Source organism: Physeter macrocephalus, chromosome 18 (assembly GCF_002837175.3).
Source record: "Physeter macrocephalus isolate SW-GA chromosome 18, ASM283717v5, whole genome shotgun sequence".
NCBI classification, from domain to species: domain Eukaryota; kingdom Metazoa; phylum Chordata; class Mammalia; order Artiodactyla; family Physeteridae; genus Physeter; species Physeter macrocephalus.
In genome coordinates, this window is record NC_041231.1 from 3,055,912 (window position 1) to 3,116,859 (window position 60,948).

General features: G+C 59.8%; 2 protein-coding genes across 2 annotated transcripts; both read left to right on the forward strand.

The window, feature by feature from the left end:
- The first annotated feature begins 50,030 nt into the window (after positions 1-50,030).
- On the forward strand, positions 50,031-57,053 carry TH (tyrosine hydroxylase). Its single transcript, XM_024117573.2, has 13 exons — positions 50,031-50,132; positions 51,518-51,715; positions 52,526-52,700; positions 52,968-53,056; positions 53,280-53,347; positions 53,644-53,694; positions 54,079-54,224; positions 54,319-54,454; positions 54,580-54,649; positions 55,140-55,196; positions 55,389-55,484; positions 55,783-55,916; positions 56,774-57,053. The coding sequence occupies exons 1-13, from the start codon at positions 50,043-50,045 to the stop codon at positions 56,931-56,933; spliced, it is 1,470 nt and encodes a 489-aa protein (XP_023973341.1). The 5' UTR covers positions 50,031-50,042; the 3' UTR covers positions 56,934-57,053.
- Positions 57,054-59,184: 2,131 nt separating this feature from the next.
- On the forward strand, positions 59,185-60,379 carry INS (insulin). The gene is made up of 3 exons (XM_024117577.2): positions 59,185-59,215; positions 59,502-59,705; positions 60,227-60,379. The coding sequence occupies exons 2-3, from the start codon at positions 59,519-59,521 to the stop codon at positions 60,370-60,372; spliced, it is 333 nt and encodes a 110-aa protein (XP_023973345.1). The 5' UTR covers positions 59,185-59,215; positions 59,502-59,518; the 3' UTR covers positions 60,373-60,379.
- Positions 60,380-60,948: the final 569 nt, after the last annotated feature.

Here is a 60,948-nt window from a genome sequence, read left to right on the forward strand (position 1 = left end):
TCATGCTGGGCTGGAGGACTTGGGCGTTGGCAGTGAAGTGTGGGTGTGGGGGCTCCAGGAGTGCCCCAGGGGATCCCCTGAGCCCCAGAAACACTCCTTCCCGCACCCGTGGGCTAACAGCGCCCTACCTCTCTGAGGCTCCCAGCATCGCCACCCCTGCAGGTTTGCTGGCCCAGGAGCCCCCGTGACCAGGTGACAGCTCTTCCTTTAGGTTTAATAGTGTCGCCTGGTGGAGGCATCCTTCCCACCCCCCACCCCAGGAACCAGGACCTTTGGACCAACAGCCTAAACTGCTGGATATGGAATCACAAATTTGCTGCTCTCTCCACTCAGAATGGATGACCAGGTACAGCGCTCGAAGCTTTGCCCACGGGGAAGGTTTCCCCCGAAAGCTGCCCTTTAGTCCACAACCATCACCGCCCCTGGGAGGGCAGCAGAGCACAAACAGCCCACGTGGGCGTCGCCTAATACACCATTTTGCTAAGCTGTCAAGGACTCATGCTCTGGCTTTCCCTCCCCCGTCACCTGATCTCAGGGGACCTCCCCAGAAGACTGGGGTTGTGACCTGAATGCAACATTGGTGGATGGCATGGGCGTTGGGCTCCTTGTTTATGTGGCTTTCCTATGCCCTCTGCTTGGACCCAATCCCAGACATAGCTCTTCATTTCCTGATGTAACACTGCTGGGCTGGCCTGATCTTACAACTTGGTGGGTCCAACAGAAGCCAGCTCATCATGGGCGTTTATACCCATGAGGTTACTTGATATCTGTGGTCAGGCACTGTGTCTCTGCCAGGGGCTCCCTTCTAAATGGTATGGTTCTCTGCATGATGTGCTCCAGAACCCTAGGGGTCTGTGCTGTGTCTCTCCTATGGCTCTGTACGTATGGTATCTTTCTCTATTGCAGGCGCCCCCGGCACCATGGAACTTGCCAGATTTTATGGTAAAGATTATGCAAAGTATTAGATCCCTAAATCTTTGTAGAGTGTATCTCCCGTCTTGTAGGGTTCACATGTCTTACTTGGAGCATCCGGAGTACTTGCCCCTTCTTGCTCATCATATCCAATTAACACAATGTCCTCCATATAGAAAACGAGAGTGATCACCTATGGAATGTCCAGAAGTCCTTTTCCCTTTGGACGCTATTGTGACAGAGAGCGGGGAAATTAACATATTCCTGGGGTAAGACCACGAATATATGCTGTTGCCCATCCCATGTGAATGCAAACTACGTCTGAGACTCCTGATGGGAATTGAAAAGAACTGGACAACACCTACACGGCACACACCCGAGGCTCTGTTAATCTGATCTGGTCAGGGCCCACCACGTCTGCGCTTGGAGCTGCTCCCTACTCGGTTAAGTTTGTGGTGTCCACAGGCATCCGCCACAATTCAGCCAGTCACTGGAGAAGCTGGAGTGGTGATATGAGCAGAGATACGATGGGGAGTGCTACCCTGGCGTTAAGTCTTTGAAGGTGTCATCAGTCTCTGCCATTTCCCCTGGGAATTTATACCTTTTATAGCTTTATTGCAACATGATTGAAATATAATAGACGGTACATAGTTAAAGAGTGCAGTCGGATAAGTCTTGACCTACGTGTATAATAGTGAAACCATCTCCACAATCAAAAGCGTGCATGTATTCATCACCCCTAAAGTTTCTTTATGCCTTTTGTATCCCTTTTCTCGTGCCCCTCTCTGCAGACCTTAGATAATACTGATCTGCTTTCGTTTTTTTTTTCTAATTTTTTAAAATTGAAGTATAGTCGATGTACAATATTATATAAGTTACAGGTGTACCATATACTGATCCACAATTTTTAAAGGTTATATATACTCCATTTGTAGTTATAAAACATTACCTTTATTCCCCGCGTTGTACAATATATCCTTGTAGCTTATTTTATACATAATAGTTTGTACCTCTGAATCTCCCGCCCCTGTATTTCCCCTCCCCGCTTTCCTCTCCCCACTGGTAACCACCAGTTTGTTCTGTATATCTGTGAGTCTGCTTCTTTTTTGTTATATTCACTAGTTTGCTGTATTTTATAGCTTCCACATATAAGTGATGTCATACAGTATTTGTCTTTTTCTGTCTGACTTATTTCACTTAGCATAATGCCCTCCAAGTCCATCCATGTTGCTGCAAATGGCAAAATTTCATTTTTTAGATGGCTGAGTAGTATTCTGTTGTGTATGTATATATATATCAACAGATGAATGGCTAAAGAAGATGTGATATATATATCACATCTTCTTTAGCCATTCATCTGTTGATAGGCACTTAGGTTGTTTCCATATCTTGGCTATTGTAAATACTGACTGCTGCTATGAACATTGGGGTGCATGTATCTTTTCGAATTCGTGTTTTCTTTCTTTCTTTTTTTTTTTTTTTGGATATATGCCCAGGAGTGGGATTGCAGGATCATATGGTAGTTCTATTTTTAGTTTTTTGAGGAACCTCCATACTGTTCTCCATAGTGGCTGCACCAATTTACATTCACACCAACAGTGTACAAGGGTTCCTTTTTCTCCACACCCTCGTGACCGCTGATCTGCTTTCTGTCACTGTAGGTGAGTTTTCATTTTCTAGAGTTTTATGTCCGTGGAATCCTGCAGTGTGTATTCTTTTGTCAGGCTTCTTTCACTCTGCATACTTACTTTGAAATTCGTCAGTATTGTTCCATGTATCCATAGGTCATGCATTTTTACTGATGATTAATATGAATGGATATTTTGTTTAGACATTTGCTTGTTAAAGATCATTTGGGTTGTTTCAGTTTGGGCTACAAACAATGCTGTAAATGTTCACGTTCACGTACAAGTCTTTGTGTGGATGCTTTCATTTCTCTTGAATAAATACCTATGAGTGGAATGCCTGTGTCATATGGTAGGTGTCTGTTTAACCTTTTAAGAAACAGCCCAACTGTTTTCCAAAGTGTTTGTACCATTTTCCATTCCCACACGTACTATGTGAGAATCTAGTTTCTAATATTCTCACCAAAACTTGGTATAATCAGTTTTTAAACATTTTAGCCATTCTAATAGCTGTGTGGTTGTAGCTAATAATTTTAATTTGCGTTTTTCTAATGACTAATTATGTTGAGCATGTTTTCCTGGGCTTACTTACCGTCTTTTTAGTCAACTGTTTTTTTTCAATTCTTTGTCCAGTTTTACAGGGTTGTTTGTTCTCTGATTACTGATTTTTGAGAGTTCTTTGTATATTCTGAATACAAGTCTTTTGTCAGAATATGATTTACAAGTTTTTTCTGTCAGTCTGTGGTTTGTATTTTAATTCTCTTAATACCTCCTTTCAAAGAGCAGAAGTTTAAATTTTTTATGAAATCCAATTTATCCATTTTTTCTTCTTTTATGAAGTTGCTTTTGGTGACCAACACCAAAACATATTCTTTTGGTGCCTAACCCAAGGTCACAAAGATTTTCTCCTTTGTTTTCTTCTAGATGTTTCATAGTTTTAGATTTTATATTAGGTCTCTAATTCATCATGAGTTAATTTTTGTAGATGGTGTGAGGTATGGGTCAAAGTTCTTTCTTTTTTAAATTTCTGCACGTGGATATCCAATTGTCCCAGTGCCATTTGTTGAAAAGACTATGCTTTCTCTTTTAATCGCCTCTGCACCTTTGTCAAAAATAGTTGTCCTCATATGCGTGGGTCTGTTTATTGATGCTCTGATCTGTTCCATTGATTTATTCCTCTGTCCTTCTGCCAATACCAGCCTGTGTTGATTATTGTAGCTTTTATAATCAGTCTTGAAATCAGGCATTGTTAGACTTCCAAGTTTGTTGTTCTTTTTCAAAGATGTTTTGGCTATTATAGGTCTTTTAAATTTCCATATGAATTAAAAAATCAGCTTATCATTTTCCACCAAAAGGTTGCTGGGTGGTAGTTGAGATTGTGTTGAAGCTGAGAGTTTTTATCAGGAATGGATATTGTATTAATATGTCATTAAATACTTTTTCAACCTATATAGAGATGATAATATATTTTTCCTTTTTAGCGGGTTAATATGGAAAATGACATTAATTGATTTTCAAATGTTAAATCAACCTTGCATTCCTGAGCCTCGTTTGACCATGACATATTACCTTTTAATATATTATACCAGGGTAATGCTAGTCTCATAGCCTGAGCTGGGAAATAGCTCTTCCTCTTAGATTTTCGGGAAGAGTTTGTGTGGAATTGGTATCATTTCTTCTTTAAATGTTTGGTAGAATTCACCAGTGAAACCGTCTATGCCTGGAGTTTTCTTGTAGAATAGAATTTTTACTACAAATTGGATTTTTAAAAATATATGGGGATATATTTTCAGGTTATCTACTTTTTTCTAGTACAAGCTTTGGTAGTTTGTGTCTTTCAAGGAACTTGTCTGTTTCTTCTAAGCTGTTAAATTTATTGTCATGAAGTTGTTCATAATAGTCCGTTATTATCCTCGGATATCCGTAGAATCTGTAATGTCTTTTCCTTCCTGAAATTGCCAATTTTTCTGTTCTCTTCTTTTTTCCTCTGATTAATATGGTTATAAGTTTATCAATTTTCTTCATTTTTCTCAAACAACCAGCTTTTGGTTTTATTGATTTTTTTCTTTCATTGATTTACTCTGATTTTTATCATTTCCTTCTTTCTGCTTACTTTGGATTTAATTTAATTTCCTATTTAATTTTCTTTCTGGTCAGAAAACATACTTTGTGTGACTTGAATCCTTTTGAATGCATTGAGACTCAATTTATGGCCATAATGTGGTCTATCTTGGTAAATGCTTTCTGTACACTTGAAAAGAATGCTTGAGGGATAAATTAGGAGTTTGGGATTAACAGGTACACACTCCTATACATAAAACAGATAACCAACAAGGACCGACTGTATAGCACAGGGAACTAGAGTCACTATCTTGAAATAACATATAATGTAAAAGAATCTGAAAAAGCATATATACGTTATATATATAATATATATTATATATTATATATATTATATTATATTATATATAATACGTATATTATATAATATATATAATACTTATATCATATATAATATATATATAACTGAATCACTTTGCTGTATACCTGAAAGTAACACAACACTGTAAATCAACTATACTTTAATAAAAAATGTTTAAAAAAAGAAGGCTTATTCTGCTGCTGTCAGGTGGAGTGTTCTATTAGTTAAGCCAGTCAAATATTTTGTTTAAATCCCTTATATCTTATCAGTTTTCTGTGTATTTCTATTATTGAAAGTGGGGTATTGAATCTCCTACCATAACGTGAATTTGTCTATTTCTCCTTGTAATTTGATCAGTTTTGCTTCATTTGTTTGAAGCTCTATTATTAGGTGCATAAACATTTAGGATTGTTATATCCTCTTGAAGAACTGACCCTTTTATTGTTATGAAATGACCTTCTTTATCCCTGATAATAGTCTTTACTCTTATTACCTCTCTAACTTTAGTATTGCCATCCCAGCTTTCTTTCATTAGTGGTAGCTTGGCTTGTGCTTTTTCATCCTTTAACTTTTAACCTATTTGTGTCTTTATGCATAAAAAAGTGCATTTTGGGGGTAGACAGCATATAGTTGGGTCTTGGTTTTGTATTCATTCCAACAATCACTACCTGTTAATGTGGGTATTTAGACCATTTATATTTAATGTGATTGTTGATATGCTTGGATTTAAATTCATCATCTTACAATTTGTTTTCTTTCTTTCTTCTTTTTTTTTGGCCACACCACTCAGCATGTGGGATCTTAGTTCCCCGACCAGAGATTGAACCCTTGCCCCCTGCAGTGGAATCACGGATTCTTTTTTTTTTTTCTTTTTTCTTTTTTTTTTGCGGTACGCGGGCCTCTCACTGCTGTGGCCTCTCCCATTGCGGAGCACAGGCTCCGGACGCGCAGGCTCAGCGGCCATGGCTCACGGGCCCAGCCGCTCTGTGGCATGTGGGATCCTCCTGGACCAGGGCACGAACCCGCATCCCCTGCATTGGCAGGCAGACTCTCAACCACTGCGCCGCCAGGAAAGCCCGGAAGCACAGATTCTTAACAACTGGACCACCAGGGAAGTCCCTTACAATTTGTTTTTTATTTGTTTTATCTTTGATTTGAGTGTTTTTCATGATATTATTTATTTTCTTTGTTGGCTTATTATCTGTAGTCATTTGTTTTGCTATTTTTGTGGTTGTTTCAGGATGTCTTGTATACATATTTATGTTATTATAGTCTGTCTTCAAGTGATATTAGACCATATCCTATGTAGTATAAGAATCTTACGATAGTATATTTCCATTTCCCCCCTCCTCACCTTTACACTACCATTGTCATACATTTCACTTTTACATGCTATAAATCCCACACTATACAATTATTAATTTTATTTTAGTCAAATTTTAAATAAAATTTTTATTCTAGAGTAGTTTTAGATTTTCAGAAAATTTTCGGAGTCAGTACAGAGTTCCCATGTATTCCACACTCAGTTTCCCCATTCTTAACATTTTGCATTATTATGGTACATCTATCACAGCTACAGCTATATTTTAAAGATATTTAAATAATAAAAAAAGGTACGTATTTACTGATGTAGTTACCATTTCTGTGCTCATTGTTACTTTGAGTAGATCCATACGTTTACTTGGTATCACTTTTCTTCTGTCTGAAGAATTTCCTTTAACATTTTTATAATGAATGGCTGCTGGAAATTAATTTTTCATATCTTTTGAATGTCTGAAAATGTCTTTTTAAAAATAAATTTATTTATTTATTTATTTATTTATTTATATTTTTGGCTGTGTTGGGTCTTCGTTGCCGTTCATGGGCTTTTTCTAGTTGTGGTAAGTGGGGGCTACTCTTTGTTGTGGTGCGTGGGCTTCTCATTGCGGTGGCTTCTCTTGTTACAGAGCATGGGCTCTAGGCACATGGGCTTCAGTAGTTGTGGCACGTGGCCTCAGTAGTTGTGGCACACGGGCTTAGTTTTTCTGTGGCATGTGGGATCTTCCCAGACCAGGGCTTGAACCTGTGTCCCTGCATTGGCAGGTGGATTCTTAACCACTGCACCGCCAGGGAAGTCCCTGAAAATGTCTTTATTTCACTTTTCAATAGATGCAGAAAAAGCTTTTGCCAAAATTCAACTTAAAAGCTTTTGCACAGCAAAGGAAACCATAAACAGATGGAAAGACAACCCTCAGAATGGGAGAAGATATTTACAAATGAAGCAACAAATGATTAATCTCCAAAATATTCAAACAGCTCATGGAGCTCAATATCAAAAAAACAAACAACCCAATCAAAAAATGAGTGGAAGACCTAAATAGACGTCTCTCCAAGGAGGACATACAGATGGCCCAGGGGCACATGAAAGGAGGCTCAACATCACTAATCATTAGAGAAATGCAAATCAAAACTACAATGAGGTATCACCTCACACCAGTCAGAATGGCCATCATCAAAAAATCTACAAACAATAAATGCTGGTGAGGGAGTGGAGAAAAAGGAACAATCTTGCACCGTTCGTGGGAATGTAAATTGATACAGCCACTGTGGAAGACAGTATGGAGGAGCCTTAAAAAACTAAAGATAGAACTACCATATGACCCAGCAATCCCATTACTGGGCATATATCCTGAGAAAACCATAATTCAAAAGGACACATGTACCCTAATGTTCATTGCAGCATTATTTACAATAGCCAGGACATGGAAACAACCTAAATGTCAAATGATAGATGAATGGATAAAGAAGATGTGGTACATATATATACACTGGAATATTACTCAACCTTAAAAAGGAATGAAATTGGGTCATTTGTAGAGTTGTGGATGGACCTAGAGTCTGTCATAGAGTGAAGTAACCCAGAAAGAGAAAAAGAAATTTCGTATATTAATGCATATATGTGGAATCTAGAAAAATGGTACAGATGAACCTATTTGCAGGGCAGGAATAGAGATGCAGATGTAGAGAACAGACATGTGGACACAGGAGGGGAAGGAGAGGGTGGGACGAATTGGGAGATTAGGAATGACATATATGCACTACCATGCATGAAATAGATAGCTAGTGGGAACATGCTATAAAGCAGGGGTCCCCAACCCCCGGGCTGCACAGCAGGAGGTGAGCGGTGGGCTAGCGAGCAAAGCTTCGTCTGCCACTCCCCATTGCTCCCCATTGCTCATACTATCACCTGAACCGTCGCCCCCACCCCCGTGCTGCCATCTGTGGAAAGATTGTCTTCCATGAAACCGGTCCCTGGTGCCATAAAGGTTGGGGACTGCTGCTATAAAGCACAAGAAGCTCAGCTCGGTGCTCAACCTAGATGGGTGGGATGGGGGTGGGGGTGGGAGGGAGGTCCAAGAGGGCGGGGATATACGTTTACATACAGCTGACTCACTTCGTTGTACAGCAGAAACTAACAAAATGTTGTCAAACAATTGTACTCCAATTTTTTTTTTAAACCCATTTTTGTAGTGAAGGTCTGCTGAAAATTAATTTTTCATAGATTTGGTACGTCTGAATATGTCTTTATTTCACTTTTATTTTGGAAAGATATTTTCATTGAATATGGAATTCTAGGTGGACAGTGTCTTTTTCTTTCAATCCTGTTCCATCGTAATCATCGTCTTATCTCTTACATTATTTCTGATAAGAAATCCAAGTGCGCTTATCTTCTTTCCTCTACACAGAATGTGTCATTTTTTCCCTCTGGCATATTTTAAGGTTTTTCTTTAACAATGATTTTGAGAAATTTGATTGTGATCTGCTTTGGTGTCGTTTTCTTAGTCATTCTTGTGCTGGGGTTCATTCAGATTCTTGAATACGGAATACACCTATTTGCTTCTGAAAAAAAAAAAGATTCTTGAATCTTTGGGTTGATGAATCTCCTCAAATTTGGAAAATTTGGGCTGTTATTATTGTTTTAACAAACTTTTAACTTGTGGAACAGTTTAGATGTACAGGATTATTGTGACCTGAGAGTTCAGACAGAGGTCAGGGAGTTCTGGTACCTCCCACATCCAGTTTCCCTGATGATAAGCATCTTACATTTGGTATGGTACATTTGGCATAATTAATGAACCAATCTTGATACATTTTTATTAACTAAAGTCTATACTTTTCTCAGATTTTTTCACTTTTCCTTTTTCTCTTCCAGGACCCCTTCCAGGTCACCATATCACATGGAGTCATGAAGTCTCCTCAGAATTCTTTTGGTTGTGAGTTTCTCAGACCCTGCTTTCCTTTGATGACCTTGACAGTTTTGAGGAGTCCTGGTCAGGTATTTTTTAGAACGTTCCTCAATTTGGATTTTGTTTGATGGTTTTCTCATGGTTATGAGATTTGGGGTTATGCGTTTTGAGGGGAAGGACCAGAGAGGTACGGTGCCCTTCTCATCACACCCTGTCAAGGGTACATGCTCTCCACGTGACATCACAGTTGACATTAACCTTGATCACCTGGCTTGGGATAGTGTTTGTCAGATTTACTGTCTTTTTCTCCCTTTCAATATTATACTCCTCGAAGGAAGTCACTGTGGTGTGCAACCCACCCTAAGGAGTGGGGGGTTATGCACCACTTTCTTAAAGATGGAGTAGCTACATAAATTATGTGAAATTCTTCTGCGAGAAACTTTGTCTGTTAGCCCCGTTTGTTTGTTTATTCAATCATTTTTTTGTATCAGTTTGGACCGACAGATAATTATTATATCATTTGGGCTGTAATCCAATATTACTTTACATAATGTTTTGCTCAAATTATTCCAGCTTTGGCCATTGGGAGCTCTTTCAGTTGGCTCCTGTGTCCCTTTGACATATCCCCATCAAGGCTGGATTTCTTCTTTTGAGCGCTTTCTTACTTTCTAGCACTACAAGGTGCTCCAGGATCCTCCTATATATTTCCTGGCTCATTTCAAGAATCAGTCATCTTTCTAAGATTCCTTTTACTGGCGAACGATATTAGAAACCAAGATCCGGGTGCTGGGTGTGCTTATTGCTGTTAGAGCATCATTACTTCTAGGCCCTCAGCAGACAGAGCAAGGAGATATATGTGTGTGTACTAACTGGGGCATCCATACATAACTATAGATGTTTCTATACGTAACCATCCATATGTTAAGGTAAATCTGAATTCATGATGATTTGTCCAACTCTGTGACCACATGGATTATTCTAGCCTCCTCTCCTTGCTTATCCGTTTCTTCTCCAACAGTGAGAAACCTGGCTCCCACCATCCACTGTCCATTCACTTAATTGTTCGGTTGCACTGCACACGTGTAGAGGTGTCAGAATGGGTAACCCGTCACCCTGTGAAAAACAACTTTATCGGCTAGACTGCATGTTCACGTACAGTGCCTATGCCTTTAGTCTTACAAATTCCACTCATTCCCCAAATTACTTAGGTTGGCACCTTATTCCGAAGTACCCTTCAGTGAGCTCGTGTCCTGCATTTGTAATACATTTAGATCATTTTGTCACAATCGACATTCCATCCTGGGATCTCTTGACCGAAAAAATTATCTAAATTTGCATATGTATGCATATGCACGTTTACTCTTTGTGTTGTAAAATTTTAGGAGTTTTGATATATGCTTAATGTCTTATATTCACCATTGCAATATCATTAATGACAGTTTCCCTGCCCTAAAAATCCTCTGTGCTCTGCCTGTTCGCCCCTCCTTCCCCGTTAACCCCTGGCAACCACTGACCTTTTCACTGTCTCGATAATTTTGCCTTCTCCAGGATGTCACGGTATTGGAATCATATGGTCCGCAGCCGTTTCAAATTGGCTTCTTTCCCTCAGCAATATGCATATCTCTTCGAGGCTTGATAGATCATTTCCTTTTATCACTGAATAAGGTTCCGCGGTATGGGCGAACCACAGTTTGTTTATCCATCACCCAGTGAAGGACTTCTTGGCTGCTTCCAGTTTTTTGGTCACTATGAATAAAGCTACTATAAACATTTGTGTGGGTACATGGGAGTATGATTACTGGATCATATGTGAGAGTATGTTTAGCTTTATAAGAAACCACCAAACTGTCTTCCAAAGTAGTTGTGCCCTTTTGCATTCCCACCAGCAGTCAGTGAGAGTTCCTGTTGCCCTGCGACCTTGCCATTCGTGTTGGTGTTATCAGTTGTTGTTGGTTTTGTTTTGGTAGCCCTTCTGATAGGTACATAGTGACATCTCATTGTTGTTCTAGTTTTTACTTCCTTAATAACAAGTGACGTTAAGTGTCTTTTCATATACTTATTTGCCATCTCTCTCACTTCGATGAAGAATGGAAAGTGGTGTTTATATTTTAAATTGGGTTGTTTGTTTTACTGTAGTTGACGCTTGAGAGCTCCTTTGTGAATTTTAGGTACAAGTCTTTCACCAGATACGTGTTTTGAAAATATTTTCTCCCAGTCTGTGGCTTGGCTTTTCATTCTCTTGACAGTGTCTTTCACAGAGCAAAAGTTGTAAATTTTAACAAAGTCCAACTTACCAATTTTTTGTTTCGTAGATTGTGCTATTGATGTTGTGTTTAAAAACTCAGCACCAAACCCAAGGTCGTGTAGATTCTTTCATATGTTTTCTTCAAGAAATCTTATAGTTTTGCATCTTACATTTAGGTCTATGATCTGTTTGGAATTAATGTTTTTAGGGTATAAAGTCTGTGTCTAGGTTCTTTTTTTTTTTTTTTTTTTTTTTGCATATGGACATTCAAATATTCCAGCACCGTTTGTTGAAGTGACTTATTCTTTCTCTGTGAGTTGCCTTTGTTCCTTTGGAAAGGCACAGTTACTATGTATGTGTTGGTCTATTTCTGGTCTTGTTATTCCATCCCATTGATTTATGTGTTTATTCTTTCACCCATACTGTGCTGTCTTGATCACCGTAGTCTCTCTTTCTTTCTTCCTTCCTTCCTCCCTTTCTTTCTTCATTGGGTCTTTCATTGCTGCATGCAGGCTTTCTCTAGTTGCGGCGAGCAGGGGCTACTCTTTGTTGCAGTGCGCGGGCTTCTCATTGCAGTAGCTTCTCGTTGTGGAGCACAGGCTTTAGGCGCACAGGCTTCGGTAGTTGTGGCACATGGGCTCAGTGGCACACAGGCTCTAGAGCGCGGGCTCCGTAGTTGTGGCCCACAGGCTTAGTTGCTCCGCGGCATGCGGGACCTTCCCAGGCCAGGGCTCGAACCCGTGTCCCCTGCATTGGCAGGCGGATTCTTAACCACTGCGCCGCCAGGGAAGCCCGATCACTGTAGTCTTATAGGAGTTTTGAAGCCAGGTGGTGCGAGTTCCTCAACCTTGTCCTTCAGTGTTGTGCTGGCTAGTCTCGGTCCTTTGCCTTTCCATGTGAACGTTAGAATCAATTTGTTGATACTTACAAAATATCTTGCTAGGATTTTGGCTAGGAGTGTATTTAATCTATATGTTAGCCGAGGAAGAATGAATATGGAGTCTTCAAACCCATGTACAGACAACGTCTCCATTTATTTAGCTCTTACATTTTTGTTCATCAGTGTTTTGTAGTGTCCTGTATGGTGTTGGGGAAATGCCCCTTCCAGGTGGGATGGGCCGCCCCAGACCTTCCCCTGGAGAGCCCGCCTGTCGTGCAGGAGGCTCTGCGTGTATTACTCAGTTATTACTCTTCACTTCCTCCCCCCCACACCCACCATCAAAGCCAAGGGCGGATCTTTCTGGACTCCTCCCCAGGAGAACCTGGTGGAGTCCCACGGAAGTTCAGGGGCCTCAGACTGTGTCCCCCGGGAGACTCTCACTCACACCATCGTCCATCCTCAGCCTCCGGCAACTGGTCAGCATGACCATGTGAGTGTTCCTGCCTGTTTCTGGCTCGTGGCCTCCGTCCCTGGGAAGCAGATCTCAGCTGTGTCTCGCTGGATCTGCCCGTCTCTCCTGACTTCAGGGGAGACATTTTGCCGTGTGACCTCAGGTCTTTGATGGATCTGAGAACAGTTAATGGTTTTTCACTTGGTTTGGCTTTTTCTTAAGGAAGGATAAGAACTCTTTATGTGCTGGAGCTGAAAACAGAAATCCATTGTTTTTCCAAATATCTTTCCCTGTCCATCCCTCCTCTGGGGACTCCAGTGACACATAATGGTATGTCCCACTGGTACGCTTTTCCATTTTTTCTCTCTTTCATTTGGAACGTTTTCTCCTGGTCCATCTTCAGTGATCACGGCCGGTGTGTTTTCACCTCCGTCCTGGTCGCGTGGACGTCTAGAGGTTCCACTCGTCCCGTTTGCGTGGCTTCCCTGTCTCGGCCCTTTGTGTGATGCAGTCATGATAAGCGATCACCGTTTCACCGTCCCCGCCTGCTGATTCCAGCAGCTGGAGAGCTCCGGCTGACGGGTCCATCGCCTTTCTACGGGTCCTCCTTTCCTGCTGCCTCGCACGCCTCCCAGGTTCTCATCCCTGAGGTTGGGGTGAGTTTCGCCTTGTTGGATGCTGGGTGTCTTGGCACGTCTGCGACTGCTGTGCTTTATTCTGGGATGCAGTTCTGTGACTTTGGAAGGGTTTGTTCCTTTCGGGTCTTGCTTTTACCGCGTGTTAGGTATGTCTGGATCATTGCTCCCTCTGGGGCTCATTATCCCCCACTTCGGAGGCAAGACCGCTTGCTCTACCTGCTGCCCCACAAATCACGAGGCTCTCGGGCCCAGCTGGTGGGTGCTGGCACTGTGCCTACTCTGAGTGGGCAGTGGGGCCTGTTGCCCTGATCCCCTTGGGTGGTTCTTTCCCCAGCCTCTGCTGGTCAGTTCTCTGCTGCATATTTGAGGGGCTCTCCGCAGCTCTCTGGGGCTCTTTGTCCACGCAGCTCTCCCTTCTCTGTCCTGCAAACCCTAGCTGTCTTGGTCTCCCCAGACCCCCAGCTCCATCTTCAAGACTCAGGGCCCTGCCTGGTCCTTCCTGGATGCCGTGGCCTGGACGCTCTCTCAAGGTAGCGAGCAGGGGGTTTGCAGGGTCACTTTGTTCCCCGTCACTTGCGGATCACTGTCCTTCGTTGCCTGGTGTCCAGTGTCTTGAAAACCATTGTTTCACAAATGTTGCTAATATTTTGGCTTATTTTTTCACGTGAGGGGGAAATCGAGTTCCGTTTCTCCATCTTGGCCAGAGGTGGATGTAGGTCCTCTTGGCTTTGGGGCAGGGGGTCGGGGGGACAGTCTGGGGACGCCACCAGCTCTTGCCGGCTACGAACGGTCAAGAGGCCATGTGCAGGCCTGCCGCTGCCCAGTGGGTCCGTGTGGATTATTCAGCGGGAAGGGCCTGTGGACACAGGGCCCCCGTGCAAGACACCTGGGTGGGGCAGTTGTTACCTACCCCGTGTGCCGCTTCTATATTGGGGCCGGGGTGTTAGCATCAGTGGGAACGCAGACGCCGCGTGCAGTAGCCCTGCAGAGACCGGCTCCCTCGGGTCCTTGTGGAGACAGTCTGACCCAGCGGTTGTAGGTCCCTGGGGAGGGGGACCGAGGGGCACACGCCTGGATGCCCTTGGTCGTGTTGTGCGTCCTCTTACAGGGACCCAGCTTCTCCTCAGGCTGATGTCTGGGTCGGAGAACTGGCTCAGTCTGTGAAGTGGTCGGGGTCACGACGGCCCTGGGGAGGATGACCTCCACCCCGGGTCACGCGGCCTTCCTCTCCCGTTGACGGGTGTAAGTGGTGGCCTGGTGGCTACCCACCCACCTTACCTCCTTATAGATCCCAGGTGCCGTTTCACCTTTGCCCCCTGTATGAGTCTGCTCAGGGCACCATAACAAAGGCCCACGGCCCGGGCACCTTAAACAACAGACACTCACTGTCTCCAGTCCTGGAGGCTGGAATCCGAGACCCAGGTGTGGGCAGGGCTGGGTCCTCCCGAGGCCTCTCTCCTCGGCGTGTAGACGGCCGTCTCCTCCCTGTGTCCTCACGGGGTCGTCCCTCTGTGTGTGTCTGTGTCCTGATCTTCTCTTCTCATAAGGACGCCAGTCCTGTGGGATTAGGGCCCACCCTCGTGACCTCGTTTTACCTTCCTCACCCCTTTAAAGGCCCAGCTCCAAATACAGTCACCTTCTGGGTGCCGGAGATCAGGACTTCAGTATGTGAGTTTTGGGGACACCGTCCAGCCTGTAACATTGCCCGTCACGTGGTGGTGCCCACCTTGCTGCTGGCAGGTCTGTGTTGCTCCTGCCTGCTCTATTCCGGGATTCTCTCTGACCCGTCGCTGCCCAGGAGCCCGGTTCTGTGACAGGCCCCCCGCCCACCAGTCCCCGTCCCCGGGGTTGACCGCTGCTGGGACCCCTGGCTGTGCTGGCGCCCCTGCCAGCCCCTCCTACCTCCTTGGCAAGCAGAGCGTGCTGGGGTCCCCCCTAGCATGGCTGCTGGTTTCCTGGCCTTACACACAGACCCGTTTGGGATGGTCACTCTTCCAAGCCTTTGTCCTTCCTCCAGGGTCTGCTGGGCCCCTCTGGCCTCTGTGCCTCCTTTACTGTGAGCCACTGCTCTTCCTGTGCTTCCGGGGGCCACTGCCACGGGGTCAGAGCCCATGTCCCAGGAAGAGGGCCCCGTATAAACCAGTTCTCCCACCTCCAGGGAACTCTGCTGCTGCTTCGACCTCCTCCAGGCCCCCGGGGTCCCCGCTGGCCAGCCCTGCAGCTCCTTGGGCGTGTAACCCCTCACCAGCCTTCGCAAGGCCAGCCTTTCCCACTGGTCATGCCGAGGCTCGGCGCTGTTAGCTGTGGGTCTGGGGGCCAGGCAGGGAGGTAGACTGGGTGCCCGGGAGGGCAGGCATTGCCCTGTAAGGCACCTGCCTCACTTAGGTCCCTGCATGGTCTTTGAGCAAGATGTGGCCTCCGCCTTCCAGAGGGGGCTTCTCTGCAGGCCCAGGAGGCTGGCGGCGTCGGGTTCAAATGTCTCAGGTGGGAGGGTCTCACGGCGTCTTGCTTCCTCGTCCGGACTCTTGCCCAGGAGCTCTGGAGTCCCCACAACCCAGTCCTGGCCCGGCCTCGGCCCTGCCACCTCTGCCTCTCGGTGCTGCCAGGAGGTCCTGGGACTCTCATACTCGACGGTAAACTGCAGATCCGTAGATCTGAGCCAGCCGCCTGCTCCCCTGCCCTTGGGTCAGCTTTCCCTGTGGTTCTCAGGTGCTGCAGACACGGCACCGGCCGGGGGCTCCAGCCCAGCTCCGGGCAGCATTGGGTGCAGCAAAAGCGCCCTGCCCACCCTTCCAGGCCCCCTCCTTGCACGGCCCGTTCGGGACCTCACGGCTGAGCCCTGGGCTCACAGTGGGCTTCCCAGCGCCTCTCTGGCCCAATCCCAGAGGCAGAGCCAGCGATTCTCCTTGGGATTTGTGGGAGGGGGCGCCCCTGGGAGAAGGGGAGGGGCTGAGAAAACAGATAAGCAAAGAGGGGTCTCCCGTGGGAGACGCAAGTGCACAAGAGTGGAATTGAGGCTGCTGTCCTTCCTATCCCTGGGGGTCCCTGCCTGGCCGGGCTGCCCTTGGGAGGTGGGCACGGCCTCTTGGTGCCTGGAAACAATTCACTGGAGGGGAGGCTGGGAGCAGCTAGCAGCCAATGGCGGTGGCTGGGAGATGGGCGCGGGGCGTCCCAGGGTCAAGGCGCACGGGGAGGGCCTGCGGGAGGGCCGGCAGCCTGGGGCCCTGGGGCCCCTCCTGAGCGCACGAGGCGGCCTGGCCCCGGGCAGGCGGGCGGGCGGGCGGGCAGGGGCGTGTGCGTCTGCACGTCCGAGGAGGTCTCCCTGTCCCGGCAGGCCGGACTCCCGGCACAGGGGCTGCCTGGGGCTTTGAAGTGCGCGGCACGTGTCTGAACCTGCCGGCCTGGGTGGACGCGGGTGTGGACGTGTGCCTGGGCGCCTGTGTGGTTGTCACTGCCGGCGGGCGGCAGGAGCAGAGGGTGGGTCCCGGCGGGTGTGGCGCGGGCGTGGGTGCGTGTGCCCCCGCTGGGGCCGGGCACGTGTCTCTGCGTGCCGTGTGTGCCTGCGTGTGCCGGCAGGTGCCGGTGCCCCCGGGAGCTGGAAGCGGGCGGCCCGGTCAGGGGACCGGCGGTGCCTGGTCTCCGTCTCCCAGGGGGTCACTCTAGGCGCCAGGGTGTTTGTGTCCTGCCTCCGCTCGTTGGGGGCTTGAAGGGAAGTGGGGAGGGAGGAAGGAAGGGCGAAGGGGCACCTCAAAGCCCGCCCGCCACGCCGGGAGGCCCTGCCTGCCCGAGCCCTCCGCACTGAGAGCTCCCCCGGGACCGTCCACCCCGGACCTGGCCCGACGGGGTCCCGACAAAGCTGAGTCAGGTGCTGCGCGGGTTCAGACACGTGGCCTGAGCCGCAGCCGGCGGTCACCTTACCCTCGGGACAGGCCCCGCCCCTCCCAGGCCCGGTGTCGTCCTCCGTGAAGCGGGGACCACGGGGGCTGCCAGGGGTCCTCGGGGTCTTCCCACACCGTCCGTGGGAATCCGTCTTCTACTTTTGCATGGCATTTCTCTCTCTGAACACCCACATATTTCCTGACTTGTACGTCCTCTGCTTCCTCCCCACCAGGATGGAGGCCTCACTGTTGCCGGGACTTGGTCTGTTTCGTTCCTGACGTCCCCCCATGCCTGAGCAGTGCCCGGCATGTGTGTAAACTACGAGTGAGGACCAGGGGCACAGGGCCCGGCTGGGCAGCTGGGGAAGGCTTCCCAAGGGAGTGGCGCTCAAGCAGGGTAACTCGGCCGGGGCGCAGCACATGCCAGGGCCCTGTGGCTCATCGGGTACATCCTTCAGAGGACAGGGCGGGGCTGGGGTTGGTGTGGGTCACCCAGTCAGCCTGGGGAGGCCCCGGGGCCTCTCATCACAGGGAGGTGCATGTTCCCTGGCATGTTAGCAGAGGCTACCTCCAACCTGCAGGGGCTGAGAGCTGGTAGGAGGAAGGGGAGGGGAGACCACAGCACGTGGTGAAGAGGTTGGCGGGAGTTTTAGGGGCAGCCTTCAGGGCGGGGGGTCTTTGTGATGGGAGAGGACTGGGCGTGTCCGAAAGAAATGAGCCACGTGTTCAGGAAGAGACACGGAGGAAACGTAAATGCTCACCACTGGTGACAGCAGCCCATCTGAAGAGGCACAGACTGTTTCCAACCCTGTGGTGTCCTGGAAAACGTAGAACTATGCAGACAGGGAAAGATCAGGGGTTGGGGAGGGATGAAAGGGGGAGCACAGAGAGTTTTAAGGGCAGTGAAACACTCCACGTAAGATGATAATGTGGATACGAGTCCTTATACGTTTGTCCAAACCCACAGAACGTGCAGCCTGGGAATGAGCCCTGACATCAGCTGTGGGCTTCCTTTAATAATTTATTAGTGTGAATAAACAAAATGTGGTCCACCCATACAGTGGAATATTACTCAGCCTTAAAAAGGAAGGAAGTTCTGACACATGGCGCACCGTGGATGAACCTTGGAGACACGACACTCAGTGAAATAAGCCAGACGCAACAGGACAGCTCCTGTAAGATGCCACCCACGTGAGGTCCCTGGAGGAGTCACATCCATAGAGACAGACAGGAGACGGTGGGGCCCCGGGGCGGGGGCGGGGGGGAGTTCAGTGGGGACCGACTGTCAGCTTGGGACCACGAAGAATTTCTGGAGGCGGATAGGGGTGGAGGTGGTGGTCGCACAGCAACGTGAGCGCACTTAAAGCCCCCTGACGCGGAAAAATGGTTAAGATGGTAAATTCTATGTTTGGTATATTTTACCGCAATAAAAATGTTTTTATGTATGGCTATTGGTTCATCAGTTGTAACAAAGGTATCCACCGATGCAAAATGCTAATAACAGGGGAAACTGTTTGGGGACGAGGGCTGGATATGGGAACTCTTGTGCTTTTTTGCTCGGTTTTCTGTAAACCTAAAACTGCTGTAGAAAAAAAGAAAAAAAAAAAAGGCTATTAGGTGAAAAACAAAACAAAACAATCCCGTAGACTTGGGTCCAGCTGTGGGGGGCATCTGAAGAGTCAGGAGGCAGGTGAGGCCCTGTCCAGGGTGGGGTCCCCGGCGGAGGGGAGCCAGGAGGCAGGGGGATGCTGCCGGTGGTGAGGCAGCCCCGCCAGGAACACCTTCGCTCCCACTAGCGGTGAGGTCAGCTGGAGGCGCGGTCGGAGTGGGGCAGGGGCACCACCCCGGCACCAAGCCCAGGCCTGGGAGGGGAGAGTGGGGCCGGACTGGCTCCTGGGGATGGGGCAGCTCTGCCCTCCGACGGCAGTGCCATCTCCCCTAGAAGTGGGAGCTCTGTGCCGCCCGCTCACTCCTGGCTCCCGGGGACTGGCTGGCGCGTAGTAGGTCTTCGGTGGAAGAGGATGAGTGAACAGGAGCCAAGGAACTCGGGGGAGGGCGTCGGGGGGGGGCCTCTCCTGAGGCTGCGGCTGACTCTGCGTGGGCACCGTCGTCACCCAAAGGCTGACTTATTCTCCCGCCTGCCCGGGGAGGCCCAGGCCCGGGGAGGCCAGGTCGCCTGCGCACGGTCACGGTCGGTAACAGGCAGAGCTGGGGTCGGAGCCAGGCTGTCCCGGCTCCCGTTCCGCGCCTCCCACCGCGAGCCCCTCTGGGTTTCCCACGCTCCGGAGCCCGCCGTCTGTGCCTCTGTCTCAGTGGGTGGTTCTTTCAAAAACTGAGGTGAAATTCACATGGCATAAAATTAACTATTTTCTTTTCTTCTCCTTTTCCTTTTTTTTGGGCACGCCGCGCGGCCCGTGAATTCCCTGACCAGGAATTGAACCCGCGCCCCCTGCATTGGAAGCGTGGAGTCTTAACTCCTGGACTGCCAGGGAAGTCCCCAGATTAACTATTTTAAAGGGCACAGTTCAGCAGCATTTATTACATTCACAGCACTGTGCAACCATCACCTGTGTCTTGCTCAGGGATGTTTCTATCACCGCAAGAGGAAATTGTACCCATAAGCACTCACTCCCCGTTCCAGCTCCCAAACATCCAGTCCGCCTTCTGTCGGCGAGTTTTCTTTTCTGGACGTTTCATATAAACCGAATTGCGTTTGTGGTCTTTTGTGCCCGGTTTCCTTCAGGTTCACCCATGATGTCATGTGTGTCAGAATCTCCTTCCTCTTTAAGGCTGAATGAGACTGCTTTGCATGGCTGGACCACGTTGTGTTTATCTGTTCATCCCCGGATGGACACTGGGTTGCTTACCCCGCCTGGCTGCTGTGAACTCAGGTGAGCAAGTGTGTCTTTGAGACCCGCTTTCGGTTCTCGTGGGCCTATACCTCGGAGCGAAGTTGCTGGGGGGGTCGAGGAACTGCCCCGTTTGGCACCATTTTACGCTCCCGCCTGTAGTGCGTGACGTTTGCTCATGTGTGCCCTTCTTTCCTCCGGGCCTCGGGGTGTGCAGTGAGTGGGGTCTGCCAGCCCCATAATGGGGGTGTTGGAGTGGCCGTCTTGCTGTCCCCTGGGCCTGTGTCCCGGCTCCAGGGTTCTGGAGGCTGGTTCCAGAGCAGGAGAGAAGCATGCACTCCTGGCCGGCTGGGGGCCCCAGTGCAGACGGCAGTGGCGGTGGGATGGGGGCTGGTGTGCCCAGGCCATACCTGGTGGCTCCCCGCCCCGGCCTCAGGCAGGGGCCGTCATTCCCCGTTTACCCATTAACAGGCCCGAGGCGGTGGGGCCGGAGACAATGGTGTGTTTGTTCCTCGTGGCACAGTCATCAAAGCTCTGTGATTAAGTCTATTAGGGAAGGGATTTGTGCAAACACAGAGACAGGTGCAGGGCCCGGGCCAGCTGCCGGGCTGGGGGCTCCCCAAGGTGGCCATAAACTTCCCGGCCGGCGACCTGCCCGCCAAGTTCTGCCGTCCACCCAGGCTGGGCTGCGGGCGTCCCCGGCATGTGTCCTGCAAACCCTACTCCCGTGCACCCCCGAGGGCTGCCTGGAGGCCCGCCGGCCCATGGCTGGACAGGCCCTCGCAGCGGGGCTGGCTCTCGGCCTGTGCTCCAGCGAGAGCGGACACGGCCCCACCGAGCGAGTCCTTTATAGGTAAGGACTCCTTTGGTGAAGTGAATTGTCACCTGGTCAGGCTTGTGCGCGCTGGGGGCATCCTCTCACGGGGCTGCCTGGGCACTTGTCCTGGCCCCTGGACCCCACCCCCACCTCCGCCCCGAGCCACAGCTGAACCCTGGACCTGTGCTGCGGGGCCCTGGGCACAGGGGTCAGGGGAAGCCCAGCCATGGCCACGGCGCTGTGACCAGGGCGGCACCTGTGGAGGGGCACTGCTGACACTCTCTGCCAAAAACCAGTGCCAGGCAATGGGCCTGTGGATAGGGCTGTCTGGGGCCCAAGGGGCACCCAGGCCCTTTGCTGGGCGGCCCTCCCTTGTCTGCTTGCAGAGCGGCCGTGCTGGCCCGTTCTCACCCATGTGGAGTTGCTGGAGCTACGACGACTGGCCACGTGCTCGTCCCCCTGCCATCCTGTCCTCCTGGGGTGGCCCCACTGTCCTGCAGGGACAAGTCCGGACAGCCGGATCCTGGCCCTTGCGGCCCAGCCACTCCCTCGAGGGCAGGGCCGGGGAGAGTGCTGGGTGCCGGGCTGTGAAATGAAAGTGGGCCTGGGGTCAGGGTCCTGCCCTCCCTGTGAGCAGGTGGCACGGTGGCTGGTGCCCGGGGAGCCCTGCCAGCCGGTGGCCCCTCTCACGCCTGCTCCCCAACTTGCGCTCCCTGCCAGCCTGGGCCCGCAGCCTGTGACCTCCCCCAGACACACCGCCTAGCCCAGGGGCACCCTTGTCCAGGCCCAGGTCAGCAGTTTCCTGCAGCCCCACCCCTGCCATAGGTGCTCCATTGGTCCCTTCCTTGGGGTCACAGCTCAGCGTTTGCCTAAGGGACCTGGCTCTCCGGCCTGGTATCTCCCCCTCTGTCCCCTTCCCTAGGAGGCAGGTAGAGACCTCCCACCACAGGAGGGTCCTTGCTGGGTGGACTGGGGAGCCCTCCGGGATCACGTCCCGCCTGGAGAACCATCTCATCTCCCCTCCCACCTGGGCCTTCTGGGACCCCCCTCCTCCAGGAAGCCTTCCCTGACGTCCCAGACCCAGTCAGTCACAGACTCCTCAGGAGAGGACTGCAGGGCAAACTGTGAGGCCTGAGTCTGTGCTGGTGGCCTGGGTCCACATTGCAGGGCACAGAAGGCAAGCGTGTGCACCTTAGCAAGGGGATCGGACAGCCCCGCCTCTCTGAGCCCCACCCCCTGTTCATAAACTGGGCCAAATCAAGACTTCTGTGCCGCCAGGGGTTTCCTGGGAGGCCTCGGCTGTGGAGGATCTAGCTGGCCAGGACCCCCAGGGTGTGGCTGCCGCCTTTGTTCCCTAACGGCCCCAGGCCTTCCTGACCTGACCACCACCCCACACTGCAGGCTGCATGTCAGTTCCTTGCCCCGAGGGCCTCTCTGGGGGCAGCCCCTGCCTGCCTTCCCTCAGGGAGAGTGAGGGACTGAGAGGTCTGAGACGGAGCCAGAGCCTTTTGTGACCTAATCTTGGAGGCCATGTGGCTGCTTCTGCTGCGCCCTATTGGTTAGAAGTAAGTCCCAGGACAGGGACCCAGGAGCCGGGCAGTGGGGGCTGTAGAGGCCATGACCACCACAAGTAGGTCTGGGCTGTGTCCACGGGGCCACCAAGGCGCCTTTGTGAGCAGAGGTCCGGGCTGGGGGGAGAGCCGAGCATGGCCCTGTCCCCCTCGGCAGGTGCCTGGACTGGGGTCTGGTGTCCTCGCTGGAGGGGTTGGTTTGAGGGGCCAGGCCTGGACACCCCTCATGCCTGCCTGCAATGTCCACCCTCTCTGTTCCCGGGAAACCTCCCTCTAGGTACAGGAAGCCCCTGGTTGCAAACTCTGAGCCCTCGGACACCCATGGTCCTGGGGAGGGGACAGGACAGGGAAGCCCTCAGGCTGGACAGAGTGAGTTGGACAGAGAGAGGTAACCCTGTCCTCAAGGCTGCACAGAGCTGTCCCTGCCACGCTGGGGACACTGGGAGGATGTCTCAGGCTTGGGCTCCATCCGCAGGACCCTGAGGGTCAGGGTGGCCCGGAGGTCGTGAACGCCTGGTCCCTGGGAGTATGCAAGCGCAGAGGCTGGAGCCCACCCTCCGGGGAGGGCAGGACTCGACAGACAGTCACCTGGGAGGAGCAGGGGACGGGAGAGGAGGGGAGGCAGGTCCAGGCCTGCAGGCCGGCAGCGGGGGGAGGCTGTGGCGCCAGGGATCAGGGAGAGCCCAGTGGGGCCCCTACCCCCCTTCATTTGTAGCCACTGGCCATGCTGGTCCCTCGAGGCCCTGGCCAGTCCATGGCCCCCGCCTGGGCTGGGGAGAGGGACCACTGTGCCCGCCAACTCCCCCAGCCCCTCCCCCCTCTTAATCTCCGGGTTGGGCCCTGCGCCTTGGGGTGGCGACTCCCGGAGGGGCTGGGCTGCCCCCGCCCCTCCCTCTGAAGACACCTGAGTCATGTGGCCCCTGATGGGCCCCGAGCTGGCTGCCAGCTCCCCGAGCCCCAGCCCTGGCAGTCCCGTGTGCCTCTGTCTATTCTGGATGGTCTGGGTCTGACCCGCTGCCCCCTGGGCCCGGTGTGCCCTGTCCCTCAGGGCTGGAGGCTCTGCCCTGATCTCTCCACCCCACAGATGCCCCTTGGTCTCTCCCTGGGCCCTCTCAGGCCTGCCTGTGACTTGGTCACTTTTCCAGAGTTTTCCGGGCTCTGCTGTCCTCTCCCATCCCTGTTGGCTGCTTCTGTCCGCACCATCCCTGGCCTTTCGGGCTTACCTACCCCCTGGGTCCTGGCCCCTGCTTCAGGCCACCTGCCCGCCTGTCCGTCCCTCCTGCTGTCTCACTGGCCCTCTGCCGTCCTCCGGGCGGGCTGCTGGCCTCTGTCTCGGGAAGAGAAAGGACCGGGCCTTGCCAGACCAGGAGCCAACGCGGCCTGACGCTGCTCCAGACGGACAGGTTGGGACACCAGTGGCCTGGCCTCCGAGCTGTGGAGCTGGGAGCAGGACGGGTTATTTCTGGAATGTGCGGCCAGCCAGGCTCGGCGTGCGGGGGGGCCGCGGCCAGATTCTGTCAGGACCGCTCACAGGCCTGGCGAGTGACCCCGTTTTGTGCTTGGCGACCAGCTTGCCGCCCAGCTCACGACAGGTCCCCCCCACCCCCGAGAGGCACCAGCACAGGCCCCTCCCCCACTCTGCCCTGGCCTTCCTAGATTCTCAGGCCTCGGGCTCACGGGGCTGCCAAACTGGGGGCTCCTGGGAGGGTCCTGGGAGCGTCCAGTGCACATCCCCAGGCCTGGCCACAGCCCCTTCAGTCAGGAGTGGGGCGGGACCTGCGTTTTAACAGGCTCTGCAAGCAGTTCTGAGCGTCTCTGACCTGGTGTAGCCCTTGCATTCCCTGGGGGCCGTGGACGTGGTCCACCTCATCGCTCTCCCTCTGAGGTCCGGCCCAGTTTCCCTCCCACCTGCTCTCCCAGCCCTCCCCCACCTTCGCACCCCCACCAAGCACTCTTCCTGCTGTTCCATTAGCACAGCGCACGCTCCAGCCTCAGGGCCTTTGCACATGCTGCACCCTCTGCAGGGAAACGTCTGGAGCAGATCCCCGTTCCCACAGCTTCTCGGAGAGGCCTCCTGAGAGCCTCTTAGCTAAACAGCCGTGCCTCGTAGACTTGGGGCTCTGTCCCCACGGCCCACATGGATTTTTCTCCAGGGTCAATGTTTGACATCTCTAGAAGATAGATATGTATTTGTTCATTGTCTGGTTTCCTCCACCAGAAGGTAGCTGTGTGTCCCCACACCTAGAGCAGGCCTGGCCCACAGCAGGTGCTCAGCACAGCCTGGCTCTTGGGGTGCCCGCTTGCCCTTGGGCGCCAGCCACCACGCTGGGAGGAACCTGGGCAACACGGGAGCCACGTGTAAGTGCGCCAGCCCCACGGAGGTCTCAGCCAAAGCCGGCATCAACCGCCAGACACTCGAGTGCGAAGGGCTTGGAGGTGAGAGAGCCCCCCCGCCACAACCCGACTGCACACAGGGAACCCAGGGGAGAGCAGCCTTGCTGAGCCCGGCAACCTGGACCGGGGGCGGCAGTAACTCCATGGCCGCTCCTTTTTGAAGCCCCTGGTGTCAGGCAGCGGAGAGAACTCAGACTGAGCACGTGACACGTGGGGCCTGCCCTCCTGTGTGACGGAGGAAAGCCTGTATCCCCCAGCCCAGCTCTGTCCCACACCAGCCCCTTGACCCCGGGGAGGTCACCCTGCCCAGCCTCAGTGCTGTCTTCTGGAAAGTGGGGATACCTTCCAGGGTTGCGAGAAGGAAATGAAATAGTACGTGACGTGTACGCGACAGATGGGGGTCAACACCACCTTGTCAAATCCCGGATCAAGTTGCACCAGGATTTTGTCATCATTGTGAGAAAAGAAACAAAAACTAAGCTGTGAAATTGTGCTTCCTTATTGCTCAGACTTCTGTTTCATGCTTGTTGATTTTTTTTTTAATCTTTTTTTTTTTTTTTTTTTTTTTGCGGTACGCGGGCCTCTCACTGTTGTGGCCTCTCCCGTTGCGGAGCACAGGCTCCGGACGCGCAGGCTCAGCGGCCGTGGCTCACGGGCCCAGCCGTTCCGCGGCATGTGGGATCTTCCCAGACCGGGGCACGAACCCGTGTCCCCTGCATCGGCAGGCGGACCCTCAACCACTGCGCCACCAGGGAAGCCCCTAATCTTATTTTTTTTAAATTTAATTTATTTTTTTGGCTGCTTTGGGTCTTCATTGCTGCGCGTGGGGTTTCTCTACTTGCGGCAAGCAGGGGCTGCTCTTCGTTGCGGTGCGCGGGCTCCTCATTGCGGTGGCTTCTCTTGTTGTGGCGCACGGGCTCTAGGCCTGTGGGCTTCAGTAGTTGTGGCACGTGGGCTCTGTAGTTGTGGCTTGCGGGCTCTAGAGCGCAGGCTCAGTAGTTGTGGCTCGTGGGCTCTGGAGCGCAGGCTCAGTAGTTGTGGCGCACGGGCTTAGCTGCTCCGCGGCATGTGGGATCTTCCCGGACCAGGGCTCGAACCCGTGTCCCCTGCATTGGCAGGTGGATTCTTAACCACTGCGCCAGCAGGGAAGTCCCATGCTTATTGACTGGCTCATTTTTGTGTGCACACGGAGAAGGGAAAATGCCAGAAAGGGAAGGTGGTGGCCGTTCCCACATCGAAGTCCACCTCTTCCCATTCCCTTTGGCCCCGAGGTGTCTGTGGCAGGGCTGGTCCTCCTCGGGCCCCGTTGCCTGACGCCACTCTCCCGAAGGACCTGGGGTCTTGCCTGCTCTGTTGCTTTCTGGATCTCGCCAGCAGGCGCCAGGAGACGGTTTCTTGGAGGGGTCACCCACAGGGAGAAACAGCCGAGTTGGTAAGTGGTGAGTGGCCACCACACCGTGACTGCCACCCGGCCAACAGCAGTGTTATGATGCGGCCTGATCTCAGGGAGTAAATGTGAAAAAGTGGCAGAAGTGACGAATGGTGGCCAGCGCAGGGCCCTTCGCCTGGGGACCCCACCCCGGGCTCTCCCACCCCCAGTGCCCGGCCTGGTCCTTTGGCCTCAGATGTCCCTAGAGGTAGAGCCTGACCCTTGCTGACCCCTTCCAGCAAAGCCTGGCCAGTGTCTGCCTGGGTCTCCTCTGCTGGGAAAAGGGGCTGGCGCCCGTGGCTGCGGAGATGGAGACACCACCGCACCTTACTTGCTCTTTCTGCGATGTCGGTCCCAGGTCTGTTCCTGTGGCTACAACCAGCCCAGGCCTGACCCCCTGGGGCAGGGACAGGGGTCACGGAACGGCAGAGGGGGTCGGTTGCCGGAGACCCAGTGCAGCTGCAGGGGAGGCAGGGGGCTGAGGACTCCCAGTGAACGCTGGCCCCCAGGACAGCCCAGGTCAGGGGCCGTACCACCCAGACGCCAACACTGATTGGTCCCCACCGCCCCTCCCCCCAGAACCAGGCTGCCGATCCCGCCCCTGGCTGTGGCATCCTGTGGAGGAGGGGAGCCCTCTGCAGACCCACCAAGCCAGGGGAGCCGCCACCTCGGGATCCCTGCCCTGGAATCTTCTAGAATCTCTGAAGCTGCAGGGCCCCACCCCCACTCAGAATGCCATCAGCTATTTTAGGAATGGAGTCGGCAAGGCTCGCAGGCCTCCTGCATCCTGCCTGGGTGAGCCTGAGAGTATATGCCATGTTCTGGTCCTCAGATGCCATGGGTCCAAATGTCGTTGAGAGGGGCAACCAGGGAGACAGTGTCGGATCCTGTCCTGACCCCCGTGCTGCCAGGGCAGCGAGAGGGGAGGACCTGGGGCCGCAGGGAGGGGGCTCTCGGGCACCCCACCCCATGCAGGCCAGCACACCCCTCTTCCCAGCCTCTCCCCAGGGCCGTGGGTTGGCTGGGCCTGCACTCCGGGCGGTGGCTCCTGCCCCCTTTCAGCCCATGGGCCCCTCCACCCCCTGGTGTTCCAGATCTGGAGGAAGGTGGGCATCGGAGATGGGTTGATGGCCAGGCCAGTCTCACGGCCTTTGCCCCTGCCCCGAGAGAGGCAGCATCCTGGGGTACGGAGGACGGACGGCCTCGGCTGCCTGGGCGTGGGGCTCAGCTGTGGGTGCTCTTGGCCCCCAGTGTGGGGGTGCTGGAGGTAACGCCCCCCCACCCCCAAGGCTGGGCCTCCTGGTCCCCGGCCTATCATCCTGGGCCCAAAGCTCCCTGCATTTCCAGAAGCTCCTTGATCTCGGTCAGAACTGGGTGCTCATGAGGTGGCCTGGGGTTGTAGGCCAGCCCCCAGGAGGCCACCCACCACCCCCTCCAGTTGGGAGAAGGCCCTGGTCTTGAGCAGTGTGCACCCACCCCGAAGGTGCTTCCAAGAGGCCCCGGAGGGGGAGCCTCGGGGTGAGGTCCGGGTGCCCTGGGGTCACCGTGGGGGGCCTTCCTCTGCACCCAGGGTAGGGCGGGGCTGGCCGGCCACTCCCTCTGGAGATGGAGTGCTGGGCGGCTCCGTGCTCCTCTGCCAGGCCCTTTGATGTCCCCAGACTGGCGGGGGCGGGGCCCAAGGCTTCCTCCGGCCGCTTTGAAACTGGCACTGCCCTGTGACCCCTCCCACCACAGAATCCGGGAGGCTTGGAGTTCACCCAGGGGTCCAGGGAGGCACGTGGTTCCCAGCCAGGGCCAGAGCCCTGCTCCCCTCGGTGGTCGCCAGGGTGGAGAGGCGTCGATGGAGGCTGGCTGTAGACGGGGTCTGTCCTCGTCCCCCGAGCACCCCGCTGCTCCTGGTACTGCGGGTGGGGAGCGGGGACCGATGGCGGTGGCTGCCCCGGGGCCTCTGGCGCCGCCAGGCAGGAGTAGCCCGCTGGAGGGGCCCCCCCGCGCCCCACCCCCTCCACCGACGGCAGGCACAGGAGGGGCAGGACCAGCCTTATCAGAGCGGCCGCCGGCCGCCCCACCTGCCGCTGACGGAGAGACGGGGAGCCCGGCCATAAACCCGTTTGTTCCCCCGAACGAGAGAGCAAGTAAGAACATAACCTCATAAAACGGAGCCAGAATCAAAGCTGACTTATCTCTGTATTTTGCTATAAAATCGCGGAATCAGAAAGGCAGCGGCCTCTTTATGGTTCAGGAGGGCAGAGATTTCCGGGTGAGCGTGGCCATGTGGAGGCCACCGCTGCCCACACAGGTGCCTGGCCAGAGGTGGGAGGCCAGCCTCCGGCGAGGGGAGCCTGCAGGATGCTGTCCCCCCAAGAATGCACGTGGGCTCAGGTTCCCTCCTGGGCCTCCCGTGGCCACCAGGGCGGGGTGAGCAGTTCCTCACGGGCCTTCCCAGATGCCGTGATCCTGATGCAGGCTCAGCCAAGCTGACCACAGGCCTTGGCGGCCACCGTGAACCCAACAGAGCAATGGCCCTGCCTGCTCTGGGCTGGTGTGTGGTGGGGTCTCCTGGCCTGGGGCCTGTGCCTTCTGGTCTCTGCAAAACCCCGCCACTTCCTGGGACTCCTAGACCCCCAGGAGACCCGCTAGGAGGGTGGGGCCTCTGCACGGGGAGGGGCTGTGCTGGGGCCTCTGGGGACGCCAGACAGACCTGGAGGCCATGAGGGTGCCGGGTGCCCTCTACCCCGCAAGTGTGCCCAATGGCACAGGGAGGGCAGGCACACATGTGCACTCGCCCACCGGCACACATAGCACACACCTGGGCGCTGCGAACATGCCTTTACAAGCACATTTGTGTCCTGGGCCTCCCGTGCCGCCACGTGCTTGGACACGTGCTTGGGCGCCTGCACACACGCACGCGGGCCACCGCTGCCACGCTTCCTGCCGCTTCCTGCACGCTTCACCTCCCTCCCAAACAACGCCTGAGCCCCCGGCTCCAGAGAATCTGGCGGCCCTTCCTTCCAAACAGGATGGGCAGGTTGGGACGCTGGATTGCAAACCTCCCCAAGGGGGGATGGGGAGGGGTGCTAAACGCTGGGCGGGGAGGGGGCTGAGGCCCTCCATTATCCATCCACGCTGCCGCAGCCCGGGAGCTGGACCCCCGCGCCCCTCCCCACTGTGCACTCGCCCCTGTGGGGTGGGCCTGGGCCTGCGTGCAGGGGCCCCGGTGGAGGACCCATCCTCCGGAGGCACACGCAGGCCCAGGCCAGGGTGGGGCAGGCTCTGCCCTGCCGTCTCCGAGGCGCCCAGGGCGACTCTCTCCACCTCTCTCTGAGCCCTGAACAGGCTGGTCTGGGAGGGGTCTGGCGGGGCCTTTGCTCAGTGCTGTCAGGTGGATGCAGGTCCAGGGGAGGCAGGCATTCCGGCCTCAGCCTCCCACCTGCCCAGAGGCCCCACCCCCCAGCTTAGGGCAGAGCCTGGTTGATGCCCAGGACAGAAGCCAGGGGGCTCTCAGTGACCCCCATGGGGGAACGGGATGGGGGAGGCCCTCTGGTTCAGAGAAAGCTTCCTGGAGGGGGTGACTTTTCAGCTGGGCCTGGGAGACAGGTGGCACGGCCAGCAGGCAGCTTCTAGCATTCTCCAGGGGCCTTGAGAGTCCCTTCAGGGGGTTGCTGCGCAGGTGTGTGCACTGTCTCTGACCCGTCTGTCCGTCCGTTTAACCTTAGCTCGGTGTGCAGAAGGCCAGCTGAGGTCTCGGCAGGTCACAGGGGTCAGCATCTGTGCAGCCTCCCTGCCCCGGCTGTGAGGACCCAGGTGACCAGGGCTTTGGGGGTTATGTTGACTCTCCACCAGATTTGACTTTGGGAAGGGTTGGATTTTAGCCAACTGGAGGCCTGTTAGGCCAGTTTGCAAGAGGCTGTCTAAGAGCTTATGAAGCTGGAGTTGGGCCTCTACGCCAGGAATGTAGATTTAGAGGACAGTGAACACGTGAAGGTCTGTCTCCTCAGTTTCTCCTTCCACACATCCATCCACGCATCCATCCATCATCCATCATCCATCCATCCATCCATCCATCAACTCATTCATCCAGTCATCCATTCACTCACCCATCCATCCACTCACCCACTCATCTGTCCGTCTCTCCATCCCTCATCCATCTCTCCCTTCTCTCCCTCCCTCTTTACATCCATGGATCTATCTGTGCATTGATCTCTCTATTTTCCATCTATCTATCCATTAAACATCCCCCGTTTTACTGAGCCAATGGACATGAGTTAAAACACAACTTACTTCTCATTAGATTATGAACTCTGGGGGCAGAGTCCACACGTCTGTAGAAGCCCTGAGAGGCACAGGACAGAGCAGAGTCCCAGGAAACCTTTGCTGGATGAATGAGAGCATTCGAAAGCAATTGCACTCTTGTATTAATCCAGCTGCTTTGAAAAGATCTGTTTTTCACCTTCCCAGAGGACTGGCTAGTTCGGGGTTGTAGGTCAGCTGTGACGCCACGTTTGTTTTGCACGTGGGTGGTCCCTGTCCATTGTGTGGGTGCTTCTAGTGCGTGACCAAGGCCAGGCGACAGGCAGGCTCTGGGCACTCGAGGGACGGGTGGTCAGATGTGTGGGGAGGATGGAAGAAGGGGGGTGTGGAGGAGGCCATCAGGAGGTGGAGGAGGGGTGCAGGGGACAGACCCCCAAGTCAGACACCCCCAGCCAGGCACCAGGGCAGGTGATAGGCGGGGTGGGGGCTGCCTCGGGGGTGAGGGATGTGGGCGTCTCAGAGGAGCCCCTCCCACCAGACCTGGGAGGGGGGGGGGTCAAAGGACTGGGGGCTCTGGGCCTTGGGGTGGCTGGGGCTGGAGTCACCCCCAGCTTGCCGGCCGGCACAGGAGTGGTTGGAGGAGCGGAGCCCAGGGACCAGCTGGTGCAGAAATGACCCAGTGGCCCTTCGGCCCCCCGGCCAGGACGTGCTGCCCGATGGCCCACCTCAGCCCAGGCAGCAGCCTCCCCTGTGGGAGTTCCTGCTGCTACCCAGGGGCCCAGGGGCCAGTCTCCTCACTGGAGGTGGTGATGGCCACCAGGGCACCCAGCTGGCCGGGGGCTCTACCCAGAGGCTTCAGCCTTAGGAGGGACCGGGCTGAGGAGAGAAGGGGGCCATGACTTGGCGATCCTGAGTGTGGGGTGCAGAGACCCCCCCCAGGCATCCACCCGTGCCTTCCTCAGCCCATCCTCGACAACCCCCATGGCCTCCCCTCGCACGAGAACTGGGTGGACGTTGGGAAGGGAGCGTGGCCAGCGAGGGCCCATGGGGACAGGGGCCACCGGCAGGAAGGGCCAGGTGTTCCAGACGGGGGGTGTGCAGGGCCCTCGGGGTCTGCCCGGGCCCCCCCGCCGTCGCGCCCCGGCTCCTGCAGGCCTGCGAGCGAGGTGGAAGCTCTGAGCTCCTGCGAGGTCTCCCCTCACTCCCAGGTGGGAGCCCCCGGGGTGGGGCTGTGTCCCAGCCCTCCAGGCCCAAGTGGCAACTGCCTGAAGCCGTCGGCTGTGCAGGCCCTGAGGGCCGTGCCTCAGCCAGCTGCGGTGGCCGCTCGTGCTGGGTCCCCAGGCCGCCTCCCAGTGGCCGTCAGGCTGCCCCGGGCCGGTAGGCTGGGCTGACGTGGCCAGGTCCTGCCTCCCAGTGTGGCCAGGGTTCTGGGCTGGATGAGTCTGTGGGGACAGTTCTGGGCCAGCCCTGGATATCCAGGAGGGGCCCCTGCAGGCGCGGGTGACTTTGGGACTGGCAGGGCCCAGCACCGGATGCAGGGGGGACGCTGGTCCCCTGGGATGGGATGCTGGGGAGGCGAGAGGCTCAGGACCAGGCTGGCTTGGCCCTCTGTCCACCCAGGGCTGGATGGCGTGGGGCTGGGCTGAGAACAGCCACATGACAGGCCCAGTCCCCAGGTCCGTGAAGCAGGGGTCACCTTCCCCCCGGGGCTGTTGTAAAGAGGGGTGCACCTTCTATTGGGGAGCTGTCTCTGGGGAGGGCCTCTCCTTGCTCCCGGATTTAGACGCCCTGAGCCCACGCCCCTGGCCCTGGGCGCCCCCAGGAAGTGCCACCTGCCAGCCCTCTGGGCCCCACGGAAGCACCTTGGGCTCAAAGCTGCCTCGAAGGACGGCACGGGCTGTTTCCCCCAGATACGCACACCGTGAGCAATTTTGGGGCCCCACTGTCCCCTGAACTTGGCTTTGCCCTGGGAGAAAGGAGAGCTGAGGGGGGTCGTGCGTGGCCCTGAGAGTGTGGGGCGCGGTGATGGGGACACCGTGCTGGGGGGCGGGAACAGGTGGGGGGCATGGGCTCGGCCGCGTTGGCCCTCTGAAACAGGCACTGCCGCCTGAGGCGGGCGGGAAACCTGCTGAGTGGCCCCAGGGGAGCTGGCGCCCCAGCCTGGGTCACCCCAGTGTTGGTGCCTGGTGAGCAGGGGGCCTTGGACACTAGCCCCCTCCCGGACACCGCACCTGCACCTCCCTCGCAGGCTGAGCCCTCCGTGCTCCCCTCCACGTGAATGAAGGGCCAGGGCGTGTGTGTGCATGGGCGTGTGTGTGTGTGTGTGTGTGTGTGTGTGTGTGTGTGTATGCAGGTGTGTGTGTTGGTTGGAGGCCCCGTGTCCTCAGGCTTGGCCCCCGTCATCCTCGTGGTGACAGTGAGATGCAGAGCTGTGAGGTGGGACTGGGGAGGGGTTTGGGGGACCCCCACATGGGGGAGTCCCGGGAGGGCTCTCAGGCCCCTTGTGCCCTGCCTGCCCCTGGGGACATGAGCGACCCTGCTCTGCCTGGCGCGGGAGGGGGCTCTGGGCAGGTGGCCTTGCCTGGGCCCCATGCCTCCCCCCCCAGGCCCTGCTCTCCCCTCGCTAGCGCCTGTTGACCTCTGATCTCTCCCATCCTTCACCCAGGAAGCCAAAGCCTCCTCCCCCGGATCTCTGGGCCACACCAGCTCCAAAAATGGGGCCAGGTCTCCACCGTGTGGCCACCTGACCACACTGCAGGGTGGTCCCCATGGTCCTGTCTGCAGCCCTGGTCACTCCCTCCCTGACTGTGTGTGTGTGTGTGTGTGTCTGTGTGTGTGTGTGTGTGTGTGACAGACAGAGACAGGGAGATTGAAGAGGCCACACAGCCACTTTCCTGCTCCCTCCTACAGATAGAAAGCCTCCTGTCCAGAGTGAGTGGTCCACTGCTGGCCCCAGGCTTCCAGGTGGGGACAGTGGTGGTGACTGGACCCCACGCTGGCTGGGCTGTAGCAGCAGAGCACAGACGGCCCACCCTCTGCCGGCCCAGCCTCGGCCCCCAGACCAGCACGGGCCCGGCCCAGCCCCTGGGTGGGCACACGCCCCCTGTGGCCTTACCCGCCTGGATGTGAGGATGGACGCCACCCCCCGACAGAAGCAGGACACCTCCCCCCTCGAAGCCCCCTCCCCAAGGTGGCAGAGGAAGCCTGGGCCAGTGGGGTCCGAAAGCCTGCATCCACGCTCACTCACTGCCCCTCTGGAACCCCATTTTCTCACCTGTCAAGTGGGGGTGATGACAGCAGAGCCCCCAGCTGGTGGAGACCCACAGACGACCGTGGAACTGCCCTGGGGGGCCTGCCTTTGGTCGGGTCAGGAACAGCTGCTGCTTGGCTGGTGAGGCTGTGGGCAAGTCCCTGGGCGAGAACCAGGGTGGGGGCTCCCCAGGCCACTGTTCATGCCAGGTCAGAGGTCTGTGCGTGGTTCCTCGCACCTTCCCGGGCATCTGGGGCTGGTATGGACACCTCTGACATTCTGACCTGTGCTGTTGACCCCGTCCTGGAAAGTGCCACCCACGGACCACCAATGTCGGGGGGTCGGGGGCCCCGGAAGGACTGCAAACCCTGCCTCCAGGCCTGGGATCTGGGAACTGGGGACCGTGGGCTCCGCCCACAGTTCAGCCCAAAGCCTGCAGCCCTGAGTCCCCGAGTATCCCAGGTGTTCTCCATAGACGGCCCTGCAGGATTCACCTGAGCGCCAGCCGCCTGCCGGACCCCTGCCCGGGTCGGGGCTGTCTCCTCTTTCCTGCCCAGACACCGCTCTCCACGACGGGGGAGCCCAGAGGGAGGCAAAGCCGCAGACGGCCACGTGTGGGCGCCAGCCCCCAGGTGAACCCTGGAAAGAGCTGCACGTTCAGGGTGGCTGCTGACCCACGAGGCCCGGGGACTCTCCACGGCCTGGCAGAGGTGGCTGGATGTGCGCTGCCCCCCGGGGAGCTGCACACGGGAGGTACTTGTGGCCGGAGCCTAGACCCCAGAGGGCTCCATTGCCGGGTGGGCAGTGGGGCCTGAGGGTAAGGTTCTGGGGTCCACGGACAAGCTCTGGGTGGAGCGGGGGGCGCAGGGAGGGCCCGAGGGCCCCATCCACGCCCTCACCCGGGGTGTACATGCACATGCCCACGTGCTCCCACAGAAACACGCCCTGTCCAGCCCACCCTGCGGACGCAGACGCACATACGTCATCCCCCCAGGACCACCCACATGCACCCACACGGACACACTCCACTGCACACCCCCCGCCCCCCTGGAGGGAGAACCTTGTGCCCAGAGAGGGCCCCGGGCCTGCCGGAGAGACCCCACCCCCATCTGCGGCCGGAGGGGTCTTGGTGATGGCGGCTGTGGATGGGCCCCACGTCCAGCCGGGTCACCGACGCGCATGCGCTCACAGCTGCCGTCCCCGCCCCTCCCCAGGGCAGGGTGTATCCCTCCTGCAGCCACACTGTCACCACAGGCACGAACGCACACGCACGCGCACACGCGCACACGTGAGCAGTCCACGGAGAGCGTGGCAGGGGCCCTGGGCACGGGGTTCAGGCTCCTGACGTACCGTTTGGCCAGGGGGAGGGGCACTGGGCTGAGGTCGAGCGTCGCTGGCCATGCGGCCTGGGGCACGTCCGCCTGTCCAGCACAGGCCCAGGCGGGGGCAGCGTGGGAGGGAGAGGCCTCCGGGGTGGGCTCTCGCCCTCCTTCCCTGGGACGCAAGGAATCAGAGCCTGTCTGCGGCCTGGAGCTGGGCGCCTGCCAGCGCCGGCGGGGGTGGGCTTGGTGCCCCTGCCCTGAGCGCCCTCCTCCCCGCCACCGCCCCTGTTCCTGTTCCTCACCCGTCTGCCTGCCGGCCGCCTGGGCCTCTCCCGCTCCCCCACCCCGGCCTCCGCCCCAGCTGTACTTCCTCCTGTATCCCCCGCTCTCCTTGCCTGTGACTCCTGGTGGAGGGGGGGCGTGCCACCTGTCAGGATGACACAAACCAGGGCCAGCAGGGTGGAGGGGCCTGAGGAGCAGAGCGGCTGCAGGGTGCCCGCAGGCGAGGTCAGGACTTGAATCGGGAGAGAGCGCCACGTGCCCGGGTGGTGGGTGGGGTCGCCGGGCCCTGTGAGCCGGCTCAGGGTGCCACCCTGTCACCCCACCACCTCCCACTGGCAGCCCTCAGGGTTGGCGTCAGGACCCCTGTACAGGTGGGGCCACCGAGGCCCGCCAGGGAGCGGCCACACGGGGTCTCCTTTCCCGAGGGGCATCAGGGCCGACCCCATCCATGCCCCCCTGCATCTCCCTCCGCAAAAGCAGCATCGGACTCGGACCCCAGACCCCGTGCCGGAAGCAGGAGAGCTCAGGACAGCCTTCCCGGTCCCCCCGGCCCACCCTCGGCGGGCAGGGGCTGTAGCTGGCTCTGCCGGAAGCGGAGAGGGAGGGGGGAGGGGAGCGCCTGCCTGCGTGCCAACCGCCGTGCCCCCGGCTTGCCCAGGGGCTTGGCAGGATGCCCCTGCCCTCGTCAAGCAGGGGTGCATTTGCGGGTGCCTGGCCCTTCTTGCTCCTGTGGGCAGTGGCCAGTGTGGCGGGGGCTGGGGACGGGCCTGCTGGCCAGGGACCCTCACCCCGCAGCGGCCTGAACCAGGAGCGGGCTGGGCAGTCCCCTGCGTGCCCACCGCTGGCCGGGGCTCCCGGGCTCCGGCCACCGCTTCCCTGCGGTGGAAACCGCCTCCTCGGGTGTGGAATGTGGCGGCCCGGGCGACCGGAGCCCTGGCCTTGGGCTGGGGCTTCTTGCTGCTCCAGCTGGGGAGAGGGAGGCCGGCTCCCAGCCTGGACGTGGCGGCCCATTTTGCTCTGAGGTCGCGCTGCCCCCAGCAAGGATCCTCCACGCCGGGGGTTTATTATCAACCCCCGGCTCACAGACACAGTCGACACCAGAATCCGCTGAGCCCTGTGCCTGGGACGCAGCACAGCCTGTCGCCTCCTGCCTTAGAGAGTAAGGAATAAGAGACACGGCAAGAGCTGAGGCCCAGCGTCCCCCCCTTCACAGGGCTACAGTGACATCCTGAACTGCGGTCCCTGGCACCATGGAAGTCCCTACCCACCGCACACGGGGCGTCCATACAGAGCGCCCTAGTCTACCTGGGCCCCTGGGGGGCGCCACACATTTTGTTTGTCTGTATCAGAGGCATCTGTTATTTTCACCTTCATACGTTTCTGTACCTTTTCAGTGTTTCTAATGAGCACGGATTACATTTATCATCAGGAAAAACTATACATATATATCGGGTTGGCCAGAAAGTTTGTTCAAGTTTTTCCATAAGATCTTTTTTCTATTCTGTTTTTTTTTAAAAAATTTATTTTATTTTTTTATTTTCGGCTGTGTCGGGTCTTCCTTGCTGCACACGGACTTTCTTTAGCTGCAGCGAGCGGGGGGCTGCTCTTTGTTGCGGTGCGCGGGCTTCTCATTGCAGCGGCTTCTCTTGATGCGGAGCACGGGCTCTAGGCACGCCGGCTTCAGTAGCTGTGGCTCGCAGGCTCAGTAGTTGTGGCGCACGGGCTTAGTTGCTCCGCGGCATGTGGGATCTTCCCGGACCAGGGCTCGAACCGGTGTCCCCTGCACTGGCAGGCGGATTCCTAACCACTGAGCCACCAGGGAAGTCCTTCCATAAGATCTTATGGGAAAACGCAGATGAGCTTTTTGGCCAACCCAAAATGTATATCCGGTTAAAAGAGTTTTCTGAGAAACAAACATAAAGCCCAAAACATCCCCGTCCCTGTGACTTCTAAGGGGTATCATCGTGTGTCTGGTGAAAATTCCAGCAGGACAAAGGGGTGCCGGGTGGGGGGATCTTCTGCCGCGGCCTCCAGGCCCTGGGGGCCCCTCCAGAGCAGCCTGGGGCCCAGCTCTGAGAGTTCTCGGGACCACAGCACAGACAGAGGCAGGCCTCTCCTCTCCCCCAGCCCCGTGCACACAGCTCCACCCCACCCAGGCCATCCAGGGGAGGTGCTCTGGGCTTTCTCAGCACCCAGGGGGCACCGCCGGCAGGTGGAGGGGGGGCTGGATTTCTATGTTTCTGCAACGATTCCCCGGAGCGCGTGCGAGAACTCAGCGGGCTGGGCTCCGCGTGGCCGCAGCGCAGATGCTGGACAGATAAGGGGAAGACGGCCGCCTGGCCTGACTGTTAACGCGGGGCTGTTTCCGTAGATACCGGATTACCGTGCGTCACGAGACAAAAGTGAACGACTTCCAAACCTCCTTAAACGGCAGCTCTGGTGAAATCGTGCTGTCATCTTCCAGGCTGCGGCCGCCAGGGCTGTGCTCCTCCTTTGTCCTCTGGGTCGTTTGTGGAGGCGCCGGACCGATTCGAACGTGCAGCCGCATGGTGGCAGGTGTGATGCCCGGTGCGTCCTGCGCTCAGATTACCCCGAAGACTCTGCAGAGGAGATGCTCTGAGCCGGGTGCAGGGCCCGGGTCGGAGGGGCGGCTACATGGGGGCTCAGCCCTGGCCGCTCTTTGCTCTAATTTTGTTCACTTTGTTGTGTAACAGGAGACAGCACGTCAGTATTTAGAAAATCAATAAATGGTCCCGACGCTTTTAATGGAGAGGAAATAAATAGAAACCGAGCTTGACTGCTGGAGAGACAGCTGCTGAGCCCCGGGCTGTGCCCGCCCTGGCTGGGGTTTGAAGCCCTAATCAGATCAGACGGCACCTGGCTCCGGAGGCTGAGCAGCCAGCGTCCCTGAGCTGGGGGAAGGGTCCATCCTTCCCTCCCTACCTCCAGGCGTGTCCCCAGACTGTGTCCCCTGAGAGGAGGTAGGGAGGGGCTCCGTCCCCTTGGCCCTGGGGAGCCGGCCTGGGGCGCTGTAACCGGTCCACCGTCCGGGAGGGTGGGTCTGGGGGGCCTGCGCTCTGGGCCCTGCACACCCAGATGGGGCATTTCCCTGGCAGAGCCAGGCAGACTGTTGGGGTCCCGCATCCCTGGCTCCGTGCCCCCCAGTTTCCACGGTGACCTGGGCCTCTGGGGGCGGGGGGGAGGGGAGGAGGGGCCTCCAGGCTCGTGTCCCTGCGTCCCCGAGGCTGTCTGGCCTCCTGGGGGTGTGGCTGAGAGGGACCCTGGCTCAGCCCTCCTGCTGCCCTCCGGCCGTTGCTCTGGGCTTGCTGACCGAGCCGTGGACGATGAGAACGCTCCAGATGGGCCAAGGAAAGTGAGACGGAAGTCAGCTCCTGACTGCAGAAGGGCTCGCTCTGGGGCCTCCTGTTAAGCCCTCTTTCCCCTCTTTATGTTGGAATAGGGTATCCGTGCCCCCCGGGACAACCCCTGCCGGGCCCTCCCCCCGTAGTCTGTGCGGAAGGGCGCTCAGGCGCCCGCGTGCACACGCGCGTTAATCTTCTGAGGAGCTTATCGTGAAGAGCAGGCCCTCCGCAGCCTTGCCCCCGGCGTCCCCTCCAGCACTGATGTGCAGGCCGCTCGTCAGGTCAGCCCACACCTTCTCTTACTCAGCAGCCTCTGAGGCCACCCCCTGTTTAAGCAGCCCCCTCCAGGGGACGTGAGTGGGCTGGAATCTTTTGCTTTTCTAGCTGGAGTTGCGGTGGCTTTTCCCGGAGGACCAGTCCAGCTGGAATTGCTGGGTCATTGATAATTTGGAGAAATGTTGCCCAAGTGGTCCCAGTCTAGGCGCCCCCCCGCCAGAGTTCCCGCAGCGGTGGCTGAGAAGGCCTTTTGGTGGGGTTGCCTGTAAAACAAGCCCCCCTGTTCCATCGGAAGCAGGTCAGAGTCCATTGTTACTGATGTCCAAAAACGTCTGGATATTTTGTTTGTGGGGTCCAGGGAGGCCCCTCCTCCCTGGACTGGGCTCTGAGGATGGGCGGGGGGGATGCAGGCAGAGGGGAGGGGGAGCTCTGGAAAGGCGTGGCGGGGCCAGGCTGGGGGCTCTGGGTCGGCATGGTAGTGAGGTCACGCTGTCATGGACAGGCTCTGGGAACCACAGAAGGTGCTTGAGTGAGAGAGCGGCCGAGGGAACATATTTTGGTGGAATCACGGAAGCACCAGTGTCAGAAGAGAGATGGGGGTGGCTGGGAGGGGCTGAGAGGCCTCCAGACATATTTCAGGGTTCCTGACCCACTAAGGGAGTCTCGCGGACCTGACACATGTCCTGAGCAGACCGTGGCGCTGGTGTGTAATCCCAAATGCCCGCGGGCACGCGGAGAAAGAGAGAGACCTCGAGGCCAAGTGTGCTGAACCAGGGGCAGGGGGCCGACTGGGCGGGAGGCGCGAACCCCAACCATCGGGACCCCCATCTGGGCGCAAGGTGGGACCAGGGCACTGTCCTTGAAAGGTCCCCATCGGGGCACAGAGGAAGAGCGGACCCAGGTTGTGGGGACGAGGACCCCCCCCCGTGGCCTGGTGGACAGTGGGGCAGGCGTGTGGGCTCCAGCCCTCCCGGGACCAGGAGGCTGGACGCCCAAGGGGCTGAAGGTGGAAGGAAGGTGTTCCTTCCAGAGGGCGTCAGCTGGCATCCCTGCCGCCCACCAGAACCCCGAAATCCGATCCTGCACACCCCAGGCCACCTTGCCTGCGCCCCCCATACCCCCCGGCTCCATCCCTAATCCCCTGCCTCCGAGGGTGATTGGTAGGTGGATTGAGTTTCTGTGGCCTGTTCTCCTGGATCGGCTCTGAAGTCATCAGGGAAGCGGTAATTACCCAGCCTGAGTCCAGGCCCCTCGCACGAGCCCCCAGACAATTTGAGGGCTTCTCACGTTACCGAGGGGGCAGAATGGCTCCCCGCCAATGGAAAGTGGGGCACAGACCCTGCCGCTCCATCTTCAGGGGCGCCTGGTGTATCTCAACACTTGTCCCTCTGCCTTTTGTGACCTCTGACCCTCTTGATGAACATCAAAACCTCAACATCCGCCCGGGAGGTCATGCCCCACCCCCCCATGCCATGCGCCCACCACACCCCAGAGCAGCGGTTTGTAAAAGGAAAGCAACAGCATGCCTTGGGGTGTTCTCATCCAAACGCAAGATGGTATCACTCTAACGGTGAATTCGATGAATGTGGCATGAATGTGGAGGCCCCTGGGGTTGCTGCCTGAGGGGCTGCGTCTCCCTCTTCAGGGGTCCCTGCTCCACTTGGGGGGGTGGTTCCCAGATGAGACCCAGACTGCAAAGACTGTGAAGGGAAAGGTTGACCTTCTTGACCCTACCGGGGTCACATCAAAGCCAAACCCTTCTGGTGTCAAGAGGCTCCATCAACCAAGTAACAAGAAGACCAGGGGCTGGGAAGAGAGTTCCTGCAAGAAAGGATTCGTGTCCAGAGCATATGAATCCTCCTCTATCTCATTACAAAAAGCACAAGGACCAAAGGGAAGATGAGGGAAAGCTGGGAAGGGACCTCTCTCAGAGGGAGTGGATGTGGCCAGAAAGCACAAGAAACGTGGTGGCCTGGGCCCCGGGGTGAAACGCCAGGGTGGACCCACCTCACACCATCCCTTCGGCAAAATACAAAAGAAACACAAAACGTTCGGTTCTATCAAGTGTTGGTGCAGACTTGGGAAGCAGAGGATGGGGGACGACGGCAGGGTTTCCTGTGGCAGTCGCTCTGGAAGGCACCAGGTGTTCCTAATAAAGCCCTAAAGCTCAGGCGCCTTGGGCCCAAATGTCCCTTCTCCCGAGAGGCTCACCCTCCCGGCTTGGAGAGTGGGAGGGCCAGGCCCACAGGAGGGAGGCCTTTTATTTCTGCGAGCGTGTCTGTGTGCACGTGCACACGTGTGCGTGTGTGTGTTTGAAGGAGAGTCCGTTGCTTGTATAACTGAAATTAAAAACAATGACACAGACGTGGGGAAACCGGAGCCTTGTGCACTGTCGGTGGGAATGTACAGTGGTGCGGCCACCGTGGACGACAGGATGGAAGGTCCTCAAAAAGTTAAAGATAGAATCACCGTGTGATCTGTGCAATCGCACTTCCGGTATATTCTCAAAAGAAGTGAAAGCAGGGCCTCAAACAGAGACTTGCACAGCTGTATTCACAGCAGCGTAATTCACAACAGCCAAAGGTGGATGCAACCCACGTCGCCATCAGCAGGTGAGTGGATACTCAAAGGGTGGTCCATCCACACAGTGGAATATTCTCCAGCCTTGAAAAGGAAGGAAATGCTGATACCAGTTACCACACGGATGAGCCTTGGGGACACTACACTCAGTGAAACAATCCAGACACGAGAGGGCAAATCCTGTCTGATCCCACTTCTAAAGTCCCTGGAGGCGTCCCATCCATAGAGACAGAAAGTGCGCGGTGCGGCCCGGGGCTGGGGGAGGGGAGTTCGAGTTTCATGGGGACAGAGTTTCAGTCTGGGAACGTGAACAAGTGCTGGAGGTGGATGGAGGTGAAGGCAGCGCAGCAGTGTGAGAGTGCTTCATGGCCCTGAGCTGTGCGCTAGGCGTGGCTGAGATGGTACGTTTTATTTTATGTGTATTTTACAATGTTAATAAATAAATAATTATTTTAAAAACACAATATAAAGGGCAGTTGGGATGGAGGCTGGGGGGAGGGGGGAGGGGGCGCTGGTGCAGACATCCTGAGGGCCCTGAGGGGCACCCCTGCCCCGGGGGCAGGAGTGGGTGGGTTTGGGGTGTTGAGAAAGGGCAGGGCCGGGTAGGGGGCCCGCAGAGCAGCCAAGGAAGGAAGGGTGGGTTTCACGGGCCAACAGCCCCCCCCAGCCCCCACCTTGCCTCCTGGAGCCTGACTGCCCCCCGAAATTCTCTCTGCGTAGGGCCTGCCGTGAAGGCACTGGGCTAGCCCTCCAGGCAGGCAGGAACACCCAGACTTTCACTCGTTAGTCACGTGAAGGAACAACAAAGTCACAGCCGCGGTAAGTGCTGCGGTGGGCCTGGGCGTCGAGGAGCTGCGGGGTCCAGGAGCATCCCCGTGTCTGGGGAACGGGGAGGCCTGGAGAAGATGAGGGCGGAAGGGGCCCAGGCCCTGTGCTAGGAGGGAGGTCCCTGCACCTCCCCCGGCGCCTGGCCACCCTCTCCAGGTCCCCCTTCAAGGGCAGCAGCTGGGCCACCGCTGTCAGTCCCCTGCCCGGTGTGGTCATCCCCGGTACGGGTCTGGTCTCCCCGGGGGACAGCTGAGAGGAGGGCTTTGTCAGGATGGGGCTAGGCCTGGCCCCAGAGCTGCACAGGGAACCAGGAAGGCAGGAGCCGCTTGGTGCAGAGAGCGGAGACTCCCCGGCCCACAGCGGCTGCCAGGCACCGGGGTCTGCGCACCCCGCTCCCCGCCCCCAGCCTGGCTTCTCAGGGCTCTTGGAGCGTTGGCGTGGCCTCTCCCAGGCTTGGTTTTCTGAGGCTTCTCACGGCTTTCCTGCCCCAGGGAAGCAGCCAGCCAGACGGAAGGGCCCAGAGGAGCCCTCACCCCACACAAGGGCTTTCCGAGGCTCCGAAATCTGGGGAGCTTTCAAGCATTTGGAAATCTCTCCCAGAAACCTTGGGGTGAGGGGAGATGCCCCCAAGGTCCCACCTCTGGCCTCCCACGCCCCTACACCCTGATGTCCAGCGGTGCAACCCCTGGCCACTGTCTCCCTGGAGAGTGGTGGGGTCTCCCTTCCTCCCCGACCCCCTGGCCGTGCTGGGTGGGGGCCACGGTCTGCGAGTGAGCCATTCAGGACTCAGCCTGGGGGGCTGGAGGCCCTAGAAGGTTCACACCTGCATTGTGATGACCCTCCATGGGTCTCCCCCCCACCGACTATGAGACCCCTGAAGGGAAGGGCCCCTGGTTCAAAGGCTTGTTGGACAAGTGAATGGATGGAGGGAATAGATGAAGGAAAGCAGCAGCCTTTCCGCCCCTACAGGACCCTCCCCCCGGGGGGCTGGGTGGGGATGGAGCTGCAGCCTCGGCCTCTGGGCCAGAGGGCTCCGCCGGACCCGCCCCTGGTGTGGAGACCCAGACCTCATGTGATATTCCCGGAAAACGTGGGCTTCGCCCTCTATCCTCCCACATAGGAGGGAGCCGGCGCAGCCTGGGCGCGTTTATATTATAAAACACAAGCTTGAGATCAGGGTGGGCCAGCTCGGTCTCAGCCGAGCTCATCCTGGGCCCCAAAGTCATCAGAAATAAGTAATCGCAAATAAGCCCTGTCTAAATATCACGACTAGCTGGGTCAGTGGCGCGCGGCCTGGAAATGTCAGCCGGGGGCGGGGGCCCCTCCAAGCCCGGGATTAGCCAATGGCACCTGGAAGGATTGTGCCAGCAGCCCCTCCCGCCCGAGACCCCGGCCGGCACCTGGGCAGAGGCGCAGAGGATTACGCTGCCGGGGCCCTTCTTTCAGCCCCGCTGGTTCCCGGGGTGGGGGATGCCAGCTGCAGCGGAGGTGGGGCTTGGACGGAGTGGGGGACACGCATCTGGGTCCAGACCAGGAGCGGGGGGGTGAGGGTGGCAGGCGGCCCCGGGGAGAAAACTGCCCGCTGCGGACCCAGTGGGGGGGGCGAGGTGTAGGGGAACCAGTGAGGCCCCCACGCAAGCCCCTCTCAGTGGGCAGCTGCGTGCGTGGCTTTCTCTCCGAGCCTCGGGCTCCCCACAAAGGCCTGGCCCTGCCCGGGGTGTGGTGCTGTCAGCTTGGAGACCCAGCAGACCACACCCCCTCTGCCTCAGTCTCTCCAGCTCTGGGCTCCCAGAGCTAGAGGGCGCAAAACGTGTCTCGGGAGCTCAGACAGAGGGAAAATACAGACGTTTGCTGCCACGCTGGGTCTGGGTCTGGGTCTGGGTCTGGCAGCGTCACTGAGCCTCCTGCAGGGTCACAGCGCTTCCTGGGACCACCTGTTCTGGCAGGAGGTGGGCATAGCCGCTGCCGTCGGGTCCTGAAAATGTCAGCGTTGGGGGCCAAGGTGGGACCTCAGAGGGCTTCCCGGGCCTCCCTGAAGCAGGAGTATGGGGAGGGGCCGCGCTGCCCTCCCCACCCCGGAAGGAAAGGTCGTGCGGCCGTGCGGGAGGAGAGGATGGGATGGGCTCGGACACAGAGGGGGCCTCGGTCCCAGCCAGCTCCCGAATCCCAGCCTGGCGGCAGGAAGCGCCGCGGAGGCCGCCTGTGGAGCCAGGTGGAGCCAGGTGGACCCAGGTGGACGGGCCTCTCTTGGCGCTCCCGGCGGGCGGGGCCGAGGAGGGCCCGAAGACGCCGGACCCCTGGAACAGCCAGGTGAAGCAGAGCGTGGGGCACCGGCCGCCCAGAGGTTCAGCTGAGAGGTTCAGCTGGCGTGGTCTGGCCACACGGAGCAGAGCAAGGCTGTCCCCGCCGGTGTTTCGGCCACTGTACTTCTGTGAATGCAGCCCAGGGCCACAGTGTGGGGAGAGTCAGATGCCGGAAGCCAGGCTCCCGCTAGGATGTGAGGGAGGCCCGGGGGCGGGCGGAGGCGGGGGATGAGGCAGCCCCTCACCATCACGGGCCCTGGGTGCCCCAAGCAGCCACAGGGGCAGTTGACTGGGACCCGGGCCCGTGGCACCAGGGCTGGAAGGACACTGGTCTTGCAATTAGACCCGATTGCTGTCAAAGCACAGCTGCCACAGGCTGCCCGGGAGTGACTAATGAGAACTGAACGTGGCTCTTATTGCTTTTCTCCGGCTAATTTGTCAGAAGACTGAAAGGGCCAGGTGGGTGGGGGCCCGCAGGCAGGCTGAGTCACTGGCATGGGGGCAAGGCAGGGGGGTCTGCAGAGGGACCCCCCCAGGAGCCAAGAGCACCTGTCAGGAAACGGGGGCCTTGGCTGTGACTTGGTGTGAGGGTCTGTAGGGACACAGGGCCGGGGGTCACCCTGTGTACCACCGACCGTGGCTGCTCAGGCCTTCTAAGCCCCTGCTGCACGCCACATGCACACGCTCGCCCACACACACTTGCCCAGGCATCTGCGTGCATACGTGCTCGCACGCACACGCGCACAGACCAATAAAGCTGCATCTGCAGCTCCCGACTGCGGGTCCCAAACCCGGCGGCAGCGTCTCGGCTGCTGGCCCTACCCCACCTTCCGTCTCTGCACCGCCGTGCCCGGCCCAGGCCTCCCCGTGCCCAGCGCTGGACAGATCTCTGCTGCGAGGATCCTGGGATGGGGACCCTTGGGGAGGTGTGGAGTGCTGCTCCAGAAGCCTGAGAGCACCGACGTCTGGTGCCCGAGAGACCCGTGCTCCCACAGCCTGGATGGGAGAACAGGGTCTGGAGCCCCAGGAGCTAAGCCAGCGCCCCGCGCCTGGCCCCCAAAGGTGTCTCCAGCACGGAGCCAAGGGCCCAGCCTCCTGCCGAGGGCAGGTCCCACCCACGAGGCGACAGTGCTGACGGGAAGGGAGCTCAGAAAGGGGGCAAGAGGGACAAGAGGGAGGTCTGCCTGGAGGAGGAAGGGGCGGCCGCCGGGCCGGAGGGCCTGGCAGGGGAAGGGAGCCGGGAGCACCCAGGTGGGGGTGGGAGTGGGGTGGGCACTCTCTGAGGGGGCAGGGGGCACGTGGCCCGCTCAGCCGGCTCTCCCCTCACTTCCAGATGCCCAATTATCCCCGAGCGCGTCGGATCGACCGGTGGGGCGGCCGGCTCCTGGCCCGGCTCTTCGATCTCCTCCACCCGCCTTCTCGCCTCTGCTCCCTCGGTGTCCTCGTTAGGGCTAATTGCTCTGACATTTCAGCTCTGACAGGCCCGCGTGTCAGGAGATCATGGATCTGCTTCTCCGCGCCTGAAGGGAGGTGGGCAGCTTTTTCCCTGCCTGTCCCCAAGCACGGGGTCCGGCAGGAAGAGGACTGGGGCCCAGGCTGGGCGAGGCTGGAGGTGGGCGGCTCAGGCGGGACCTCTGTCCCTGATCCCCGGGGCGTGTGCTCTGCGGGGCCCGTGTAGCTGCCCCAGGCGCCCCGGGACCACAGGGGCCCGGAGACAGCGCAGGCGGCGTGACACCCTGAGCGCCCCGAGTCCTCGGAGGTGTGTGCATCGTGTCTGCGTGCGTCACACAGGTGTGTGCCCTTCCCAGGACACACACGATGCCCGTGCAAAAAGACCACCCTCGGACCTGGCCCTCGACCCCTGGATCGCCAGGATGACCCCTGACTGTTTGCTGACAGCTCTGGACGGCGGGGCCCTGCAGAGCCCCGGGATGCAGCAGTGCCCTGCTCAGCAACCCTCTTGAGGGGGTCTGGGGAGGAGAGCAGGGGCTGCGGGTCCCATGGCGGGGGAGGCCGGCGCCTGGGGGAGCAGCCGGAGGCCTCGGAACGGCCCCGTGGTCGTGAAGCCGGGGGTTGAACGCCGCTCACCCTGCCCCTGCCCCTGCCCCATGCCAGGCGCCGGCTTGATGCCAGGAGCGGGCACACTGTCATTACGGGCTAGTACGTCCTCTGGGGGCCTCGCTTGTCGAGAGAGAGAACACTCCAGCTCAGCACGGCCTAATTGCCTGGCAAGGCGGCTGTAATTACTCAGCGTGACTGTGGCAGAGGGGCTGCCCAGGGGAGGGGTGCGGGCAGCGAGGCCTGAGGCCCAGAGCAGGTGGAAGGATGGCAGGGGCTGCCGGAGCCCTGGCCTCACGCCACATCCCTTGTCCTCTCACCTCCGTGCCCGGCCCCTCCTCCCAATTCGCCCCCAAACCCAGCCCTCGGTGCCCGGCCCCTTCCTCCCCTGCGGACTGTGTCCAGGCCACAGGGCTCTCTCATGCCTGACCTTCTCCCGTGGGTCCCCTTCCAGCCCTGCCCTCCTCGGGGGTGTCTGCCTGCCTGGCGTGGGTCTGTTAGATTTCTCCCCTTGGGGCCTGGGGCCCTGAGCCCCCTCAGCCCCTGGGACGGACACCACTGGGTCCTTGAAAGAGCCACGTCTCAGGAAATGGAAAACCTGGGCTCAAGACTCGCTGCGTGACCCAGAGAAACCACTCACCTCAGTCTTCCCATCTGTGGAATGGGTCTATGAAGCCCGTCTGCAGGCAGACACCGCCATCACCTGGGAGGCCCAGGCCAGAGGGGACCCGCGGCGGGAAGGAGACCAGGGTGCAGAACCAGGGGAGAGGACGTTAGCGGGCTTGGGGCGCCCTGGGTCCCCTCGCCAACTGGGGTGGAAGAGGGTGAAACACACAGTGGGGGGGGCGCGGCTAAAGGAAAAGGGAGCACTTCTGTGCTCTGGGGGCCCCAGAGTTGGGCCCCGTCCAGCCAGCCCCGGAGGGGCAGGGGTGTGGGAAAGTCTTCCCAGGATGGGTAGGCAGACGGACGCGTGGTCAGCAGGGGCCGCGCTGCTCACTGAAGCGTGTCCACCAGCTTCCCGCCTTCAGCTCTTGCCCGGGGTCTCACTTGGGGGTCGCCTGGCCCCAGGGCAGACTCAGAAAGCTGGCTCCACACAGCTTCCACGCGGGCACCGGCTCAGGGAAGCAAAGGGATTAGAAACAATATTTGCTATCCGCGGAGATATTTGCCGAAAGGTTAAATCCACAGCCGGCGGTGGAGGCCCGCGCTCCTCCTGTGCAGTATTTAGTGGATATGTCACCCCCCTGCACGGGGCCCCCTCTGAGCACATGAGCCGGCCACCGAAGGGCTGGACCCATGTCACCAAGGGGTCCCCAGCAGCCGTCCCAGAAGGAGACACGTGAGAGCCCCAGGGGGCTTCCAGGGGGAGCAGGGAAGCTGTCCGGGGCTGCAGCAGGCCTGATGCTGGGCATGGAGGCTGGCCACCCCTGGGCACCGTCGAGCACTCAGGCAGCACAGCTGCGGCCTGCGGCAGTGGAAGCCCACTGCCCTCCACGTCGGCCCCACAAGGGCAGAGCCAGCCCCGCCTTCCCCGCGGGGGTCTTGGGAGGATCCTTTTAGCGCCGTTTAGGGCCCACAGCCCTGTGGAACCTCCTCTGGGCTGGGCCCTGGGGGCAGGGGCCACTGAGACATGTTCTCCAGGAGCCCAGAGTCTAGGAGATGAGACAGGCCAGGCACGGGGACACAGCCGTGGGCCAGGCCAGCAGGGTTCCTGCTTTCAGAGAGCAGAGGAGGGGGAGGTTAATATCAGGGGCAAGAAGGGGTAGGCATTGCAGAGTGAATGGTAGCTGAGCTGGTTTTGTGGGATGCATAGGAGTTCGCCAGGAGAAGAAGAGGGTGAGGAGCAGTATTTCAAACTGGGTGTCATGAAGTCCAAACCCTCCTTTAGCAGGAAATGGGGATGGCTGGGGGTGAGAGCAATAGGGGTGGGTGAGGGAAGGGGGTCACTCAGGCTGCTTCCAGAGAGCAATGGGGAGCCATAGAGGATTGGGGAGCAAGGGAATGGCATGGTCAGACCACATTTGGGGAAGGTCCGGGAGGAGAGGGGTGCGGATGGCCGCTGTGATGAAGAGTGGATGCTTCTTTGGGGCCTGAGGGCTGCCGGGGAGGTGGATTGAGACAACATGGTGACCAGCTGGAGCTGCCGGGGGCCTCACACCTTTCCCAAAGCTGCGCCTGAACATGAGGATGGGCCAGGGGGCGGGAAAGACAGGGCAGGACTCACGTCTGCCTGGTGCCAAGGCGGGGGGGGTCCCCTCCGGTCCCCTGGTCGCCGGGGTGGGGGCACCACCAGAGGAACATCGTGCATGGAACTCAGGAGAAACTCTGGGTGGGGGTCGTCCCGGGACCCGCATGACGCCAGGGACCACGTGAAGAAGGGTTGGGCCACAGGGACTGGGCCTCAGTGCTCAGGGATGGGCACATCCCCGAGGTGGTGACACCCCAGCGATAAGCGGTAAGAGGGCCTTGGCGGACGCTGGGGGGTAGGGGCGGGCCAGGAGATGGGGAGAGACGGCCATGCAGGAGTGAGTGGGACACTTGTTAGAGACTTCCCTGACCGCCGCATCCCTCATTCTCCTGCACACTGGAGGATGTGCCCTTCTGGAACATTCTGGGCCCTGCTGGATGGGCCTGGTGGTGGGGGTTTTGGGGGGAAGATAACATTCCCCCCGAGGACATCTACCAGGAACATGCCTTGCGACCCTGTTGGGAAATTTGGTGAAGTGAAGAATCTTCTGGAAAAGCAAATTGCCTCCTGACATCTGAGGTCTGAGCCTGGCTTTCTGGACCAATGGCCACCACAGGTCAGGGTTTTGTGTAACGAGCACCGTGGGGTGTCCAGAACTCCACCTCCCCGTGTACCCGCCCATCACCCGGCTTGGGTGTGGGCCGAGGGGCCCGGCTGCGCCCGGCCCTGCAGAGCACGCCTGCCGCAGCCCGGCTGATTCAGAGGAAGGGCCGGCCGCCCGCCTGGGTGCCTGCGACGGTGGATGCAATTAGATTTAATGGGACAGAGCCCTTTCTCCTGCGTCTCCGTGCTCCTCGCCCACCCCACCTCCCTCAGGCGGCAGCAGGAGGGGGGCGCGGAGGAGGTGGGAGGTGGAGGACCCAGAGGGGCTTTGACGTCAGCTCAGCCTTTAAGAGGCCGCCCGGCAGAGGGCTGTGGAGACGGAGCCCGGACCTCGCCGGCGTCATGCCCACCCCTAACGCTGCCTCGCCGCCGGCCAAGGGCTTCCGCAGGGCCGTCTCCGAGCTGGACGCCAAGCAGGCCGAGGCCATCATGGTAAGAGGCAGGCTGGTGCCCACGGGCCGGAACGAACCAGAAGCCCAGGGGTGTCCCCTGAAGGCTGGCGGGGGGCTCCAGGCTCAGGGTCCGCACGGACGCCCCGGACCCAGGCCTGGCGTCCAGCCCTGGCCGCGAGCACCTCCCCTGCCCGGACTCCGTGGGCATCCCCTGTGCCCGGGTGTTTGAATCTCTGTGGGTGGGTCCTGCTGGACCCAGTGTGTGTGCAGCAGTGTCCCAGGCCCTGCAGCAGCTCAAGGGGGTGGGGGGCACTGGGCCAACAGGGGTGCAGGCCCCAGTTCTGCTGAGCGGAAGGGAGGTCTGAGCTCCAGGGTGATTGCCACCCATCACCCGCCCATCCACCTGTCCATCCACCTGTCCATTCACCACCCACCATCTGCCTGTCCATCCGCCATCCATCCGTCCATCCATCCGTCCGTCCAGCTGTCCATCGTCATTCACCCATCCACCCGCCACGCGTTCCATGTCCCACGTGGGATCTCCTGTCTTGAAACCCACCTCCCCTGTTCCCCTGCCCAGCAACCCTGGGCCTCCCTGACCACCGGGGATGGCCCCCAAGGCCCGGCCCACCACTTGGGAGCCCCTGAGTTCAAGGGAGGCTGTGCTGGGAAGACCCGCTGGGCCACCCCCTCTCTGAGACCGGAAAACTGGGGGCTTCTTGGCCTGGAAGAGGGGTCTCCAGTTCGCCCTCAGGGATGGCCTGGAATAATCAGCTCCCTGCAGGTTTAAAACGGCTCTTGTTTATAGAGCTTTAATGAAAACATGGGCTGGGTTCTAGAAATTTCATTTGCAGGCTCCATCGCAGGGGACTGGCTGTGGGGCAGAGAGTGTGCTCACCCCAGGCCCCTGGCCCTGTCCACACCTCGCCCACCGTACAGCGGGAGGTCTGGGGAGGGCTCCCCCGCGGCCCCCTGCCATGTTCCAAGACCCAAGAGCACCAGAAGCTTCTTGGAAGTTCAGCTCCAAAAGATGAGCCCCGGACAGGGGGCTTCTTCTCTACTCAGGCCGGGGGGCGGGGCAGACACACTGACCCCGGGGGCTCATGGTCTCGGGACCGGCTGTGGACAAGGTGTGGCCAGGGCCCCTGGGCCGTGAGGCAGAGCCGGGCACGGGGCCGTGAGGAGAGGTCACTCCGTGGGGCCAGACACCATGTCCCCTGGCCCTGTCCAGCCCGGGGGCAGCAGGGCAGCTCCCGACTCACCCCTCCTGTCACCTAACCCGGCTGGATGTGGCCCGGGGGCACAGGCCACCCTCAGCTGTGGCTCCCAGCATCCTCCCTGCGGCCCCCGGCAGGCGCTGGAGCTGCGTCCCAGGTTCTGTGGGTCCGCTGCGGGCGGGGGGAGCTGGCGCGTCTGTCCCCACAGTCCCCGCACTTCGTCGGGAGGCGGCAGAGCCTCATCCAGGACGCCCGCAAGGAGAGAGAGAAGGCGGAGGCCGCAGCCGCAGCCGCGGAGCCGGGCGAGGCCCCGGAGGAGCGGGACGGGACGGCCGTGCGGAATCTCCTCTTCACCCTGCGCGCCACCAAGCCCCCCGCGCTGTCCCGGGCCGTGAAGGTGTTTGAGGTGAGGGCGCATCGGGGGCCACGTGGGGAGGGGGCTCACAGCCCCTCGCCGCTCCCTTCTGTTCTCAGGAGCTCCCTGAGCCCGGCCCCCAGCCCTCCCCCGTGCCCAGCACCTCGCCCTGGGGGCCGGAGGGTGTGGGTCCCCCAGGGAAGCCGGGGACGCAGGGCCCCCCATGCGCGCCTGGCCCTGGCGGGGCTGGGCTCATGTGACAGCTGAGGGCGTTAGCTGCTGGATCCGGGCACACGCACCCAAATAACATGACAGCCGACTCCTCTGAAGCTCCCGCGATGGCCCATGGCCGTGTGGCCCGAGGGCCGTGAAGACTGAGGCTCCCTCGTTGCTGGGTGATGGGAGCTGTCAGGGGAGCGCACCCCCCTCCCCCCGCGCTCAGTGCTGCTTGGTGGGGGCCTGGGCCTCCCGACCTGCCCACAGGGGGGTCGGGGCCCACTCCCAGCCCCGGGTGTCTAGTGGTCTCGGACGAGGCCACCAGGGATGGAAATCAGGCTGCCTGGGAGAGGGCCGCACCCGAAACGCTGGGTCTGGGGGACCCTGTGACAGCCCCTGTTAGACCAACTAGACAAGAGCCGTTTTCCCAGCTGAAACCCGCCCAGGCAGCCAGCAGCGGCCCTGAGTCTGGAAAGCGGTCTTGTGGGCTGCTGGCTGCGGGCATCCAGGGCAGGGCAGGGCAGGGCGGGGCGGGGCGGGCCGACCCCGGTGCCTGCTTCCCAGCTCCCTCGCCTCCCCGCTGTCTGTCTCTGTCTCTGTCTCTCCATCTCTCTCTCCCTCTTTCTCCCTGCTTTTGCTCCTAAGACATTTGAAGCCCAAATCCACCACCTGGAGACCCGGCCGGCCCAGAAGCCGCGGGCAGGGGGCCCGCACCTGGAGTACTTCGTGCGCTGTGAGGTACCCAGCGCCGCCCTGCCCACCCTTCTCAGCTCCCTTCGCCGCGTGGCCGAAGACGTGCGGGGCGCCGGGGAGAACAAGGGTGAGGCTGCCCCTATGCCCTTGGGTGCGACCACATGACCTCGAGACATCGGGGTGCAAGGGGTCCCACGGGGGATCCCCAGTGACTGCGTGCACGGCGTGGGGGCTCCCTCCCTGCTGGCTCCGGCCCTCCCCCATCCTCCTCGTCTGTGTCCGGGGCTGGGTCACCTCCAGCCCCCCAGTCGCAAGCGGGAGGCTGCTTCCGGGGGGCCCTCCCGCCACAGCCCAGCACCCAATCTGGCCCTTCTACCCTCCTTCCTGCGTGAAGTCCTCTGGTTCCCAAGGAAAGTTTCTGAGCTGGACAAGTGTCACCACCTGGTCACCAAGTTTGACCCTGACCTGGACTTGGACCATCCGGTGAGCCGGGGCCCTGACCTGTCCCCGTACTCGTGGCTGGGGCGGTGGGCGTGGGCCCCGGCTTGGGACGGGGTGTCTGTTTGCCGCCGGCTCCTGGTGGAACCCTGAGGTGTGGCTGGGTGCAGCCGCCAGGCGCCCGCCGGTATCACGGGCCGCGTCTGGGCTGGGGGCGTGGGGAGGGCTGGCGGGCCGCGGCGGCTGATGGCGTCCGCTCTGCCGTCAGGGCTTCTCGGACCAGCTGTACCGCCAGCGCAGGAAGCTGATTGCTGAGATCGCCTTCCAGTACAAGCAGTAAGGACCCCCCTCGGGGCCTCATTCTCTGAGACCCAGACCCCGTCCCGCGGCCTCACACTAGACCTGGGCGGGGGGCAGGGAGGGATGTCTCTGTCACCAATGCCATCACCTTCACTGTCACCGTGGTCACCGATTCGGGGTCCCCAAGTCACAGCCAAAGAAACGGAGGCACAGAGCAGTTAAGCAACTTGCGGCGGCCACACAGCCGGGGTCGCTCAGCCCAGGCCCTTCCTGCCCACCCCCCACACGCCCTCCCCAAGGGGGCCTGGACTGACTGCTGACCCCCTCCCCAGAGGCGACCCTATTCCCCACGTGGAGTACACGGCCGAGGAGACCGCCACCTGGTGAGACCCCGTGATGGCAGCTGGGGAGGGCGGGGGGGAATGAGGAGGGCCCGGGAAGACCCCCGAATCCCTGCGTGGAGAGTGGCGGCCTCCAGAGGACAGACGAAGTCCGGGTGGAGGAGGGACTTGCCGAGGCCTCCCACGGTCCCCTGCAAACCCCCAGAGCTGCAGGTGCGAGACATCCACTCCCAGTGGCCAGTGTCTTTGGGGCCAGTGAGAGGCCTGCAGCGTGAGGCTGCCTGGGGTCTGCAGGGCGCAGAGCAGAGCACCCACGGGAGGGGCTGCTGGAGGCAGGGAGGGGTCTGGAGCAGGCGACGGGGGTCCAGGTTGGGAGTGGGGGGCACCCGGCCAGCCTGAGCCCCCCCCCACCCCGCCCGCCCGCAGGAAGGAGGTCTACACCACGCTGCGGGGCCTCTACGCCACCCACGCGTGCCGGGAACACCTGGAGGCTTTCGAGCTGCTGGAGCGCTTCTGCGGGTACCGGGAGGACAGCATCCCCCAGCTGGAGGACGTCTCCCGCTTCCTGAAGGGTGCGACGCTGTGGAGGCCCCGGCAGGAGGGCCTGGGGTGGCCGGCCGGCGGCCCCACCCGCGCTGACCGCCCGCCCGCCCGCCGCCCTTGCAGAGCGGACCGGCTTCCAGCTGCGGCCCGTGGCCGGCCTGCTGTCCGCCCGGGACTTCCTGGCCAGCCTGGCCTTCCGCGTGTTCCAGTGCACCCAGTACATCCGCCATGCCTCCTCACCCATGCACTCCCCCGAGCCGTGAGTGCCCAGCCCAGCCCGCCAGCGGGGCCTGCGGAGGACGGGGGCCGGTGCGTGCTGCTGGGGGAGGGGGGCAGGCTGCGGCCCCGGCCCCCAGCCCCACCCGCCGTCCGCCCCCAACACAGGGACTGCTGCCACGAGCTGCTGGGGCACGTGCCCATGCTGGCCGACCGGACCTTCGCCCAGTTCTCCCAGGTGTGTCCTCGAGGCCTCAGGAGCTGGCCGTCAGCCGAGGGGCTGGGCGTGGCACCTGCAGCCATGGGTGCTGCCTGCCCCTCCCCAGCCCCAGGGCTGGGCGCCGCCCACACCCGGGTCACGAGACTTCAGAGAGACCGCATCGTCCTGGAGGGGCGGGCGGGCCGTCTGGGAAGCCCACCTTAGAACAAAGACGGGGAAGAATCCCTTCCGAGAGTCAGCGGATCCCGGTGCCCAGAGAACAAGCTGGGGGCCCCGCGCCGCGGCTTGTGCTGCCACCTGCTGGCTCTCCCAGGAACGGCAGCGAGCGGTCCTGGGCCCCTGATGGATCCCGGGAGGGTGCCTGCGTCCCAGGAGGGTCTCTGTACCCCGGCGGTGTCCAGGAGGCCCCTGCAAAGGGCTGCAGACAGCCCCAGCGCCCTCCCCTCACTCAGGCGCCCGAGCCACGGTGGGCTGAGCCTCTCCCCCCTCAGCTCTCCCTCCCCCGCAGGACATCGGCCTCGCATCCCTGGGGGCATCGGACGAAGACATTGAGAAGCTGTCCACGGTGGGTTCTTTCCCCTGCAGGACGCCGGGTCCAGGCCGGGCCCTCCTGTCCAGGCCGAGGTCTCCGCTTCTCAGGCCGTGGCCGCCCGGCGCCTGGCTCGCCTCTGCCCGGGTGGTGGGTGCCTGGGGCCCATGGTCAGCGGCGAGCGCTGCGCTGTGGTCTCTCGGCTGACCTGCCAACTGCCCCCACCAGCTGTACTGGTTCACCGTGGAGTTTGGGCTGTGCAAACAGAACGGCGAGCTGAAGGCCTACGGAGCGGGGCTGCTGTCCTCCTACGGGGAGCTCCTGGTGAGACGCTCCCCGCCCCCCCAGGAAGGGGCTGGAGCCCGGGTCCCCACGGGGAGGGCGACCTTGGCCGTGCCTTCTGGGTTCGGGCCTCGCAGGAGGCTGGGGCTGCCCTTGTAGGTGGGCCGAGAAAACTTGTCCCTGACCCGTCCCGCTCACACGGTCCCCAGGCCTCGGGAGGCCCCCCAGTGGAGAGGGGCGGAGAGCCCCACCCAGAGCCCACCGTGGAGTCCGGCCAAGGGGCTCCGATTCCCTCGGGGCCCTGAGATCTCCCCCCACCCCGCTCCCGGCCCCCCGCCAGCACTCCCTGTCTGAGGGGCCCGAGATCCGGGCCTTCGACCCCGACGCAGCGGCCGTGCAGCCCTACCAGGACCAGACTTATCAGCCTGTCTACTTCGTGTCTGAGAGTTTCAGCGACGCCAAGGACAAGCTCAGGTAGGCCGAGACCCCCACCGTGCCCCCCAAACTGGGAGAGCCAGCCAGCAGGCTGGGCCTGCGAACCCATTTCACAGTGGAGAAAACTGTGCACGCCTCGGTTACGGCACCCCTCCCGCAGCAGGACCCCCAAAAAGTCTGGGGTGGGGAGACCTGCGGGGCTGGTGGCCATGTCAAGGCCAGGCCAAGGCCAGGCTCTGAGGAGGTGAAGTTTGACTTTGTAAGACGGATGTGTAGGGTCCTTCCCAGTCCCCTGCCCTGTGAGCAGCTGGGGCCGGGGTGACTGAGGGCCGGTGGGGAGCCTGGGGGTAGCGGGGAGTTTCCAGTGCTGGAGGTGCCGTGACCAGCATTCCCCAGGGGAGGAGGGCAGAGCCCCACACGGCCCACCCGTTCGCCCTCGGAAGGGGCCTCTTTTCCAGCCAGGCTCCTGTTGTCACCGGGGAGATTGAGGCCCAGGATCTATGCGCCTGCAGTGGCGGGCGGGGGGCGGTGGTGGATCACACACGAGCTTAGGGACAGGGATGTAATGGACCCTGCGGGGCGCACGGTCTGGAAGCCTTCCTGAGGGAGGAGGCCTGGCTGAGCGGGGCCTCGGGAAGGGGCAGGGAGGGATGGAGTGCCTCGCAGAGGCTCGCTTGGAAAAGGCCCGTCCCTCCCCGCCGCAAACAGCCCCCAGCCCTTGGAGGAGGCCTCAGTCCTCCGTCTTGTCTGGCTGGTTGGACAGACTGAGCTCTGGGGGCCCAGGCGGCTCAGAAAAGTCCTGGGAGCTCTGAGCCTGCCGTGACGGAGACCCGGGCCCCAGCCCTCCGGCTCCTCCCCACTGGGTGACTGAGGGTCCCTGCCGTTTCCCCTACCAGGAGCTATGCCTCCCGCATCCAGCGCCCCTTCTCCGTGAAGTTCGACCCGTACACGCTGGCCATCGATGTGCTGGACGGTCCCCACGCCATCCGACGCGCCCTGGATGGTGTCCGGGACGAGCTGTACACCCTCACCCGCGCCCTGAGCGCCATCAGCTAGACGCGGGGCGCCACCCCGCAGGCCGCCGTAGGCCGGCCCCGGCCCCCGCCCACGTGAAGGGCTGGCTCACAGGGCGCCCCGAGAGCCCGCCAGAGACCCCCCCGCTGGAGGGCGCCCTGCTGCCCCACCCACCGCTTGCCGGCTCTGCCTGCAGGAGACTTCGTGCCCTGCGCCTCCCGTGTGCCGTGCGCCGCCCGCTCCCAGTCTCAATAAAAGAAAGGCTCCCTCTGAGTGCCTACCCGCTGCTCCTGTGTCTGTGTCTGTGCGCCGGGCTCAGCCCGCAGCCCTGGGCCCCTCACACTCTGCCCCATCCCTGCTCAGAGGCTCCTCCGCTGCCTGCCCCCTCCTCCAGGCAGCCCCGGGTCACCTGCTCGCCCAGGGGACCCAGCCTGTGCTGAGCCACCAGCAGCTCCAGAGGGCTGAGGGGGTCCTGGCTGAGCTGTCCCATCTCTGTGGGGTGGCAGCGTGCAGGTGGGGGCCTGGCCTGGGTTTGCGGGGGCAGGGCTCACAGCCGTGGTCTCCTAGGCAGGGCTGCAGGGGGGCCCTCCCCGCAAGCCCGATGTCCCCACTAGGAGGAGGACGGGGCTCCAGGGGCCAGCCTGTGAGAGCAAGCAGAGGAACGGGGGTGGGGGGCCCAAGGCACAGCTGCCTCTGATCCCCGTACCCCACCCCACCCAGAGCAGGACCTGGGAATGCACCCCCCCACCACCACCGCAACGTGTGCTGATGGAGCGTTCAGCTGAGCTGGCCCCTAGGTAACCTCTCTGGGCCTCAGTCTCCCCAGCAAGGTGGGCGGGGGGCTGGATTCTGGGCTTTGTTTCCTCGACAGGTCTGGACCTGGCCCTCCAGCTAGAGGCCCCAGAATCCTCCAGGTTTGGCCCAGCCCAGGGTGTCCACTTTCCCATCCTGGCCCTGGCCCTCGGAGCAAGCAGCCCGGGGCTTCCTGGGAGGTGGCTGGCTCCTTACTTCCTGCAGGAGGTAGACATCAGCCCATCTTCCAGGCCCTGCTCTTTCCCTCTGGTTCCCCTACCTCCCCCTCCCACCACCAGGACCCTGGCTCTAAGCTCTTAGGATGTTAATCCTGGTAAACTCCTACTCATCCGTCAAGACCCTCCTGGGCAAAGCCTTCCGTCCCAGCCCTCCCTGGTGGTCGGTCCTTCCATCAGTGGCGCCTCAAGCACCTCGTCTGTGACTAGCCCTCCTGTACCTGTGTCCCCTTAGCCTGTGAGGCATCAGACGGAGCCACTTCTGCTGGTTGTGAGCCCCACTGAGACCCTGGGGAAGGGCTAACGGCCGGCCTCATTGCCCTCCTGCCCTCCTGGGCCCTGGGCTCTGCCCTCCCACCGGGGACTTCCGTCTTCCAGCCTTCCGCCTTGCACACCCCTCTCTAAGAGGCCCCCAGATCTCCCCTGGCTGCAGAGGGGCCTCGGGACATCGTGACGCCCTGGGAAGGCAGGGTCCAGCCCCTTCCTCGGCGTGGGGGCTGCTAGGGTCCGGGCCTCCCTCCAGGGGCCTGTCCAGGGGGCTTGGGGGCACCACAGGGGCTCGGCCCAAATGACGGCCAAAGGATGCAATGGGGCTGAGGGGCCGGCCCGCAAGCGGTCAGCACGGGGGCCGTGGGCAGGGCTCTGGGAAGAGGGCTGGGGGCCGAGAGGCCGCCTGGGCGGGGCCCCACCCACGCGTCCTGTGGCCCCTGCATTGAAGATGGGGAACAGGGGCCAGCGTCAGGGGCTCACGGCTGCAGGTCCCTGAGTTCAGCCCGCTCGGCAGTGCCCCAGGGAGCTGGGGGTCTCGGCGGGCCGCAGTGCTGGGGTGGGTGAGGATGGGGCCGTGAGCCAAGGGGACGCTCCCTCACTGCCCACCCGTGGCCTTGGGCCACCTCTGGGGCCCCGAGGGCAGCCCCAGGGACAGCGGGCAGGGCTCCTCTCTTTCGCCCACACCCCCCAGACCAACATGGAAGATGGCACCCAAGCAAGGCCGGTGGGGCTCGGCTCCCGTGGAGGCGTCTGCCCCCAGCTGTGAGCGGCTACAGCTCGGCGTTAGGTCCCTCGTTAAGACTCTAATGACCCCGTGGCCCCAGGAGGTGCTGACGACCAAGGAGAGGTTCCTGCAGACCCAGCAGCGGGGAAATGATCCAGAAGTTGCAGCCTCAGCCCCCGGCCATCTGCCACCCACTTGAGGCCCTAATGGGCCAGGTGGAGGGGTCAGGGGCTATAAAGCTGGCGGGGCCCAGCAGCCTCCAGCCCTCGGGACGAGCTGCACTTGAGGCCGTCGGCGAGCAGGTCCGTCCCTGCGGGCTCTGCGCTGGCCTGGGTCCGTCCCTGCGGGCTCTGCGCCGGCCTGGGTCCGTCCCTGCGGGCTCTGCGCCGGCCTGGGTCCGTCCCTGCGGGCTCTGCGCCGGCCGGGCTCCGGGCCGGCCCTGCTGGGGTCCGGTGCGTCGGGGCCCCGGGCGCGAGCTCTGCTGAGCGGCAGGAGGGCGCGGGCTCCTCTCCTGGAGCGTTTGGGGGTGAGCGCTGGCTGGGGGTCCCGGGTGCCCCCTCGCTGGCCTCAACCCCGCCCGTCCCCCAGGTCCTTGTGCCCCCGTCATGGCCCTGTGGATGCGCCTCCTGCCCCTGCTGGCCCTGCTGGCCCTCTGGGCGCCCACCCCTGCCCGGGCCTTCGTCAACCAGCACCTGTGCGGCTCCCACCTGGTGGAGGCGCTGTACCTGGTGTGCGGGGAGCGTGGCTTCTTCTACACGCCCAAGGCCCGCCGGGAGGTGGAGGGCCCGCAGGGTGAGCCCCGCCCCGCCGCCCCGCCGCCCCATTGCGTCCAGCTGGCACCCAGTGGGAGGTCAGGAGGGATTTTTTTTTTTTTAAAGGAAAATGATGTTCTCTTGGTCACATCCTAAAGTGACCAGCTCCCTGGGGGTGAGCCAGGAGGACGCCTGAGGGTGGGCTTGCCCCTCCCCCTGCCCCCCGCCCCTGCCCCCGCCCCCCTCCCTTCTCGCCCCGGCCCCGCCCAGCGCCCCGGCCCCATTCTCTCCCCTCCCCACCGAGGGCCGCTCCAGGGAGGAATCTTCTGAAGTGAGTCAAGTCCTGGGTGCCGATGGTCTCCGGGTGATGTGTCGGCGATGGGGGTGCTTGTGGGAGACGCCCCGTCACCCTGGGAGAGGGCCCCGTCCTGGGCGGGCTGTGGCGGGGGTAGGGGGCGGGGCAGGCCCGTGATGGGCGCCAGGGCACCTGTCCAGGGTCCCGCTCCAGGGCCGGGCAGGGTGGGCAGGGAGCGCCGTCTGCCTGACCGTCTCTCCCCGCAGCGGGGGCCGTGGAGCTGGGTGGAGGCCCCGGCGCCGGCGGCCTGCAGCCCCCGGCCCTGGAGGGGCGCCCGCAGAAGCGCGGCATCGTGGAGCAGTGCTGCACCAGCATCTGCTCCCTTTACCAGCTCGAGAATTACTGCAACTAGGCCGGCCGGGCGCCCCCTCCAGGCAGGCGGCCCAGCGCCGCGCCCCCCCGCACCCCGATGGCCAATAAACCCCCTGAATGAGCCCTGCTGTCGTCCGTCTGTGTGACCTGGGGGGCTGAGGCGCTGCTGGGGGCGGGGGCGAGGAAGGCCGGCCCACCTGCCCGGGCCCGCCTGCCCCAGAGCCCTCTCCGTTCTCTGCGTCACGCACTGGGTGCCCACAGGCATGCGGGCATGCGGGCACCAGGGCCCATGGCAGTACCCCCCAAGGTGGTGAGCTCCTGTCTTCGGGGGCCCTGACACCCCCCTTGTCAGTGCCCCACTGCTGCACGGGGTGGCTCCGCGGGGCACCCACCCAGGCCGCTGCCGGTCACGCCAAAGAGCCCAGGGGTGCCTTGGCTGGTCACAGCCCGGGAGGTCAGAGGGTGACCTGGCCGTACCAAGTCTTGGCCAGCCTGCCGGCCGCCCAGGCCAAATCAATCTGCAGCCTTCCTGAAGGCTCCACCTGGGCCAGGGCTCGGGGTGGCCGGGCTGGGGCTGGGTGCCTGGGCCCCGGTTGCTGCAGACCACGCGGAGGCC

What these genes read in the sequence shown, in the direction of transcription:
- TH (XM_024117573.2), top strand. Translation starts at nt 50,043, where the DNA reads ATGCCCACCCCTAACGCTGCCTCGCCGCCGGCCAAGGGCTTCCGCAGG. An exon ending in GGGCGCCGGGGAGAACAAGG is followed by an intron (nt 52,701 to 52,967) that starts GTGAGGCTGCCC and finishes TCCTGCGTGAAG; the next exon opens with TCCTCTGGTTCCCAAGGAAA. An exon ending in GCCGAGGAGACCGCCACCTG is followed by an intron (nt 53,695 to 54,078) that starts GTGAGACCCCGT and finishes GCCCGCCCGCAG; the next exon opens with GAAGGAGGTCTACACCACGC.
- INS (XM_024117577.2), top strand. Translation starts at nt 59,519, where the DNA reads ATGGCCCTGTGGATGCGCCTCCTGCCCCTGCTGGCCCTGCTGGCCCTC. An exon ending in GGAGGTGGAGGGCCCGCAGG is followed by an intron (nt 59,706 to 60,226) that starts GTGAGCCCCGCC and finishes CTCTCCCCGCAG; the next exon opens with CGGGGGCCGTGGAGCTGGGT.